This window comes from Lactuca serriola, chromosome 1 (assembly GCF_051521515.1).
Source record: "Lactuca serriola cultivar US96UC23 chromosome 1, Lser_US96UC23_V15, whole genome shotgun sequence".
NCBI lineage: Eukaryota > Viridiplantae > Streptophyta > Magnoliopsida > Asterales > Asteraceae > Lactuca > Lactuca serriola.
Genome location: NC_136408.1, coordinates 93,969,072 through 94,041,160, shown reverse-complemented (window position 1 = coordinate 94,041,160; position 72,089 = coordinate 93,969,072).

The following is a 72,089-nucleotide window of genomic DNA, read 5'->3' as shown; positions in this document are numbered from 1 at the left end:
GCTCGGCCGGGCCAGGACTGATTTGATTTGTTCAATTAGTCAGTCGTCATAAATCGGAAATCGGGAAACAACAAATGGACAGAGAGAATGATTATAATCCATGTCTCAGTCCATATGATATCTAGAATGGAGGAATATATGATCCCTTATCTAATGGACAAGTTCGTTGACAAGATCAGAGTTCGACAGCAGCTTTAAGAGCTACGATTGCCAGTTAGGTTTGAAGTCATACGCAATAATAGTTTTAGACTTATCCAAGTGGGAGACTGTTGGATTAATGTCTAGGTCCATAACTATATTTGGTATGTACTTGACCCGACCCGGCATGGTCCATTTGGGTTGCACTTCACCGACACAATTTATATGGATAATCTATTGAGAATAGTATGTTTATGATTAATATTAATATATTATAAGTTCTAATATATTAATATGGAATCATATTATTTAATTAGTATTGATCAAGAATTAATTTATAATTAATTAAGTGATCAAAAGGAACTAATTAAATATGGACTCTTATATATATGGAATGGGCCAAGTTCATTTAGGTTGGGCTAAGCTTTCATGGATAGTCCATGGAGTGTTTAACCCATGGATCCTAGGAAATGAAAGGTCATGGGTATTAGGGTTTAACCCTAATCCTCTATACTATATAAAGATGTCTTTGGTTGGTGAAATTGGCACTAGTGTGATACACTAAGAGGGCTAGCCGATTTCACTAAGAGAGAACCAAGTATTCATATTCTCTAAAGTCTTCCAAGGTGTCTTGGTGATTTGTGATTCCACTTGAGGCTTCCACACTATTGGGGCTAAGCTCTTAAAGCTTGAAGACATCAAGCTACATCAAAAGGTATGTCTTCTAACTAGTACTTTGTAGATTAAGAACATCATAATATGCTAGTTAGGATTAAAGCCTTGGAAAGTTCTTATTTGCATGTATAATAGAGAAAACATAGATCCAAGGTTTATAGGGTTGCATGTACACCATAGGAGTGTTAGAATGCTCAAAACCCAACAACGTACACATCTCGTACGCCCCGCGTACCCGGTTCGCCCCAAACCCTTCTAACTTCAAATAGTCATAACTTCTTCGTTATAACTCCGATTTTGGCATTCTTAAATCCATGGAAAGGTAACGGGAAGACCTACACTTATATCAACTTTATTTATCCTGAAAACCAACCGAACTAAAATTCAAAATTCCTAAATGGCTCGAACCAACGCCTTTATCGAAACCCTTGGCTCTAAAGAACAATCCGAACCCTTTCATCACATAACCTACATCACTCAAATCCAAATGGGTCCACTCCTTTCTACCCCAAGGCCCTAAACCTTATAATAATGGATGTTTGGGCCGCAGCCCCGAATAACAAAGTGATTCGAAACTGAGTGTTATATTGGGATTATGTCAACATATGACTTGAGTATTGTTTCCATCATTGGAATCCTAGGGATTAAGACCAAGATTTTATTAAATTGGGGAAATGGTCTCAAGGAACACTCTTTTGTCTTCTATTTTTATGATTTATTATTACTTTTTGACATCTAAATGGACTTCTGGAAAAAATGGCTAAGATTATAAGGAATTTATGGTCGTATTGCATAAAATATGAGTTAAATGAAGGAGAAAACCTTTAATCCGGATCCAAAAGACTTGATTTATGTTTTACAATAACAAATTTGGGGCAGTGGGAGTACAACTTACATGAAGATGGAAATCAACATCTACAGTTCAGTACCGGTTATGAAGTTGTAGTAGAAGTCATCATGAAAAATTGCTAGAAACAAAACCTGTAGATGTAAAAAAAAAATATTAGTTTTTAATCGACTGTGCATTATTATAAAACCCTAATTAAGCAAACACCAAGGGGTTAAGCAAGGATGCATTATTAAAAAATCCCTAATTAAGCAAACACCAAGGTGTCAAGCAAGGAATCGAATGAAAAGAAACATCACCGAAAGTTGTTGTAGAACCAACCTATGATTAAACAAAGGTCCAAACAATCTGGCACTTATGTTTTCTCATGTTTCAAAATGGAGGCCATTGTGATCAAAACCGTAACATCCCCACCTAGGTTTTGTACAATCAGATGACACCTAAAAGAATAAGAGATAATGATACAGAAAATAAAAAGTGAGAAGAGGAGAGTGACGCGTAGTGGAAAAGAAAGAGAATGAGAGACAAAGTCGTTATGAAGGAGAGTAGAGTAATAGGCAAAGCGAAGGTGGAGGTGGAATTGAGCATCAATGGGTGATTTATTATGCACGATCTTCCTTATTGTCTTCTTCTGAGAAGAATGAAAAATGTTAGTCATATGAGAATTTATTCATACCAGGGGAAGAAGATGATTTCGAGGCAGTGATTTTTGAGAGAGAATGAAGAGAAAAGGAGAGAGAATTGAAAAAGTCTAGACGGTGGTGTTGTGGGGAAGAAGCCTAATGGTAAATTTAAAGGGTTTCTTGGTACGTGGAGCATCGGTGATGGTGGAGGACATGCTTTCATAAACGTCTGCAGCAGCCACATGTTTAGCTCTATGGAAGAGATGTATGGTGGAAAAGGCAGTGAAGCAGAGATTAAACTTCATAGAAGATGTCAGGTTCTTTCTCAAGTTCCAAGAAAAGCCCAAGTAAAATACACACCGATTTAAGAAGGAAAATTCAACTAAAATTCAATCAAAATTCTACAAAAATCCCACAAAATTACTTACTAAATTGTGAAGCCTCCACTGTCTCCATTTATCTCAGTTTTAAGCCATGGTGGATAACTTATATATATATATATATATATATATATATATATATATATATATATATGAAGAGTATATATATATATATATATATATATATATATGAAGAGAGAGAGAGAGAGAGAGTAAAAACATTAAATACTGTGACAATATAAAACCATTCTATTTATGTTATTACTCCGCAATGAATGTTATATATTTGTATTATTGAAGTAATTATGATGTGAATATTATTGTTTAATTATTCATATATTCATTAGAACATTATTATTATATTATATATTTATTTATGTGTATTATTTTAGTAAATTCTAATATTAGTTTTAACGTGTGATTATACATCTATTCATTGCTGAATAATGATATAAAGCTGAGAATACAAAATTAACTGCAGAATAATAACATAACAGTAGTGTTTTGATGTTTTGACATTATTTATTTATTTTTATTTAAAGCATCCTGTAACACCCCAAAAATCATGATAAATTTTTTCCATGAAATCATAAGTCAACTCAACATTGTTTCCTAAGACATCAAGATAGTTCCATCAAAATCAAAGTATCATAAATCTCTCAAATACAAATATCAGTAGGAGGATGTGTACGATCACGCCTTTGCCTTGATACGATCATTTGATATACCTGAAACCATGAATTCAAACTATAAGCCAAAGCTTAGTGAGTTTCCCCCAAAATACCCCACTCAACAATATAATGACAATTTCAATACATACATATAGGGTTTGTTGGCCCATGGCCTCAACCGCAACATCCAAGGTTTTTTAGCATATTGCCTCAACCCAACCATTCTAGGTTTGTTAGACTACCGCTCGAAGTAGTACCAACTAAACCCACCTATCAAGGGTTTGTTGGCCTCCCACCTCAACCCAACCACCAATATGTCGACATATGCAATAGATAAACAATAATCAGTAAGTATAGACACTTATATAGATATACCAGTCTAACAGATCACTACACCATAGCAACAGCCTTTATACCAGGATACATAACCTAGTGGGCCGACATTGGCGCCTTTGACTCATGAGTACATTGAGGAGAACTCACCTTAATGTCCAAAAGGTAACTGAACTGATCACTGCTCCAATTACCGGATCGACATGTCACCTATATCGCAAATAGGGACCAATCCTCAATCTACTACTCAAACTACTTCTTGTGATTTTAAAGACAAACTTGATCAACGGTCAACGGTCAAAGTCAATATTCCAAAACCACATAGTTAGTTGTCACGTTGTGACCTAATAAGTCAAATTAATCGCGATCCTACTATTCTCACGTCGTGACACCCAAGTTGTCATGTCATGAGAAATGCTCTTGACAAATTTATGAATAAAGCTATTAATCCCTTCATCTATGCAAACAAAACTTCCATTATGTCTTATCTACTTCACAATACCATAAAAATTGTTGCTTTTTACACATGTATGGACAATGCATGTCTTAACACAAGCTAGGTCTAAAATGGTGCAAAATATGGCCAAGATCTCATGCAAGAGCTCAAAGTCATATAAAACATTAGATCCATGATCTATAACCAACAAAGGACCCTGGGGATCCATAAAGTTGGAAAATTTATGGAGCCCCAACACTCCCACTAACCAAGACATGAAGAAAATCCATGAAAAGCTTATATATGATCACCTGGAATTAAGGGTGAGCATTTAGACACGTGGATTGGATTGGACTAAAACAGACCATTTTTTTGGACCATTGGGCTGTTTCTCAGTTCTTAGATTTGAGTAAACCCAGTTCGGTCTGACCAGTTCCGGTTAAAACCCGGTTTTTGATCGAGTTATTTAAAATAAAATTATATACTATGAAATTCTTTAAACAAACATATCTTATTCATTTTAAGTCGGATTGACATGCAGTTTTTCTAGCGTGTAATTTAGAGTTTGTAGATGATTTTAGACTATAATTGTGTTGTTTTTTGGTGCTATATTCAATAAGTTACAATCCTTCAAAGAACAAATATCAAAGCTAAAATATTTCAGCTCTCAGCAAGAAATTTAAACTTTTGTATTATACGAAATTCTTTAAAGAAAACATATATCATTCATTTTAAGTCGAATTGACATCAAGTTTTTTCCAATGGGTAACTTAGAATTTGTGGATGATTTTAGACTATAACGTTGTAGTTTTTGGTGTTATATTCAATGAGTTACAATCCTTCAACGATGAGATACCAAGGCTGAAATATTTTTGCTTTTCAGCAAGAAATTTAAACATTTGTATTCTGTGAAATTCTTTAAAATAGCATATCTTATTTGTTTTAAGTCGAATTGACATGCGATTTTTCCAACATGTAATTTAGAGTTTTTAGACAATTTTAGACTATAATTTTGTTGTTTTTGGTGTTATATTCAATGAGTTACAATCCTTTAAACAAATGGAATAAAGTATAAACAATCAAAGTTTGACCTGTCCAAAGGGCACAAGAAACGGAAACATATTAATTTTTACAAGTTGTACCATATCAAACCCGAAAAACTATTCATTTTAATGAGTTGTAACATATCAAACCCAACAACATATTTTTTTTGTATCAAACCCAAAAATGCTTTTTAACTAGTTGTACCATATATCTGTAAAGTTGTACTGGTCGAAACGGGTCCAAGAACTAGAAAACCCAAACCGGGACCTGGACCTAGTAAGTCTTATTTTGTCCAGTCCATGGTACAAAATATTCTTTGAAGCTGGTCCAGTCCAAAAGTCGGTCTGGTCTGGGACGGTCCGGTCTGATCCAAATGCTCACCACTACTTCGAATCATAAAGTAAAGAACTCTGAATACTCACAAAGGTCCAGAAAGTGAGAAAATATGATGCAGGTTGTGGGCTAACCCTAACCATCGCTTTCTTTAAATACGGAAAAAATCCAAAAAATTGTGGTTTGTGTAACAACCCAAAATTCAAAAGTAAAAATTTCATTTTAAGTTCATCAATCCCAAACATCACAAGTCTCGAAATCATCCAAAACACAAACTATCCCAAAATATCTTAGTAAAGGAGATCATAAATTCGGAAATCATGAGGGGGAGAATGATGTGCCATCACGCTGGATCGTTGCCTTTTGTACCGGAAGTACCTAAAACCAAAAACATATATAAGCACAAAGCGTAGTGAGTTTTCCTAAAATACCACATATTCCATACACATAAATATAACAACATGTGACTGTGTGAGGTCCGTAACTACCCTCGCGTCCGTATCAACCCCATGGAATAGAGAATTGTTGTGTTCGGTCCGTATTAACCCTAAGTCCATAATGAATTTGAGAGCAAATTGGCTCCATGCATATATCATATGATCACATCAGTAATAGTCACATAGTAACATACATTCTACACATACAAATTAGTGGGCCAGTCTTCATGCTTTCGACCTACTAGTGTGGTGGGAAGACTTACCTCTAACTGGAGATAACTGAACCGTACACTTGAGTTGCATCTAAAATGGATCCTCACACTAATCATATCCCAATAACAACCTTAATTAATAATTTGGATTTAATTCGTAAACAAAGGGCTAATTCATCATTAATCTATCTAAGGGAAAATGTCCATTTTGCCCTTCCCATTAATGACCCAACTAGCCAAGGCCCAAAAACCTTAGGGTCGAAGGCCCAAAATGGCCCAAAAGTTTTCTGAGAGTAAACACGGTGTACTCCCTGCTACGCCCAACATACAACTCGATATCGAAGGGGTTACATGACATTAGCCCACTACGATTAATGTGCAAAGATACGCCTAATGTAATCACTGAAGTCCAAACTCTAAACTAATGGTCTTAATGCATTAAGACTTAATATCTAAAGTTCAGATCTAAGCCTAATAAACGTTTAAATTCATAAAGTTGAAACCTTATCCCTTTGCATGGCTACAAGCAGCCAACACTAAAACCCTAACTTATTTAACCATTTAAAACTCCATAACTCTTGCATGGAAGAATACCAAGTTCCAAGCTTGCATTTTTATTGAACACTCTAAAATGCTTTAAAGGATAACTCAAATGCTCTAGAGTAGACAATACTCAAGAGACCAAGGTTTTGGGAAGAAAAGGCCATAAATTGAAACCTATCAAGATCTAGCAAGGCAAGCATCAAGATTTGAGCTTTATACCTCCTGAAGATGCACAAAAATGAGAAGAACCTGGATCCTAAGGCTTAAGAGCAACACCGCAACTCCAAAGGTCTTCCTTCACTAACAAGAACTCCAAAATGTCACTTTAAACCTTCAAAACTCACACACAAGAATTAAGGTTTCGAGAAGGAGGCTAAGAGAGATGGAGGCTAGAGGTAACAAATGATTTAAGGCCATAAACTTCTTTAATAGGATCCAAACCCTAAAAATTAGAGTTTTCCCTGTGCATGAGTAGGCCTAGCGTATGTGAGAGAATCCAAGTTCATCTTTAAGGACCTACGCCCGACATACCCATCTCGTACGCCCAACGTAGGGACCAATTTTCGAATCTTTTATGGAATTTATGTTAAAAATGAAAATACCTGGAAGAATGACGTTATAATTTGGCTCGCAATAGGTCTCACGTCTTTAGTTCCAAAAAACATGCATATTTATTTCCATCGTGGTCATGTCATGACACATAAGTGCTCACATCATAACCAGAGTTTAAAACTCCAAGTAATTAAATCAGAGATTCAGAAAAGTGTCTACCTGGAACTTGGTGCTACAACTCTCCCCTACTTGAACTAGATTTCATCCTTAAAATGTTCAGATGGAAAAAGCTTCAGATAATGATCATGCATCTCTGATTCGGGCTCCCAGGTCCACTTGGAACCCTTCCTATCCTGCCATTGGACCTTGACCAAAGGTATTGCCTTATTGTACAAGGCCTTCGTCTTCCTCCCTAGGATGGCTACCGGTCATTCCTAATAATTCAGACACTCATCGACGTGAATTTCATCCAAGGGAAACACTAATTAACCTTCAATCACACACTTCCAAAACTGAGAAACATGGAGGGTGTTGTGAATCTAACTAAACTCCCCAGGTAGATCCAATCAGTAGGATACCTTGCCTACCCTGGAAACTACTCAGAACAGTCCGATAAATTGGGGACCCAACTTGAGTCTCTTCCTAAAGAGTATAACACTCTTCGAGGGTGATACCTTCAACAAAACCATATCTCTGACCTGAAACTCCAACTCAGATCGTTGCTTGTCAGCATAAATCTTTTGTCGACTCTGAGTTATTTTTAATATCTGCTTGATCTGTTGGATAATATCCATCGTCTGGAAGACTACCTTGGTCTTCCCCATGACCCTATGGCCTAACTTTGCTCAACATACTGACATACTACACTTCCTCCCATAGAGAAGCTCGAAAGGCAGTGTACAAATACTAGAATGATAGTTGTTGTAAGAAAACACAACTAGGGGAAGGTAGGAGTCCTAACTCCTATCGAAATCGATGCCACAAGCCCTTAGCATATTCTCAAGCTTCTAAATGGTCCACTCACTCTGGCCATCAGTACTAAGACAAAGATAGGCTATCAAGAACATCAAGAATGTAGAGGAGTTAGGAAGGGCAGTTGGCCAGATCTAGTATGGATCGTACATGTATGGTAGTTGGAGTTGGTGACTTTACTAGGTTTCCCTTATGGGGGATCCTTATAGAAATGTATCAAGTTGGCCCTTGTGAACAGCTTAATACACTATCTCCCTTCAACCCTTTAAGAAAAACCGATTCACCGACATTAGCCTCTAAAGACATGATCCATAGCAAAGAAGTAGACATGGTATAAATGGAATTTGAGAATGAGCTATTCTCTTTTTGGGGTGTATTGGAATCTTTTGTTATAATAGAAGCATAAGTGATCTAGAAGTCAAATAACATCAAAAGTTTCGGTTTTAGAAGATGAAATGTCTAAGGTTATTTCCCACAGAGAACTAATTGGATTGTTGCAAGAGGAGATGGTGATAAGCAGTGCTGAAATGTAGTCTCATACCTGACTCTTCATGAAACTTCTACCAGAACTGAGAGGTAAACCACAGATAACGATCAGTTACAATGGAAACTGGCACACCATGGCGGGCGACAATTCGATCATATACACATTGGCCAATTTCTCGGCTGAAGAACTCTCCCGAATAGCGAGAAAGTGAGTTGTCTTAGTCGGCCGATCAACAATGACCCACATAGCGTCAAATCCCTTGGCCATCCACGACAAATTGGTGATGAAATCCATGGTGATCTATTCCCATTTCCACATGGGAATATCTACGGGCTGTAACTTGTCGTGTGGCCTCTGGTGTTAAGCCTCGGCCATCCAACATGCAAAGCATCTCCCTTTTGGGTTATGGGCATATCTACAATCTTATGTGATCATGCAACCCTAATTTCTTTGGATCTAAGTTTTCCACTAATTGAACATGCAAATAGAACACCAAAGTAATAAGCCTAAAACTAGCATACAATATCAAAATCCATATGAAATTAGGGTTAGAATATTACCTCACTTGTTATGTAGCACTAACAAGAAAATTTTGAGGATCCTTGACTCTTGAAAGCTTAGTTGAAGTAATGTTTTAATCGAGTATGAATGTAATCAGAGTAATCAAAGTAATATGAACACGAGAAGTAAATAAGATTTGCTTTATAGCTCCATTATACTTTTGAATACACAGAGAATACCATACATAATGACTTGGAAAAGCTCTATCTAACCCTGAGTACAACACCTATTTATAGGTGAATCAGAAAGTATACAAAAAAATACTAAGGGCTAAACATCAAGACTTTGAAACTATTATGCCTTAGTAAATAGATTAAATGACTTTTGAACATTACACAGACTTCGCCACCTTACAATACATTTCGAACCCCACAATCCCCCCCCCCCCCTTTGTAAGCAATGTCGAAATCAATTGATCAAAATGTGAGCAGCTGAATGTAATGTTCTTCGTATCTTTACATACCAATTCCTCACCTTCTTCATTTCTTCCTTCTCAGCTTCATTGTTCTTCTTAAATTTATTCATTCTCACAATTAGGTTTATATAATGTGCAGAAGTGTATTTTTCGACATCACCCAACTGAAATAAGAATTTTGTCCTTTTTTCCTTTCTTGGTCTTTGCCATGAAAACAATACCAAAAGGCTTTAGGCAGATCTCTCCATCAACATAATTCCTCAACTCAGCTTGACTTTTTAACTCATATATCGAAACTTTAACTTCTCTTCCCACAGACAAAGCTAACTCAACATCTGTAAAGGCTATACAATCATAATAATTGTCTATGAAAATCTTGATGTCCCCTAAACCAATACGTAGCACCTCTTTGCTTGTTTCTTGGAGTTTCGAAGCATCCAGATCTTTGAGACTAGTTGCTACTTGGATCAAATCATTCAGGTTCATCATAGGGAAATCTGCAATTAAGAAGTCAACTGCTACATTGTTTGCCTTTACTACATGATACCGAAAATTTTGTATCATGTTCTCAAACAATACATCCTTCATTATGCTAATAACTTGCACAATCTTCACCAGAGACAAAACTTCATCAGATTCCTTTCGTAACACTTCATGAAATCTCAACTTCATATGAATGTAATCATCTTGATCCTTGAATTTATTAGCAACCTTGTACTGCGCAGTGATAAACATCATTTCATTTATCGAAAAATCAAGCTGATTCATCTTTGTATTCTTTGTAACATAACTCCTCCTTAGCTTTTTCTCAAAATCATGCATTTCATTAGAAGCAACCCTTGCTTTGATATTCTCATAGCTATACAATTGCCTTGGATCTCCTTTGTTCAAATGTGGAGGATCATTTTGACGAAGCCTCAAAATGCTTTGGATTTGATGTTGCTTCTCCATTTCCGCCTCTATTTCTTCCTTTCTTTCTTCCTTTGACTTTTCAACTAACACCTTTTCTCCCTATCTTGATTTGTCGCTGTTTCTTTAGGTTTCAAAGAACTTCCTTAAGCAGTTGTTCCAATTACAATGCCTTTAGAAATTGGCCTTGTAATTATAACAGTAGAAACCATAGGATCAGCTTTCGATATTATTGGTTTTGAAGTAGGAGTATTCATTGCAAACACTTTACCAACAACTTTTGTTTCATCTTCAGTTTTCCCAGAAGCACCTTCACCTTTACCAACAGGCCTTCTCTCTCCCCCTTGCACCCCTGTGACAACAGGTGGGGCATTCGTTGGTAGAAAACTGACAAGCTGTGACAATTGGGCTAACTACTTTTGAATAACAGTTTCAAACAGACGAAACTTCAGAGATAAGAACTCACGAGTTATCAGAGAATATGACCCAGACTTCAAAACAAGCTCTTTTGATTCGGTTAACTTGTTGATTTCCGAAATACTATGGACTTCATCCTTAGACATTTGCTCAACCTTCGGACCAAGAACTTCATACAACTTGACAAATTCAGTAACTGCATCAGCAATTATGTCAATCTTCTGATTTGATGAAGCATAGTCTTGTTGAACCAAATCTATTTCCTTACACATATCTTCTTGAGGTTCTTGAATTTTTATATTTACATCCTCCCTTACCTTTTTGACATCTTGAATAAACAAGATGTGACGTTCCTTTGCGACATCCTTCAAGTCTTTGAGATCTGAAGCAAACGTAGATAATTGATTCTTCATCCGTTTCTCATTATTTCTATCGACATCTTGAATAGCATCATGAAGACGGCCTTCGTGATATTTGAGCATGATATCAACTTCCAGACTTGATACCAAATGTTTCCCTCCCCCATCAGCTTGAATTTGTAACAAAGAATGAAGCTTTCAAATTAAGATTTTGAACTGTTTACCTGTAAGAATCATATTATCTGGAATTTCCTCTTCTTCTTGATCAAACTGAATATCTTCAAAAGTCACATCAAAGATATTCTCATCATCATTAAATGGAGTTTGAGTTTCATCATGAGTAATAGGTGGTTCGGTAGATTGTGAAGAGAATAAGGAAGTAATAGGTTGATTAAGAATGGTATCGAAAGCGGGTGAGTTGGTATGAAGAAAAGTAGAAACAAATGGAGTTAATTTGGTGGAAGTGTCAATGGTTGAAGTTTCGAAGGTAGAAGAAACTATAATTGGTGTACCTTGAGTGTGTGAAGCTTCAACAGGGGACACCAAAGGTAGAGAAACAATTATTGATTCTGGTTGAGACACTTGTGAAGAAACAACAATCATTTCGACAATTGATTTTTTTGGAGAGTTTGACATCGGAGGATCCCAAAAAACTTCTTCCGTAGACTCGTCATTAAGTACCAACTTGCGAAGTTTCTTATTCTGCTTCTTTGAAATATGTTTGGCCATATCTTCTGCCTTTCGTTTCTTTGCAGATGGAGAAACGTGAACAAGAACTTCACGAAGCACAACACCTTTTCAGGTAATATGTGGCTTGCGAACCATCGAAGGAGAAAAGCTAGGAGACCTTTCAGAAGAACTTATTAACTTATAAGCTATCTTTTTGATCCACTTGAATACCCCTGTTTTTGAAGGAACGACTTCCTTTGTAGGCTTGACAGACTCTGGTTCAATTGGCTTTCCCACAGGCTTCGAAACAACAACCTCTGCAGTTTGTTTCTTCTTTGGAGACTTAGAGCTTTTCTTTTCTTGAATTAGTTTCGATGGACTCTTCTCAAACTTCTTTGATCGTAGAGATCGTTTGGAGGAACCTTCATCAGATTGAGGTAATAGTACACCAGTCTCGATTGATGGATTGATAGTCTGCAAGTAAGCTTTTAACACGGAATTCGAAGGATCCACCTTTTTTAGCATTCCATCAGGAATCCTTTCAACATTAGGAAATTCCTCTACATCATCTTCAATTGTTTTTGGAAAATTATACTTCAGAAACTCTGCTTTTACCTTATCATTGGGTACCAAAATCCCGTCCTTCTCATATGCAAAACAAAGAATCAGACTCCAATATCTTGCACAAGAAATCCCATCAACAACATTAGTGTTTTCAACACTCATTAGAAATTCCTTCCACATTTTTGTAGCATAATCAACTAGCATATCATAGTATATGCCAACAACCATAACATAGACCTCCAATCTCCCTTTACCTAAACTAACACTTCGACTAGTGAGACATTGTGACAACCCGAAACTTTTCCGTTATCCTTACCCGGTTTCCGTTAATAAAATTTGAAGTTTTTATTAAATTCCATCAAATTTCTTGGTTTGGGGAAGACTTTATATTTTAAATAAATAATATGTATTTTATATGAGTCGAAATAAACCGGAAATCACGCGAAAAACTCGAACTGTCTCGGAAAACAATGAGTTCATGGCTAGGACGAGTTTACGACCGTAAACTCGTGTACGACCGTAAACCGGTTTACGATCGGTGTCAGGTGGACCCCACCACCAACCATACCCCCAGCCTATAAATACAGGACTCCCACCCTCATTTGAACCTTCTTGGCCGAAAACACCCTCCTTCTCTCTCTAACTCTCTTGACCGTAAACACCAAAAGCCCCTCTTTTCTTCCGAGAAACACCACAAATCGTCATTTGGGGCAGTTTGGAAGCCTTTAGAACACATTTTCGTTAAAATAGAGCACCTTTGTTCTTTAGTTTACGACCGTAAACCCTTCAAATCTTTAAAGGCCGTAAATTCCTTCATCAAACAATTAACAGCTGGTAACCTGTTCACGGCCGCAAACCCAGTTCTCGGCCATAAACTTAGTTCACGGCTGCAAACCAAGTTCACGGATGTAAACACCTCTTAAGTGGTTAAAAGTCTGTTCCCTCGATTCACCCAAGTCTCGGTAACATTCCTAAACTGAAAACGAGTGTTTTTCTAACATTTTATCTAACGAAATCCCTAATTTAGATACACATATGTATTTATTGATATTAGGATTTTGTTAAGTGCAACGTGCATCAACTCAAGGATCGTCCAGTTCAATCCTTTGCATCCAACCAACAGTGAGTTCATACCCCTACGCTTTTACGATTTTTAAACGTTTTTAGGGGTGAATACAAGCCAAATACAAAGGTTTAAATAAAAAATCAAATTTATGAAATTTGTACAAATCAACAGTTTTCATAAAGCATTTAGATACCTAATCCCCTTTTGTACCATGCAGAGCATAAAGGACGTTTTCTAAATTTAATTGCATAATTTTCTAATTATTTTACGAACTTAACCTTATAATCAAACTATAATGGGTATAGTTTGGGAATTTCATTATCAGTTTCACAGATACCAGCTATACATACGAGTGGGTTAATAAACTATGACAGATTCAATTTATGTCCTGTAATACTGCAAGAGTACAACAATAAATAATTATTTTAGTATGATTATTGTACCTTACAAAATATACACTGGATTTTCATTCGAACGATCAGTAAACTTAAATATATTATTACTCGTAATGTCATCACCTTAATTGGGAGACACGTCCTTGAGCACCTACAACATAACCTAAGTGGAGGACTATCCTTATGAACTAGAATTTCTTTGAGGGAAAGCGTGGCTTTTGTGTATAGATCTATACGGGACTGACTACCCCGCACCTGGCTGTTAGCTACAGTCGGACCAGTAGGTCTACGGGTGACAAACGTCATAAAGGATTTTGGCGTCCGTTTCACGTCGTGTCAAGTTTAAGCATGGTCATAAAACTCACCAAGCGTACGACTATTTTATGTAATAATATACCTTTGCTTCCTTAACATAGGTATGATACTTATGCCTTGCGATTTCGAAACCATTAAAGGAACTAACGCCTGTATCCCGGGAAAATAAGGGATTTTCCCAGCCTAACGAACGTACTTTACCTACTGGTGGTAGCCAGGGTTTTCAAACGAAATACATTTTTATACTGGTGGTAACCAGGTTTTCGACACAAACGCGGTTTTACATATAATGAAAATAAATTAATTACATTATAAAAACATACTTATGAACTCACCAGCTTTATGTTGATCGTTTTCAAAACTCGCTTGTATTCTCAGGACAACCATAGACAGGTACCCTTGCCAGCTTTTTGAGAAGATGGAGTATTTTGAAGTCTCGTCTTTTACTTTTGTTTCATTTTGATGTATACAACTATGTTCTCAAACATATGTAAATATTCATATTTCAATGTAATGGTTGTGTTTACTTTGATTACTATGATGCAATTGTTGTGATACTACGTATGACGTCATCCACCCCCAGACGTTTCCGCCGTTTGTTCCTACGATTCGGGGGTGTGACAGATTGGTATCAAGCTATTGTTAATAGTGAACTAAGTATACTGAACCTTACATGGTATACAACTATAAACACTAAGGGGCCGAAGTGCTCTGAACTAAAAGTATATTTTAAAATATAAGTATTTTACAAAAAGTATACAAGTATACCTACATATCAGAAACTACATCATGAGTAGAACAAAACATAAGTAATTGGATGTTAAACACCGCGGTTAAACCTGGGAAGTTATGTAATCATGTCTAGGGTCAATATAGCTTTATCAACTATATTTATTCGAGACATGACCAACATGTTCTTGGGAGTGACTGTGGTGTTGCGACAGACCTAAAACTTATCAAGTATCCATACCTCAAGATGTCGATATAACAAAACCTGCAACTTAAAATACTATAGGAGTATTTTTACTAGAGTCAAATTCATTGCAGAGATTCACTTCCAACAGTTGCTACTCATTCCTCTTAGCGATAATTTACTTGCATTAGTAGCTTTTCCTTATTTATCGCTTAGTAGAACACTCTAGCTATCAAATTGAGATATATTTTGCTTCATATCTCTTGATGCAGTTCTAGGGGACTTACCATCCTCTTCTTCCTGATCATTTTTAGAACAAGATGCCTCCAAAGAAAAGACCCAGCAAAAAGAGCAACAATTCCTCATCAGATCCAACACCGCCACCACCTCCTCGGTTCGATCTTTCTAGGTTCCAGGCAGCTGTTATTGCCACTGTGACTGCCGCTTTGTCACAGATTAACCTTGGTGGCTTTGGTGGATCGGGGAGTGGTATTCATCCCCAGAATCATGAAGGGAGCCAGGGACACCATAAGGAGTGCTCCTATAAAGACTTTATGAATGCAAAACCCACACCTTTCGACGGCAGTGAAGGTGTTATTGCCTTGACTCGATGGTTCGAGAAGATCGAATCCATCTTCGAAATTTGTTCCTGTTCCGAAGCCAACAAGCTGAAATTCGCCGCTTGCGCTTTCACCAACAGAGCACTGACCTGGTGGAATGGCCAGGTCAAATACCTAACTTTGCCAGTAGCAAATGCTATGGGATGGGAGAGCTTGAAAGAGCTCATGCTTGCTGAATATTGCCCAAGGGGCGAGATGCAGAAACTGGAGCACGAGCTATGGAGCTTGAAGATGAAGGATTCCGACATTGCTTCCTACACAGCTAGATTATGTGATCTGGCACTTCTGTGTCCTGGAATGGTCACTCTGGAAAGCAAGAAAATAGAGAGTTACATTTGGAGATTGACGCCCCCAATGCTAGGAAATGTCTTCGCCGCTAGGCCAACCACTTTTGACAGCGCCAAGTACCTGGCGTAGACTCTCATAGATCATGGAGTTGATCTCGATGCATCAGTAGCCACTCCCAAACCAGCAAAGGTGAGTGGTGGGAAAAGAAAGATTTGGAATCAACGAAAGGACCAACCTTCCTAAGAGCCCTCAAAGAAACAACAAACGATGGCAGTTCACGCTGCTACTACTCCTGCCGCTACTCCTGCCACTCAAGCACCTACCAGTGGATATGCTAGTACCCTTCCTCGGTGCGACAAGTGCAATTACCATCATAATCCCGACCCATGCTGTGAAATGCTCTGCAACAACTATGGAAAGAAGGGTCACACAGCTCGAGCCTGCAAGACACAAGTCCAGCCAACCAATCAGGCGTCTGGGGCGGGTGTCGGTCAAGTCTGTTATGGTTGTGGAGAAGTCGCACACTACAAGAGAAATTTCCCCAAGACAACAAACCGCTGGAAACACTGGGAGAGTGTTAGCAATAGGTCAGGAGGAAGCAGTTGCAGATCCCACAGTTGTTACGGGTACGTTCCTCCTTGACAACTCTTATGCATGCATTCTTTTTTGATTCTGGTACGGAGAGAAGTTTTGTTAGTCATGCATTCAGGCATCTTTTCAAACATAAACCCCAACCATTAATCGAAACATTTACCGTTGAGATGGATAACGGTGAGAAAAAGAGCACTAGCGACATATGCATAGGTTGTACCCTTTCCTTAAACGACCATTCCTTTCCCATTGACCTTATGCTTGTTTATATAAAGAGTTTCGATGTCATCATCGGCATGGATTGGTTGAGCCCCAATCGTGCTGATATCATTTGCTACGAAAAAGCTATTTGTCTTAATCTTTCCTCTGGTGAAATCCTCATGATATATGGCGATAAACTCAACTCGGACCTTCGTATCATTTCGTGCATCAAAGCCCAAAAAAATTTCTACGAAAGGTGTGTCATGCATTCCTAGCTCACATTGTTAACGAGAAACAGGAATTCAAAGACCTCGAGAGCATCCCCAAAGTCTACAATTTTCCTGATGTCTTTCTAGAAGAGCTTCTGGGAATTCCTCCCGAGCGCCAAGTCGAATTTCAAATCGACTTAATCCATGGAGCTACCCCCGTAGCTAAATCCCCAATACCGTCTAGTGCCAGCAGAAATGCAAGAGTTATCCAGCCAGCTCAATGAGCTCCTTAACAAAGGATTTATCAGACCAAGTTCCTCACCTTGGGGAGCCCCGGTCCTATTTTTGAAAAAGAAGGATGGATCTTTTCGGATGTGCATTGACTACCGCTAACTGAACAAACTCACCGTCAAAAATCGTTATCCTCTTCCTCGGATCGACGACCTCTTCGACCAACGTCAACGATCCAGCTACTTCTCCAAAATAGACCTAAGATTAGGGTATCATCAGTTGCGGGTCCACGAGAGTGATGTTCCTAAGACGGCATTTCGGACTCGTTATGGTCACTACGAGTTTGTAATAATGCCCTTCGGTCTAACCAATGCACCAACATTATTCATGGACCTGATGAATCGGGTCTGTCGTTCTTTCCTGGACAAGTTCGTAATTGCGTTTATCGACGATATAGTTGTCTATTCCAGAAGTGAGGAAGAACACAGACAACACTTGAGGTTAGTGTTAGAGACTCTAAGGATGGAGAAGATGTACGCGGAATTCTCCAAGTGTGAATTCTAGATTCGGAAAGTAATTTTACTAGGTCACGTGGTAAGTGAGGAAGGCATACATGTAGACCCTTCTAAAATCAAAGCGATAAAGAACTGGTCAGCACCGAAGAGACCCTCGGAAATCCGTCAATTCTTGGGTCTCGCTAGCTATTATCGCAGGTTTATTCAAAATTTCTCCAGAAATGCCAAACCCTTCACCACTCTGACTCAGAAAAGTGTCCCTTTTTGTTGGAATGAGAAACATGACAATACGTTCCAAATGTTTAAGCAGGCCCCATGCAATGCACCTATCTTGTCTCTGCCCAAAGGGACGGAGGATTTCGTTGTCTACTATGATGCCTCTAAACAAGGCCTAGGCTGTGTGCTCATGCAGCGGGGAAAGGTTATCGTCTATGCCTCAAGACAGCTGAAAGCACACGAAGTCCATTATACAACTCACGATCTGGAATTGGGAGCAGTGGTCTTCGCTTTGAAGATATGGAGACATTATCTCTATGGAACCAAGTGCACTATCTTCACTGGCCATAAAAGCCTGTAGCACATCTTCGATCAGAAGGAGCTGAACATGAGACAACGGCGATGGGTAGAGCTACTCAACGATTTCGAGTGTGAAATATGCTACCATCCCGGTAAGGCCAATGTGGTGGCAGATGCCCTTAGCCGGAAGGAATGCTCAGGTCGTAGAGTGAAGGCACTAACAATGACTATCCATTCCCATTTATCCGCACAAATCTGAGAGGCTTAGCTAGAAGCCTTAAAACCAGAGAACATGTCGGGTGAAGCCTTGAGAGGAATGGAAAAGAACCTAGAGATCAAGGGAAACAGAGTCTATTATTTCCTGGACCGGATCTGGACCCCAATGTTCGGAGAATACATAGTGGTTGTCATGAATGAGGCTCACAAGAACAGATACTCCATTCATCCAGGTTCAGATAATATGTACCATGATCTAAAGAAACTATACTGGTGGCCAAACATGAAAGCAGAGATCGATACCTTCGTGGGCAAGTGTTTGACATGCGCCAAGGTGAAGGTTGAATATCAGAAGCCCTCATGTTTGCTTCAGTAGCCGATGATACCTGAGTGGAGGTAGGAGAGGATTACTATGGATTTTATCACAAAATTACACAAATCTCCGAGTGGGTACGATACGATCTGGGTAATAGTCGACCGATTGAAAAAATCCGCTCAGTTCCTACCAATCAAAGAAACGTTCAAGATGGAAATGCTCATGGTGATTTACATCCAAGAAATAGTTCGACTTCATGGTGTGCCTGTATCCATTATCTCCGATGAAGATAGCAGGTTCACTTCGAGATTTTGGCAGTCCCTGCAGAAAGCCCTTGGAACTAACCTTGATATGAGCACAACTTACCATCCTCAGACATACGGACAGAGTGAGAGAACCATTCAGGTGGACCTCACCACCGACCATATCCCAGCCTATAAATACAGGACCCCAGCCCTCATTTGAACCTTCTTGGCCGAAAAAACCCTCCTTCTCTCTCTAACTCTCTTGACCATAAACACCAAAGCCCCTCTTTTCTTCCGAGAAACACCACAAATCGTCATTTGGGGCAGTTTGGAAGCCTCTGGAACACGTTTTCGTCATAATCGAGCACCTTTGTTCTTGAGTTTACGGCCGTAAACCCTTCAAATCTTCAAAGGCTGTAAATTCCTTCATCATACCCTTCACTAGGGGTGAGCATTTGGACCGGTGGACCGGACCGGACCGGTGAACCGGACCGGACCGTTTTTTTGGACCCCCAGGCCGGTTCTCGGTTCTAAGATTTCTTGCCGGTCCGGTTCGGTTTTTTTCCCGGTCCGGTCCGGTTTTTACCGGGTTTAGAACCGGTTGGACATGATTAAGATTTTTGTGACATTTTTTAAACGCACATAACTCATTCGTTTTAAGTCGGATTGATCTGCGGTTTTTTCCAACATTTAGTTTACAGTTTGTAGATGAATTTAGACTATAATTTTGTTTATTTTGGTATTATATTCACCGTGTTACAATTCTTCAAAGTAGAGCTATCAAAGCTGAAAAAATTCAACTTTTCAGCAACATTTTGTAAGCTGTGACGGTTTTTAAACACCCATAACTCATTCGTTTTAAGTCGGATTGACCTCCGATTTTTTCCAACATTTAGTTTACAGTTTGTAGATGAGTTTAGACTATAATTTTGTTTATTTTGGTATTATATTCACTGAGCTACAATCCTTTAAAGTAGAGCTAGCAAAGTTGAAAAAATTCAGCTTTTTAGCAAGATTTTATAATCTGTGACGTTTTTTAAACACCCATAACTCATTCGTTTTAAGTCGGATTGACCTACGGTTTTTTCCAACATTTAGTTTACAATTTGTAGATGAATTTAGACTATAATTTTGTTTATTTTGGTATTATATTCATTGAGTTACAATCCTTCAAAGTAGAGCTATCAAAGCTGAAATATTTCAGCTTTTTAGTATTATTTTATACTATAATTTCGAGTCCGTGTTTAGCACTTGTGGTAGAGTTGTAAGTGAGTATCAAACTAGTTTATCAATATTGATAGTTGAAGCTTTGTTATGCACCAATGATTGGGTGATAAAGTTTACAAATCCGATAGTTGACAACGTTGGTGACATCTTGAACGATGATGATATAGCTTTGGGTAAAAAAATTACAATATTTATTCTTTTTTTATACAATTATTACTTTTTATTAAATAGTAACAACATTTTCATTTGTGTTTATTTAGAGATTGCACAAGCTTTAAATATGTTACATATTGATTGTAAAGTTTAAACTATGATTTTTGTTGTTACGGTAATACTTTTGTATGTTTGTCTTAAAATTGTTTAACTTTTGTTGGTGAACTTGATTTATATGTTAGTTGCTTTTATTTGGAAAATTAATTTTTGCAAATTGCAAGTTATAATATTATACATCAATGTAGATTACTTAGGCATGAAACAGAAACATATTAATTTTGCAAGTTATAATATTATACATCAATGTAGATTACTTATTATACTCTATGCAATTAAAGTTGTACCGGTCCAAACGGGTCCAAAAACCGGAAAACCCGGACCTGGACCCGGACACGGACACGACTCATCCGGTCCGGTCCATGGTCCACAAAAATCTCCATAACCGGTCTGGTACAAGAGTCGGTCCGGTCCGGTTCGGTCCGGGCCGGTCCAAATGCTCACCCTACCCTTTCACGGTCGTAAACCCTGTTCACGGCCGCGAACCCAGTTCTCGACCATAAACTCAGTTCATAGCCGCAAACTGAGTTCATGGCCGTAAACCCCCATTCACGGCTGTAATCACCTCTTAAGTGGTTAAAAGCATGTTCCATGGATTCAACCATGTCTCGGTAACATTCCTAAACCAAAAACGAGTGTTTTTCTAATACTTCATCTAACGAAATCGCTAATTTAGATACACATATGTATTTATTGATATTAGTATTCCGTTAAGTGTAACGTGCGTCAACTTAAGGATCGTCCAGTTCAATCGTATGCATCCAACCAACGGTGAGTTCATACCCCTATGCTTTTACGAGTTTTAAACGTTTTAGGGGGGGGGGTGGGGGAGAATACAAGCCAAATACAAAGGTTTAAAGAAATCAAATTTATGAAATTTGTACAAATCAACAGTTTTCATAAAGCATTTAGATACCTAATCCCTTTTGTAACATGCAGAGCATAAGGGACGTTTTCTAAATTTAATTGCATAATTTCTGATTATTTCACGAACTTAACCTTACAATCAAACTATAATGGGTATAGTTTTGTAATTTCATTATCAGTTTCACAGATACCAGCTATACATACGAGTGGGTTAATAAACTATGACAGATTTAGTTTATGCCGTATAATACTACAAGAGTACAACAGTAAATAATTATTTTAGTATATTTATTTTACCTTACAAAATATACTCTGGATTTTCATTTGAACGATCAGTAAACTTAAATATATTATTACTCGTAATGTCGTCACCTAAATTGGGAGACACGTCCTTGGGCGCTTACAACATAACCCATGTGGAGGACTATCCTTATGAACCAGAATTTCCTGGAGTGAAAGCGTGACTTTTGTGTATAGATCTATACGAGACTGACTACCCCGCACCTAGCTATTAGCTGTAGTCGGACCAACAGGTCTACGGGTGACAAATGTCATAAAGGATTTCGGCGTCTATTTCACGTCGTGTCAAGTTTAAGCATGGTCATAAAACTCACCAATCGTACGACTCTTTTACGTAATAATATACATTTGCTTCCTTAACATAAGTATGATACTTATGCCTTGCGATTTCGAAACCATTAAAGCAACTAACCCCTGTATTCAGGGAAAATAAGGGATTTTCCCAGCCAAATGAACGTACTTTACCTACTGGTGGTAGCCAGGGTTTTCAAACGAAATACATTTTTATACTGGTGGTAACCAGGTTTTCGACACAAACGAGATTTTACATATAATGAAAATGATATAATTCTACAAATTTAGTGACTAGTTTTCATTTTAAAAACATGCTTATGAACTCACAGCTTTATGCTGATACGTTTTCAAAACTCGCTTGTATTCTCAGGACAACCATAGGCAGGCACCCTTGCCAGCTTTTGGAGAAGACGGAGTATTTTGAAGTCTCGTCTTTTACTTTTTTTTCATTTTGATGTATAGAACTATGTTCTCAAACAGATGTAAATATTCATATTGCAATTTAATGGTTGTGTTTACTTTGATTAGTATGATGCAATTGTTCTGATACTACGTATGACATCATCCATCCCTGGACATTTCTGCCATTTGTTCCTACGGTTCGAGGGTGTGACAGACATTGAAGATAGATTCCAAATAGAAAATTCCAAATACATGGGAGGCTTGATTTATTGAATTCACTTATCTTGGTGAGAGTGGGTTGATAACCTATCTCTTTGAACAGATGCAGAACTTGATTATTCATAACTTTGTAGAAGGATGGAGAATTGGGTAATTCTAGAATTTGATAGATCAGTTTCTTTGATAGACGAAACTTCTTTTCTTTCACCAAGTTGAAGGTAATAACATCCGATGTTTTGCTATATATGGCAGTAGAACTTGGAAGTGATAGCCAAGTCATTGGAACTGCAAAGGAGCTGCACATAGCAGTTTTCAGAACATAATGTTGTAAAGCCACAATCAACATCTGTAATTCTTCTGGATAAACCGAAGCATCACTATTAACTTGATAGTTTGTACTTTGGATCTTCATGATTGGTTGAGAAGAAACATCTTTGGTGGTTTGAGATGGATCAGCAACAGTAGCAGGAGTAGCCATGATTAGTGTTTGTAGAAGGATGAAGAAGACAAAGATTTCTTTTTGCGATTTGGGAATTTCCAGAAAGCGTAACCGTGTAATGAACCCTTGAAACCCTTTTATAGGTGACTCATGGATTTGAATTTGAAGTGGGATCAACATTAAATGATATCTGATGTGTCACCTAGAAAATCGTACCTATACGCCGATAAAATAGCCATGCATGATAAAGTGAACATCACGTCTCCTTGAAACTCGGACATAATACAAAACGTCATGTCATACAGCCTGGTGACTTGCCCCAATGGAATGAGAACCATCAAAGTCCTTCGGAGTGGACTTTAGGCTCTTTCACTTTTGGGTTGAAAAGCGAAGTCATATGCCATAATTTTGAAATCATCAGCCTGAGTTGGTAATACTCAGAACCTCAAGGATTTCGTGAGTGCAGTGTGCCAAGGAAAAAGATAAAAAGCAAATAAACAAAAATTTTGATTTGTGATGTCGAAAAAATAATTTTCGACACAAAAAGCAGATAAATCTCGGGCAAAAGATTATTTCATTAATCATCAAGAGAGATGATCAACTGCTTGTGTGGTTTCCCGTGAATTACAATCGAATAATTATGAATAAGTATCGAAGGGCTTCTTTCTAAATTTATTTAAAGGTGGCTTATCATTTCGTAACAATGCACTACAAAACATATGAGTGTCAATTTGTAAACGAAATTACTTGTTTGACCAGTGTAGTCAGTGACAAGTAGGCTTTGGAAAAACTTTTGTAATTGACATAAGGAACAAATAATACTCACACGGAAATCATATTCAATAAAAAAACATCAACTGGATCCTGTTGGGTAACAAACGTCGTGAGTTTCGAACACTTGATCAAGACCACTCAAAATGATTGAATATGACTTGGAGTATCGAAGGTTGGTAGAGAAAAAAATGTTTTGTTAAATCTGGAACAAAGTTCCCCGCCAATTCCTTAAAATGGTTTGATATTTAGGGTTTCACTTTAATCAGGGTCTCATGATGTTAGATCATAAACACATACTTTTGATATGTCTAGATTCTGATTGGTTTATACCAGAAATCTCTTGGACATATCTCATTCTGTGTGAAAGTGACAAAACTTTAGGATGGAAAAGATTTGGATAAAGATTCGAAAGTACATTTGCTATGTATGGACCAAGAAGTAAACTCTTAACTCAAATGAGAAGAGTTAGGTAGCTCAAGGACTAATGTGAATATTGCCTAATTGGGTAGAAATTTTCGTGATGCAAACTTCATTAAGGATTTGAAAACACACATTGAGTCAAAGGAGGCTTGGGTCAAAATGTTGCAACATGCTTCTAGGGACACCCTAACTCGTACACAGTTTTTCGAGAATATACCTGGCCCTAGAATTGCAAGCATGAACCATTAATAATCTTCACTATAAGTTGTAATAACAACTAGAAAAACAACCAACAAACAAACAAGAAAGACTTTTTGGAGTTTTGAATTTTTCGAAAATGAAAGACAAAACAAAAGGAAAATCTTTTTGGTGTTTTGATTTTTTTGAAAATTAAAGACATAACAAAAGCAAAATCTTTTTGATGTTTTTATTTTTGGAAAATTAAAGACAAAACAAAAGCAAAATGTTTTTGGTGTTTTGATTTTTCGAAAGTTAAAGACAAAACAAAAGCAAAATCTTTTTGGTGTTTTTGATTTTTCGAAAAGAAAAGAAAATTTCGAAAACAAGAAAAGTAAATGTTCCAAACCTTCAAAGATTTTTCATTTTAGCCATTCACTAGGATGATGAAAGCGAAGCATGTCAAGGCGTTGACTATGAACAGTAACCGTTGACTTTGACAGCTGTCCTCCTTTTTCACCTTATAATTCTTTCGAATCACATCCTGGAACTGAAACTCCTTTGATCATTCCTAATCCTGATAAAATTCGAATAAATAATTGTTCATCTAAAGGTTTTGTAAAAATATCAGCAAGTAGATCAATGGTTTTTACAAAATGAACTTCAATATTTCCTTCTTCAACATGATCTTTAATAAAATGATACCGAAGAACAATATGTTTTGTTTTCGAATGTTGCACAGGATTGTGGCAAATGCATATAGCACTTTGTGAATCGCAATACAAAGGAATTTTCTTCATATTTATTGCATAGTCACACAGTTGGCTTTGTATCCAAATAATTTGAGAAGTGCAAGCTGCAGCAGCCACATATTCTACTTCTGCAGTTGAAATTGAAACACATATTTGTTTCTTTGATTGCCATCTCACTAACTTCCCGTCCAGTAATTGACATCCGCCACTTGTGCTTTTTCTATCAAGATTACAACCCCCTAAATCAGCATCAGAAAATGCTTGTATGAAGAATCCTATTTTTGAAGGATACCACAATCCTAACGAAATAGAACCTTTGAGATATCGAAGAATATTCCTCATTGCTATTAAGTGTGGTTCTCTGGGATTCGATTGATATTTGGAACAATTACAAACAGAAAACATAATGTCAGGTCGAGTTGCTGTAAGGTGTGAGCCTCGTTCCAACTGCCATTGGTACTCGTAATTTCGTACTCTTCATTAAGCCAAAATTTTCAAGCAAATTATTTGTGTATTTTTCATGATTTATAAAAATTCCTTCTTTGCATTGATGAATATTCAATCCTAGAATTTTTTTTTTATTTTCCCCATCATGCTCATCTTGATTTTCTCTTCATTAAATTTTCGAATTCACTAGACAAGCCAGGGTCAGTTGAGCCAAAAATAATATCATCAACATAAATCTGAACAAGCATTAAATGATTTCCTACCTTCTTTCTGAAAAGAGTGGGATCAACAGATTCTTGCTTAAATTTCGAAAGTTTCAAAAAGTTGGTCAAAGTTGCATACCATGCTTGTGGTGCTTGTTTTAACCCATAAATGACTTTATCTAATATATAACAGTGATTAGGAAATTCTTCATTTATAAAACCTGGATGTTGCTCCACATATATTGTTTCGTCAAGTTCTCCATTAAGAAATGCACATTTGACATCCATTTGATAGACGTAGAAATCTTTATGTGCTGCATAGGCTAAAAATATTCGAACAACCTCCAATCTTGCGACAGGGGAAAAGGTTTCTTCATAATCTATACCTTCTTGTTGCGAATAACCTTTTACAACAAGCCTAGCTTTGTTTTGAACAATATTACCATCTTAGTCAGTTTTATTTTTGAAAATCCATTTTAATCCGACAATCGAAACATCTTTTGGTTTAGGAATTAATCTCCAAACCTTGTTTCTTTCAAATTCGGCCAATTCAGATTGCATTGCAACAACCCAATCTGAGTGTTCCATTGCAACCTTAACTGAGTTTTGTTCAATTTTCGAAATAAAAACATTAAACATGCAAAACTCTTGATGATTATTGAGTACCTCTTTCTTTGCACGTATTTGAGCTCTTGTTATAACTCCTTCACGTGGATTTCCTATCACTTGTTCTTTAGGATGATTTTTAACACATTTATGCATTGAAGGATATGTTGGATCAAAATCTAATTGTGCATCCTTGAACATTTCTTCAGTTTCGGAACCTCCAATAGAAACATTATCAGTTAGATCATGAAAAGTTTCATCTTGATTATTATTTGACATATTTAGCTCCCCTTCAACAAATTTATTTTCAGGTTGCTTCCACTCAACATCATCATCCATTCTTCTATTCTCCCCTCTAAAGAATCCTCCCCCTCAACATGAGAATCCGAATGCAAGTGATCCCCCTCTACTTGATCATTTATCATACTTTCTCTATTTCCAGACGATGGTGATGTCGAGGTGTCATTAATTGCACCTCGAGTAAATGCCGAACAATCAAAATGATTTGAGGATTCCGAAAGTTGATTATCTTGAGCATTGATTTCAGCATCTACAGTCCTATCTGGAACACCAAAAATTAAATCATAATCAAAATCAGACGAATTAATACTTTCAGATTCATCTTTAGATTCATTAAGTATTGGTTTTTGTTTGAAACACTTTTCAACTTGTTTGATATAAAAAACATCGAAAGTAAGATTGAATGCTTCTTTAATTTTTCTTGTTCGTCTATTCAACACTCGATATGCAAACGAATTATGAGAATAATCCAAGAAAATCCCTTCGTCAGCTTTGGGACTGAAATTTCGAAAGATTATCCTTGAGATTCATGATAAAACACCTGCAACCAAAAATATGAAAGAATTTGACATTAGGTTTTCAATTATTAATAACTTCACAAGGACTAATGTTAAATCGTCGATGAATAAAAGATATGTTCTGAGTAAAACATGTTGTAGAGGCTGCTTCGGCCCAAAGATATTGAGGAAGATTCTCATAAATGAGCATTGTTCTTGCTGCCTCACAAAGAGATCAATTTCTCCTTTCAACAACACCATTTTGCTGAGGTGTGTAAGGTGAAGAAAAATTATGCGAAATCCCCTTGTCAATTAAAAATGAATCAAGAACATTATTCTTAAATTCATAACCATTATCACTTTTGATTTTTTGAACTTTCTTCTTCAAGCTTGTTTCCATCTTTTTGATAAAATCAATCATTATTTGATCAACTTTTGATTTTATCATGAGAAAATAAACCCAAGTAAATCAAGAAAAATCATCAACAATGAATAAAATGTACCGTTTCTTGTTGAGAGTTTCAATTGCCGATGGTCCACATAATTCGATGTGAAGTAATTCCAATGGTTCAACAATTTTCGAGTCTATGATAATTGGATGACCTTGTTTATGCTGATTTCTTTGTTCACAAGCTGCACACAAAGTATCGTTATCAAACTTTAAAACAGGTAAACCTCTTACCAGATCTTGAACCACCAATTTGTTCAGATTTCAAAAGTTTAAATGTGAAAGCCTTCGATGCCAAAGCCAACTAATATCTGATAAAGCTTTCGAAAGTAAGCATACTGAGGGAACACCAACAATAGGTTTTATATCAAGAGTAAACATGTCTCTTTTTCTTTTGGATTTGAGCAAAACTTCTTTTGTATGGACATTCGAAATAATGCTTCCTTCTTCATTGAACACAACTTGATTTCTAGTTCCCACAACAAGTTGTGAAACACTAATCAAATTATGTTGAAGACCTTCGACATAAGGATCTCGATTTACGGTAAACTTCCCATTCATGACTTTACCATATCCCTTGACTTGGCACTTTTGATTGTTACCAAATTTCACAACAACAACATTTTCCAAACTTCGATAATCACATAAATTCTCTTTCCTTCTAGTCATGTGACGAGAAGAACCACTATCGATATACCATTTTTCATCATATTGCTCGTCACATAGTGGAAAATTTTAGGTACCCAAGGTTGTTTGGGTCCTTTGTGATTAGTTTGAAACACATTGTGAAATGAAGATCCTAAAATCCAATTACAAACTTTTGATTTAACACTATTAATTAAGTCCACTTCATTTGGTAAAGGCTCAGATATATAATTTTTCGAAACTTTAGGACTTTCACTGACTTTCACCTTTGTCTTCTCAGAATGTGGCTTTGTTACCTTTTCTTTCAAAACGGGACGCCATGCCTTAACTGAAGATATCGATTCTTTCGATGATGAACTGACATTCGACATTTCGTTCAAATACTCTTCATAAGCATTTTTGATTTGTTGTTGAGAGTAATTTCCTGTTTGAGAACACTTTCCTTTGCCTTCAAGCCAATGACCGATATTTTGCACACTTATTCTACCCTTCTTTTGAAGTTTGCGTATTATCTTCATCTACCAGTTTGTTAAATTCAAGATTTATTCTTTCAACATTTACAGTCGTAACAAATACTTGATTTGGAAAAATGACATCATCTGTGCATTTGAAGTTGGGATACACAACCGTATTTGTTTTGAGATAATGAGCACCTTTTTCTTTCATTACTTTTTTGAAATTTTCTGTTTCACCATACACCTTATCAACAACACTTCTTGATTTTCACATTCTTTCAAAACATCTTTTGTTGTATTAGTGTCTTTTGAAATTTTTTCATCACTTTCTTCATCATCACTACTGTCAGTTTGACTATCTCTGACACTAACATAATCAAGATAACAAACTTTTAAAGTGGAGGCTTGACCAATTTCAGTCTTAGCTATCAAATCATTATATTTTTCTTTGCTTTTACGTAAACATGTGACATTAATTAAAAACAACTGAGAACAGTCGACCTCTTCAATTATACTGATTTCGCTCAAATTGTCAGAATTATCTTAAATATCAGTAAATTTAGATTGATTGTTAGATTTTGAATTCTCAGTTCTTTTCAAAATTTGAAATTGTTCGTTTTCGGTTAAGGTTTCATTCAGAATGTCAGCTAATTCATTAGTATCCAGACATTCATCAATTTTGACAATTCCATATGCATATCGATTATCTGGAACTTTATCAAAATCTGAAATATTCTTTTCACAATCATAAGAAGTTTCATCTACATTTTCCCTTTCGAAAACTAAGAATGGTAGAAGCTTCCTATGTTGTTCTCTACTAATTTCACACGAATGATGTAATTCAGTTAATTTTCCATAGAGTCTCTTAGCAGTATTACAATAGATGTTCCTATGTTTCAATAGAATCTTATTTTCAGTGCTAAGATTATCCCTATCTATCATAATATTTGTTATCTACAGCTCTAAACAATCTATCTTAGACTTCTTTGATTGTAGGATTCTTTGAGTTTCTAGTAATTGAGTACTAGCTTTCTTAGCTTCATTGCTAGAAAAAATAACAAGATTATTTACATAAGTAACAGAAGCCTCAAACTCAGTTAATACAAAATTATATGCAGATGAAGGAATGTTAAAAGATTGAAGTAGAGAACGTACCTTTGCAGTCATTGGTGCATTATCTCCTGACTTCGAAACGAAGCACCTGCCTGTTACATTCTCTTCTTCAACATCCTAATACCTTGTATACATGGCCCCATGGGTTGGATTTCTCATTTCTTCATCATTAGACCCCGATGACCATATCTGATACATTCCCTCATCTTCATCTTCTCCTCTAGCCACAAGTGAAAGATTTTTTTGACTTTTTCTTGACTTCCTCCAGCTTCTCAGAGTAATAAGCCTCATCCTTTACTTTATTCTTCTTTTCTTCTATCTTTATCAACATACAATCATTATCCATATGATTTGCTCCATGACAATAATGACAATCTATCCCTGAATTGTGACATCCCCAAAATCTCGGCCAGAAAAGACCGATTTTCATTTATGCTTTCAAATAATTTCAGAGTAAATCCTTTTGATTTGAAAGAGTTGCGGAATTTGTTCCCAAACAAAACATGATAAAATAATATTTATCAAAGCATTTCATCAAGAGATGCATTATCATTATATAATCAAAACTCGGGATGTCATGTTCCAATACAGACCATAAAGCATAAACGATAAACATTACAAGTCATTCAACAAATATATACATATACAGACTTGTAAACAAAACAACAAGATGATCCATCCATCTTACGTCCTTGTGCCACTTCCTGTAATACAAATAAAACCGAGTGGGTCAGGCTTGGATGTCTGGTGAGCATATAGGGTTTTCAACCCACAATAAATAAGTTATATTTAATTTCACCAACCAATCACTATCCCGATTACCCATTCCCGTTATCCTCACTTTACATCCCTAAAACAACAACTATCTCAAGGGACCTAATCTAGGATTTTCATCGGGACAGACATCACTGTGAAGGGGTTTCCTCAACAATAGATATCCTAAAGGCAACCATGAGGGGGATAGAGTACACCGGTGAACACATCGTTCACAACACCTACAGGTTATGAACCTGCTAGCGTTCCACTGGACTGTCTAGAAAGAGTCCGTGGTCGTTATCCATACTCCGCTTAATAACTAGATCAACAACAACAACAACATCGAGGCCTCTCATCTGTTTATTACACACCAACTATCTACCCATGTTCTACCCAACATATTAGTAGATAAAAATATATATTTTCATACATAGTTTAAAACCTCTATATCAATTTCATTCAGTATATATTCCATATAACAGATGAGGCATACCACATAACACGTATTTCATAGAAAGCAATTCAGATCTATGAGATGGAATAAAGTGAATATCCATTCACGCATACAATCACAAAATATACACATAGCAAGTATATCGCATAAAATACTTCATAGTTACTTGTTAGAAGAAAGTAACTGCACTTCATACATATAAACCACAATTTACTTAATACACTCAAACCGCACTTGTATTATTATCGTGTTTATGAAAGGTAGTATACACTCACTTGATCAGAAGATGATCGAACAGCACTACGACTTGCAGAAGTAGTAATCCACAGCAGATCTGGAAGATCTCCACAAAAATCGAACTTCTCGCGGGCAGAGCTTCGGCTCGGGAACCGCACTTCTCGGGATCTTCGGGATCTCGGGACTTGCCTCGGGGCTAGAGAATAATACCGGGGCTTCGGGGTATTTCTGGCACGCAAAACGATGCAAAACGGGAGAGAGAAGAGAAGAAATTGGCAAAATAGTCGGCTGCCTTCGGATCCCTTTTATAGAGGCTGGAGCCTCGGAGTACGCGGGGCGTACTGCAGTACGCAGCGCGTACTGCTTCCGAAGTGTCGACACTGTCGGAGTACGCGGGGCGTACGTCGGATCGGACTGGTGACTCGGCCTTCGGATAATGCTGGATTTTTTATTTAAAAATAATTACAATTTATTTATCAAACTTCGGAAATTCATATCTTCTTCATACGAACTCCGTTTTCAACGTTCTTTATATCCACGGAAAGGTGAGACTACGCTCTACAACTTTCATTTAGACTCCGTCGGCTAACTTTGACTTTATTTTTATTATTTATTTTTAATAGGCCGCGACAGAAAAACTTCGTTATAAATTCATAACTTCTTCGTTTGACGTCCGTTCTCGCCTAACTTTTTATCGCTTCGATACCAACAATGAGATCTTCGATTCTCATTTAGATTGTTTCGGCTAAAAACCGCTCGATCTCAAATCAAGTATTTCAGGCTGCACACCGCTAAGTCGAAACTTCGATAAATCATAACTTCCTCATACGAAGTCAGATTTAGGCGTTCTATATATATTTGAAAACCTCGTTTCAACTACTACAACATTAACCAAAGATATTAAGTTTATTTTAGACTTAAATTTTGACGCTTATTTTTATTCTTAATTAATCAAACCACATAATTAAGCAATTAAGCACAAAACACATAATACTCAAATAATACATTCTTATTATTTCAAAACGGGTTACAAAAGTTAACCTAGACTATTACATTGCTAAAAAGGCAAGCCCGGAAACACAGGCGTTACAATTCTCTCCACCTTAGAATGATTCCGTCCCCGGAATCACACATCAACAAACAAATGCGGATAGCGACCCATCATGTCACTCTCCGTCTCCCAAGTGAGATTCGGCCCATTCGTGTGTTTCCATCGGACAAGCACTAACCCAACCATCTTGCGTCGAAATTTCTTAGTCTTTCGGTCAACAATTGCCTCTGGTTCTTCAACCAACCTTTTGTTCTCATCAATTCTCAATTCAGAGATTGGAATTATGTCGAGAACTTCTCCCGTGAACTTCCTTAAATAACACACATGAAAAGTGTTATGAATTCCATTCAGTTCTTCTGGTAATTCGAGCTTGTAAGCTTGGTTCCCAATCCTCTGAAGAACTTTAAACGGTCCAATAAACCTTGGACTCAACTTTCCCCTTTTACCAAATCTTATAAGTCCCTTCCACGGCAAGACTTTAAGCAAAACCGAATTCCCAACCTCAAAAGTTATCGGTCTTCGCTTCTTGTCAGCATAGCTCTTTTGACGATCCTGAGCCGCTAACATTCTTTCCCTAATTATTTTCAACTTTTTAGCAGTTTGATGAACCATCTCCGGTCCCATAAACTGCTTTTCCCCAGCCTCAAGCCAACAAGACGGCGTACGACACTTCTGTCCATACAAAGCTTGGTACGGTGCCATCCTAACGCTCGAGTGGAAACTATTATTATAGGAAAATTCTACCAACGGTAAATGTTCATCCCAATTACCTAGGAATTCCAGAGTACATGCTCTCAGCATATCTTCAAGTGTTTGTATCGTTCTTTCACTCTGACCATCAGTCTGCGGATGGTAAGCTGTACTTAAACACAACTTGGTACCCAATTCCTCTTGTAGACTTTTCCAAAATCTCGATGTGAAACGGCTATCACGATCCGACACAATCGTTAACGGAACACCGTGAAGCCTCACAATTTCCTTCACGTAAGAATTCGCAAGCTTCTCCATAGACAATTTCTCCTTGGCCGCTATGAAATGCGCACTCTTAGTGAATCGATCAACGACCACCCAAATCATGTTGTGACCATTCTTTGTTTTGGGCATTTTAGTGACAAAATCCATAGCAATGTCTTCCCACTTACCCATAGGCACAGGCAAAGGTTCTAAACTCCCGTACGGTTTCTGATGTTGTGTCTTGACTCTCGCACAAGTCACACACTCGGCCACATACTTTGCAACATCAAGCTTCATCGTCGGCCACCAGTAGTAGGGTTTCAGGTCCCTATACATTTTAGTGCTACCCGGATGAATCGAGTACATGGTCTTGTGAGCTTCTTCCATCAGAAGATCTCTGACTCCTCCTGTCTTAGGTATCCAAATCCGATCTTGGAACACCTTCAGTCCATGACTGGTTACACCGAACACCATCGTTTTGCCCAAACGTTCCTCCTTTCTGTCATTCTTCTCAGCAGCTTCGCTCTGAGCTTTCTTTATACTTTCCAAAATAGTCGAGACAACTTGAAGTCTCAACGCTCTTGGCCTTTTCCTTTCAAGATTGACTTTCCGACTGAGAGCATCAGCAACAACATTAGCTTTACCGGGGTGGTAAAGTATCTCGCAGTCGTAGTCTTTAAGTAATTCTAGCCAGTGTCGTTGCCTCATATTCAATTCTTTCTGATTAAAGAGATATTGGAGACTCTTATGATCAGTGAAAAGTTTGCACTTCGTGCCATAGAGGTAATGCCTCCATATTTTCAGAGCGAAAACTACCGCTGCCAACTCCAAATCATGAGTTGGGTAGTTCTTTTCATGCTCTTTCAGCTGTCGAGACGCATATACTATCACCTCTTCTCTTTGGGTCAAAACACAACCCAATCCTACCCCAGACGCATCGCTATAGACAGCGAAGTCTTCAACTCCATCGGGTAGAGAAAGTATCGGTGCCTCGCATAGCTTCTTCTTTAGCTTCTTGAATGCTTCTTTATGCTTATCACTCCAAGCATAAGTAGCTCCTTTGTGGGTCAAAGCTGTCAACGGATTAGCAATCGAAGAAAAGCCTTGTATAAACCTTCGGTAATATCCGGCTAATCCTAAAAAGCTTTGAATCTCTGTGGGACTTTTCGGTTGTTCCCACTTCATCATAGCTTCAATCTTTGCTGGATCAACCATTATCCCTTCTTGGTTGACCACGTGACCCAAGAATTGGACTTCACGAATCCAAAAATCACATTTGGAGAACTTAGCATACAACTTCTCCTTCTTCAAGACTTCTAAAACTTCTCGCAAGTGTCTGTCATGCTCCTCCTGGCTTTTCGAGTAAATCAGAATGTCGTCTATGAACACTATCACCGATTTATCAAGGAAAGGATTACAAACCCTATTCATGAAATCCATGCATGCTGCAGGAGCATTGGTTAGTCCAAACGACATAACCAAGAACTCGTAGTGTCCATATCTAGTTCTGAATGCAGTCTTCTCTATATCCTGCTCTCTTACTTTCAGCTGATGATATCCTGACCTTAGATCGATCTTTGAGAAATAGCTCGAACCTTGCAATTGATCAAACAGGTCATCAATCCTTGGCAACGGATATCTATTCTTTATTGTTGCCTTGTTCAGCTCTCGGTAATCAATGCACATTCTCATACTTCCATCTTTCTTCTTTACAAATAGCACCGGAGCTCCCCAGGGTGATGAACTAGGTCTAATGAAACCTTTGTCTAATAACTCCTGAAGTTGCATCATTAGCTCCTTCATCTCCGTCGGTGCTAATCGATAAGGTGCTTTTGCAATTGGCGTCTTTCCTGGCAACAAGTCAATACGGAATTCCACTTGTCGATCAGGCGGTAATCCAGGAAGATCTTCGAGAAATACTTCCGGATAATCACACACCACTGGAATGCTCTGCATCACCTTCTTTTCTTTCTTTGTATCAATCATAACTGCTAAATATGATGTACATCCCTTGGTCAAACACTTTCTGGCTTTCATTAGAGAAATGATACCAGAATTCACTCGCCGTTTGTCCCCATACACCATAAACGAATCTTTTCCAGGCGGGTTTACTTTAACTATTTTCTTGTTGCATAAAATTTCGGCGTCGTTGGCGCTAAGCCAATCCATTCCCAAAACGACGTCGAAACCATTTAGTTCGATAGGCAATAATTCCTCGTGGAACTTATTCCCATTCAGATCAATTAAGATGTTTTTCATGCGATGGATAACAGGTACAAACTTGCCACTAGCAACTTCGACTAATAAGGCATTATCTAGTCTAACAACAGGCAAAGCTAGCTTTCTACCAAATTCATGCGATATAAAGGAGTAATTGGCTCCAGAATCAAATAAAATTTGGGCAGGCAATTCGTTAACGAGAAAGGTACCTGAAGCGACATCAACTTCATCTTTAGCAGCTTCCAGTGTCATCTGGAATGCTCTCGCCTTTGGCTTTGGCGGAATGTTGGGTCTAGCTGCCTCCTTCTTCTTCGGGCAGTCCCTCGACATATGACCCTCCTCACCACAACCATAGTAAACTTTCTTTGTGAGGGTACACTCATTGGCATAGTGCCCTGGCTTTCCACACTTGTAGCATGTGTTCGCCACCTCACATTTTCCATGATGCTTCTTCTTACATTTGTCGCACCATTTCGCTGCACCTCCACTTCCCCTCGAACTAGACTTCGAGAACTTGTTTTTCTTGTTGGACCCTGAAGTTCCATCGAACTTCCTCTTTTCACCAACATCTATTCTTTCCAGACCCTTTTCCTTCTGCTGGGCCTCCACATTCTTAGCTGCACGAACAGCCGTTTTCAAAGTAGTTGCCATCTTGACTGTCGGACCAAAGTCGGCAGGCAGTCCATTAGCAAACCTCTCAATCTTGGAGAGTTCCGTTGGCACTAGGTACAGAAACAACTTCATCTTCTCAGTAAATGCAGTAGCATAGTCATCTATGCTCATCTTCCCCTTCTTTAAGTTTTTAAACTCATTGTTCAGATCAATCAGATCTATCTCTGAACAATACTGCACCCTTAACTGTTCCAAGAACTCCTCCCATGACATTTTCAGGGCTTCTCCTCGTGGCATAGTATCTGCCAACAACTTCCACCAACTCAAGACTCCAGTCTTCAGTTGTCTAACCGCAAAGACGGTCTTCTGTTTGTTGCTACAGTCGCAACTTTCAAATACCATCTCCATCTCGGAGATCCAATCCATTATCTCGACAGGCTTTGGGCTCCCAGAAAGACTTGGCGGTTTGGCGCCCAAGAAGTTCTTGTACATACGCCCATCCTTGTTGTTTCTCCTTTCTGGATCGTTCCTTCGTTCCCCTTGAGTCCCAACTTGACTCATCATGCGACTATTGTTCCCTTCCTCCGATTGCTCGAGAATCAATTCAGGTTCCTCAATAGGTATGATAGGTTCATCCCTATTATTATGCAACATTTGTCGCATCTCCTCCCTTTGTTCGGCTAGCATAGCCCGAATCATGGCTTGCACCGCAGCCATTGTTATTGGTTCTGGTGCTGCTGCTACAACAGGTATCTGCTCAATCACTGGCGGTTGATTCCTGTTTTCATCCGCGTTTCCAACGCCACTCCTTGTTCTCACCATTTTGATCTACACACCAAATAAGGTGAAATTAGATCCTCATTCACGATAGATATTCAAATCATCCTTATTACTCCGAAACGTTTACATGCTAGTTCTAATAACGTAGGCATACGCTTAGAATCCTACACACATAAGGTTTCCAGATCCGGTCGGCAACAGACCGTAGATCCGAACAAATAATATCATATATGGCAACATATAACATTTAGCACATAAAGCATTTTTAGGCAACTTTCCTAAAATAAACTAGTGCTCGTGTCTAAAATCCAACAGACACACATCTTAAAATTCCACTTAGCATTCTAAGTTTAAGTCTAGAAATCCTACAAATTCCTAGTTCGCTTAAACTAATGCTCTGATACCAACTGTGACATCCCCAAAATCTCGGCCAGAAAAGACCGATTTTCATTTATGCTTTTAAATAATTTCAGAGTAAATCCTTTTGATTTGAAAGAGTTGCGGAATTTGTTCGCAAACAAAACATGATAAAATAATATTTATCAAAGCATTTCATCAAGAGATGCATTATCATTATATAATCAAAACTCGGGATGTCATGTTCCGATACAGACCATAAAGCATAAACGATAAACATTACAAGTCATTCAACAAATATATACATATACAGACTTGTAAACAAAACAACAAGATGATCCATCCATCTTACGTCCTTGTGCCACTTCCTGTAATACAAATAAAACTGAGTGGGTCAGGCTTGGGAGCCTGGTGAGCATATAGGGTTTTCAACCCACAATAAATATGTTATATTTAATTTCACTAACCAATCACTATCCCGATTACCCATTCCCGTTATCCTCACTTTACGTCCCTAAAACAACAACTATCTCAAGGGACCTAATCTAGGATTTTCATCGGGACAGACATCACTGTGAAGGGGTTTCCTCAACAATAGATATCCTAAAGGCAACCATGAGGGGGATAGAGTACACCGGTGAACACATCGTTCACAACACCTACAGGTTATGAACCTGCTAGCGTTCCACTGGACTGTCTAGAAAGAGTCCGTGGTCGTTATCCATACTCCGCTTAATAACTAGATCAACAACAACAACAACATCGAGGCCTCTCATCTGTTTATTACACACCAACTATCTACCCATGTTCTACCCAGCATATTAGTAGATAAAAATATATATTTTCATACATAGTTTAAAACCTGTATATCAATTTCATTCAATATATATTCCATATAACAGATGAGGCATACCACATAACACGTATTTCATAGAAAGCAATTCAGATCTATGAGATGGAATAAAGTGAATATCCATTCACGCATACAATCACAAAATATACACATAGAAAGTGTATCGCATAAAATACTTCATAGTTACTTGTTAGAAGAAAGTAACTGCACTTCATACATATAAACCACAATTTACTTAATACACTCAAACCGCACTTGTATTATTATCGTGTTTATGAAAGGTAGTATACACTCACTTGATCAGAAGATGATCGAACAGCACTACGACTTGCAGAAGTAGTAATCCACAGCAGATCTGGAAGATCTCCACAAAAATCGAACTTCTCGCGGGCAGAGCTTCGGCTCGGGAACCGCACTTCTCGGGATCTTCGGGATCTCGGGACTTGCCTCGGGGCTATAGAATAATACCGGGGCTTTGGGGTATTTCTGGCACGCAAAACGATGCAAAACGGGAGAGAGAAGAGAAGAAATTGGCAAAATAGTCGGCTGCCTTCGGATCCCTTTTATAGAGGCTGGAGCCTCGGAGTACGCGGGGCGTACTGCAGTACGCAGCGCGTACTGCTTCCGAAATCGTCACTGCATGCGTCATCCGAAGTGTCGACACTCTCGGAGTACGCGGGGCGTACGTCAGATCGGACTGGTGACTCGGCCTTCGGATAATGCCGGATTTTTGATTTAAAAATAATTACACTTTATTTATCAAACTTCGGAAATTCATATCTTCTTCTTAAGAACTCTGTTTTCGACGTTCTTTATATCCACGGAAAGGTGAGACTACGCTCTACAACTTTCGTTTAGACTCCGTCGGCTAATTTTGACTTTATTTTTATTATTTATTGTTAATAGGCCGCGACAGAAAAACTTCGTTATAAATTCATAACTTCTTCGTTTGACGTCCGTTCTCGCCTAACTTTTTATCGCTTCGATACCAACAATGAGATCTTCGATTCTCATTTAGATTGCTTCGGCTAAAAACCGCTCGATCTCAAATCGAGTATTTCAGGCTGCACACCGCTAAGTCGAAACTTCGATAAATCATAACTTCCTCATACGAAGTCAGATTTGGGCGTTCTGTATATATATTTGAAAACCTCGTTTCAACTACTACAACATTAACCAAAGATATTAAGTTTATTTTACACTTAAATTTTGACGCTTATTTTTATTCTTAATTAATCAAACCACATAATTAAGCAATTAAGCACAAAACACATAATACTCAAATAATACATTCTTATTATTTCAAAACGGGTTACAAAAGTTAACCTAGACTATTACATTGCTAAAAACGGAAAGCCCGGAAACACAGGCGTTACATGAATCACCCTTCGGCTTCTTCTCTTGTTTCGAATCCTCAACTTTTACCTCTTTCTTCTCTAATCTCTTCTCCTCACTAACTTTCCCAAAATAATTTCCCTTCGTTTCTCGAGATTTTATCTTCACATTAAATGGCTTCTTGTAAAACTTCTCCACCTTGTTGTTGGAGTAAAATGCAACAACTTCATCGTCTAAGTTGACAATAAGACCTTCTTCTTCAGAACTCTCGTTCTCAGCTACTTCCTTCTCATTTTCTCTAACATTGACCTTCGAAACTAGAGCTAAAGGGCCACGCAAACTGATCCTCGACTCTTCTTCTATTTCATTCACTTCAGTTTCATGAGTTTTAGCTAGTTGTCAACATCATTTAAGGTAGAAAAATCAAAGTCATGTTGTGTCTTAATCATCAAACTTACATTCCTCCATTCTTTTCTAAGACCCATTACAAACGTAATGTTATATTCCATGCTAGTTCTTTTGATTCGATACCTTGTGCACTTATAGATAAGCTCGTTCAGACGATCGTAATACATTTCAATTGTTTCTCCATCTTTCTGCTTGAATTCTCTTAATTCAATCAGCCGTTATTTTACTTAACTAATTTTGGTTTTCTCACTCCCCTGCTACTTTTCCTTTAATGTATTCCAGATCTCTTTTGAAGATGTGCAAGTGCAAACATGATTATACACCATTGGAGGAAGAGCACCACGAAGCTCTCTCATGCATTTCTTCTCATTCTTCTTCAACATTTCACTTTGTTCAGTAACGCTTGGAGTTGATGATCAAGTACCTATGCTTTCAACAGATAAAGGTGGAATTACATCATCAGTAATGCATTTCCATAACTCTTCATCGATGCCATTCAAGTAATCTTGCATGCGATCTGCCCATTGATCATAGTAATCAGGGATGAGCACAAGAACAACACTCGATTAAACAACTTAGTTGCAGAATCGAATCAGAACTGTAAATCTAAGATGATTTTCAATAACAAAAAGGATGCGGAAGTTTTGAATCCAAAAAGTGATTCAAAATCCTTTTGACACAAATTGAAAATCAGATTACAGAAAAATGATTCCTGCTCTGATACCAATTGAAGAAGATTTTTAATCGAGTATGAATGTAATTAGAGTAATCAAAGTAATATGAACACGAGAAGTAAATAAGATCTGATTTATAGCTCCATTATACTTTCGAATACACAGAGAATACTAGACAGAATGACTTGGTAAAGTTCTATCTAACCCTGAGTACAACACCTATTTATAGGTGAATCAGAAAGTATACAAAAAATACTAAGGAATAAACATCAAGACTTCGAAACTATTATGCCTTAGTAAATAGTTAAAATGAATTTCGAACATTACACAGACTTCGACACCTTACAATACATTTCGAACCCTACATTAGTGCCCCAAACGTTGCACCTCTAATGGTTCAGAAACACCCAACATAACAAAATGAGAAGAGAGACACTAGAAAAATCGACTAGGGTTCTTCAAGGAAGCATAGGGCCGAAAATTCCATAATATAGTGTTCTTTATATAACTGTGGGTTGCTAGGGTTTATGGAGGAAACCCTAATTCCTACTTAAGGCTTAAGCAACCCATGGACCTCTTACCAGTAGGCCTTGGAAGAAATCTATAGGACCTCCCTATAGGATTTCGTCCATCCCTAATTAAGGAGTCCATCAGCCCAGTTTTTCAACTATTAATGATTTGCAAAACAACCCCTCCATTATTAATCAGTTCCTTTAATCCCAAAATTAATATCAAATTAATTTATGATTAAATACTAATTGATAATAAGACTTCCAAATAATATATTAAATCTTATAATATATTAATAAAATCATTTTGAGTACCAATTTATTATTTCAAATAATAAATCGTATTCTCTCTCCACCAGTCATCCTGCCAAGTTGCATAAGTGAAGGCAACCCAAAAGGATCATGCTACTATCAAATCAAGTACATACCAATTATATTTATGGGCTTAGACACCTAATCCAACACTCTCTACATACCATGCTATCTATATCTTTATTCATAGCCACCAATAGTTAAGCCTCAAGAATCAGGACTTGTGCGCCTCCTCCATTACTGTCTGTCAGACCCTTCCTGAAATTGGGACCCAAACCCGTCCGCACTGGGTCAAAAGTCAACAACTATTAGTAGAAAATCTACCAATCAGACTTTTGATCCTCTCCTTCTTCTAATGTTCCCTCTTGAATCACTTGACCTAGCTTCCTTGATCAAATCCATAAGTGGGGAGTCGATAGTCATCCTTAAACGATACTCTCAAACAGGAGTATCGGCCTCCTTGTGGCTCAAAGCATCGGCGACCACTTTGTCCTTCCCTAGATGATAGAGAATCTCAAAATCATAATCCTTGACTACGTCAAACTACTTATGCTATCTCATGCTTAGATTTGGTTGATCCATAAGATATCTTAAACTCTGGTGATCCATATAGATGATACATCGGATCCCATAGAGATAAGGTCGCCAAATTTTGAGGGAAAAAATCACAACCCGAACGCCAGATCAAGTGTCAGATACCTAGCCTCATGAGGCTTCAACTATCTAGATGCACATGCTATGACTCTATCCCGCTATATTAGTACTCCCCCTAATCCCGTAATCAATGCATCACAAAATACCACAATATCCTAAACACTATCATAAAGGTTCAATGTTGGGGCCTCACATAACTTACTCCTTAAAGTCTCAAATGCAGGCTACTGCTCAGGCCCCCAACGAAAATCCACACTCTTCTTCGTCAGGTGGGTAAAAGGAACAACAATTTTGGAGAAATCTTCAATGAATCTCCGATAATAACCAGCCAATCGTAAAAACTTTCGATAGGGACTTCCGGACCTCCCACTGCATCACTTCCTCGATCTTATCCAGATCGACCAAAATCCCTTTCTAATTAATGATGTATCCTAGAAACTAGACCTCTCGTAACCAGAGCTCACACTTGGAGAACTTGGCTTAAAGCCTCTATTGTCTCAGTACCGCAAGTAGCTCTTGAAAATGTTTCTCATGTTGCTTCCTAGTCTTGGAGTACACTAGAATATCATCAATGAAAGTAATAACTGACCAATCGAGCATCGGCCTGCATATCTGGTTCATCAAATCCATGTATGTTGCATGCGCATTGGTGAGCCCAAACGACATCACCACATACTCGTAATGACCATAATGAGTTTGGAACATCGTCTTCTCCTTGTCCTCTTCTCTGACTCTCATCTGGTGGTAACCAGGCCTCAGATCAATCTTAGAGAACCAAGATATGTCATGCAACTGATCATAGAGGTCATCAATCCTAGGGAGTGAGTAAGGATTCTTCACTGTTAACTTGTTTAACTATCAACACTCTATTCACATACGATGAGACCCATCATTCTTCTTCACAAACAGAATTAGTGCTCACTAAGGTGAACTGCTTGGTCTGATAAAATGCTTTCCCAACAACTCCTGAAGCTAAGAGGACAACTCCTACATCTCTGGTGGTGTGAGGTAATACGACGCCTTAGCAATCAAGCCCTCACCAGGGATCAGATCGATCCTGAACTCCATATGCCTCACAAGAGGCAAATTGGGTAAATACTCCAGGAATATAACTGTAAACGCTCTGTGTATTGGCACATCTGAAACTGAAACTCTCCCCTCATCCCGGGTGTCAACCACATATACAAGATAGCCCAAACATCCATGTTGAAGATACTGTCGAGCCCTGGCAGCTGAGCAAAAGGTTGAACCAACGCTGATACCCTCACCATAAATAATCGGTTCTCCCCCACTTAGGGTTCGAACTGTCATCAACTGTCTCTCACACTCGATCATGGCTCCAAACCTCCTTAACCAATCCATCTCTACAATCACGCACACATCGACGAGAGGGATGGGAATCAAGTCAATTAAGTAAGAAACCCTGAATGTCTCCAAAGTAAAATCTTGAAAAACACTCAAAACAAAAACACTACTTTTTGTTGGTGATGGAAACTCGGAACGGACAATTTGGTTCTCTAAGAGTCATGTCAAAACCCCTACTGAAAGACTTAGAAAAAAAGGACCGACTCGCACATGAGTCAAAAAGCATAAGAATAGGCAAATAATTCACTAAAAGGGTACCTATCAGAAAAAAAATCATAAGCATACAAGAAATATCTTGGCAAAATAATAAATGAAAACATACCGATAACAATGTCAGGAACCATTCTGGCCTTCTCTGCTATGAGCTGAAAAGTATGACTCCTGGTCTACGAGGCCTCAGATCTGCCCTGGTGTCTGTCAGTGATCTGAAGAGTCAATGGAGTCGGTGCATGAACGAACCTAGCAGTATGTAAAGGACATTAGGCATTTACATGGCCCACCAGATCACAAAGATAACAAACATGGGTGACCAATGATAGGGCATGCTATTGTGGCTAATGATACTCCCTTGAAAAATGGACCTGCATGTCACAATTATGTAACGAGTCACTAATTGACACACACCCTCATGAAACTTCCAACACTTGCCACAAGTGTGAATCATATGCCCTTCAGGTCGCAGATCAATGAGTTTGAACCGCTTAGTTGTTGGCAATGTCTACACCGTGTTTTGCCTCTTTACTCTAGTCTAAATCTCAATCTCAATCTCTCTCCTCCAAGCGAAAGAGTGAAACTCGGAGAGAGAGAGAGAGAGAGAGAGTTATACCTCTGTGTCGATACAAACTCGCATATCACTGCCTTGAGAATGCTCAAGTAATGAGACATTTGAACCTTCTCCGAAGCAACATAATCAGAGTAAAGAAGGGATCTCTTGGTAAACATCTTGGTGATCTTTGTCACCAACTCTATCATTTGTGTCAGTGACATATACTCATGTGCTAACATCCCCCTCCCAACAAATGGAGTACTCGGTATGGAACATATCCGTGAAAACTACCTTCCACACCTACCCGTTTTTGTCTCAAGGTTCGTCATGGACCACCTAGCCACAAAGTACATTACTAGGATAGACATACATCCTATACTCACTATCTCGAGAGTGGCTAATCATTCCTCAAGTCAGATTACTACAAACAATAATCATTCATGAAACTTCCATTAACCCTATAGCCGCTTGTGTAGGCTATTAATACATAACACGGGATTCGATAGACAGTCGAATACTTGATTCTAACCTAAGCCCACAACCAAACAAGGAATAAAAAATAATGCTAAATCAAACAATCGCAGACTATAAAATCTTAGTTATGTATAATTATGAGGCATATACTGAGCAACCACAACAATAATGTGATTTCCATATAGCATATCAAAAAATTCTCCTAGGAAATCAAGCATCATAAATTAGTCAATTCTATAATGTAATTCAAGAAGATCCCTAGCCTACAACTACCATGAAATTTTATCATGTCATTTATTCACAAAACAAATATGGGTCTCTTGGGGAATACTTTCCTTGGCTCCGATTGACTGTAGACATCGCATCATCTCCGTTGATTATTTTAAAGTTAAGCTAAGAATTATTTTGCAGATCCATAATTTAAGTCTGGAATCACACGAATGTTCATCCAGTTCTCTCAAACTAGGGCTCTGACACCAACTTATAACATCCCAAAAATCATGATAAATATTTTCCATGAAACCATAAGTCAACTCAACATTGTTTCTTATAACATCAACATAGATCCATAAAAGCCAAAGTATCATAAACTCTCAAATATAAATATCAGCAAAAAATGTGTACAATAACACCTTCGCCTTCCTTAATCATCTGATATACCCGAAACCATGAAATCAAGCTATAATCCAAATCTTAATGATTTCCCCCATGATGCCCCCTTCAACAAATAATGACCATGTCAATACATGTGTATAGTGTAACGTCCTGGAAAATTATATGGTAAAAATTTCATTTTTAAAACAAAACTACCATGTGTCATTTAATCAAATCCTTAAAGATATTTTATAAAAAACAGTTATCAGAGTGCAATTCCAAAATCTCAAGGTTGCATAAAATATAGGTGTATGCGCTGCGATCAAGTCGGACTCTTCACTTTCGAACCGGAAGTACTTGAAACCATAAACAACAAGTGTAAGCATAAAGCTTAGTGAGTTCCCCAATTACCACATACCCTACATAACATACAGTACATCCATATCAAACATGCAATAAGAGGTTCTATATGTCAACCATAGTCTTGTCATTATGCCACGACCTGTGTCATGCTTTTTCCTTGCAATGTCGGGGACCAGAACCTTGGGTCTTACAGACAAGTAACTCGAGCCACCTCCTAGTCTTCCATGAAAACATCATAAAGACAACTAGCATACAATCTATAAATACTTATCTACTTAACTGCCAGAGTCCAAACTTTGGTCTTTCATACAGATTTAATAGGACCCACCTCTTGGTCTTTCATACAAGTACCAAGGGCCACCCCAGTCTTCCTATAATACATAAACCAATAGGCTGACATTGGTGCCTTTGACCCAATAATACAGTGAGGAGACTCACCTTACACTTCTGAATCCCACCGATAAATCTCTGGCTGCTGGCCCACTAAAATCCCCATACTATAATCACAAAACATAATCGAAATAAATACTAGGATCCCAAATCAAGCTAATAGTCTGAACTAGGGTAAAAGACCTTTTTACCCTCTCCATAACTTGTCCCAAGGACAAGGCTCAATCCAACAATCCAATGACCTTAACCTAATTAGCCATACAAGGCCCAGATCATGGCCCAATTTTCTGAATTGGGCCCGAATCCCATAATAGGCCTCTACAAATAAATATCAGTCCAAAACCTAATGGACCAACAGGGCCCAAAAAAACTAAGCCCCAAAAGATGTTCCAGATCGAATACCAAATAGTGAAATCCAATCCTACTGAGTACGCGGGGCATACTCAGCTTGTACGCTAAGTGTATTAGCTTAAGGGCTTGGATGCCGCACGTACAGGCTTGTACGCCCAACGTACTCCTTTCATTCAGTCCAAAATCAAATTGCTTCTTAGTTAGATAAGACATTGATCCTAAAACGTAGATCTAACTTCTTCAAACTGGATAATCATGTAAAGTTACCAGCTTTACTTTCATGCATCGATAAATGAACCTCTTAAGCTTTAAAAGGACTTAACATATGACTTAATGCATGCATGAAACCTAATACCTCATAAAGTTGGTAACTTTATGCATAAGGAACTCCTAATGAACTTAGACCCAAAACAATAAGTCCTTCAAACTTCTAACTTTTCAATCAATCCAAAAAGGGGCCCAAAATCATGAAAATCAAGACAAAAAGGGATATAAGCATTAACAAGTCAAGGTTTGAACTTGATACCTCTAGGAGATTTTAAAGTGATGAATGATTATGGATCTCTAAGTTCCCCACCAAGCTATGAACCTTCCTCCTTCTTCAATCTCTTTAAAAAATGAGCAAAACAATACCAAATTCTCCTCAAGAGCTGAAATTCACATCAACGGAGGCAAAGGGACGATTTCTACGGTATTAGGGGCTTGGAAGCTAGTAAAGAGGCCAACCCTAAAGACTTAAGATGCTTATATATGGTACCACACCCTAAATTAAGGATTCCACTAACTCTAGGCACGCCCCGCATAATCCTCATACTCTCAGCGTATGAGGCATCATATTCTTGATCCACCCTTCGCAGTACTCTAAGCGTACACCAAATGACGCATCGTATACTACCCTCCGTACAAGTACACCCCACGTACTCCCTAGGTACGCCCCACGTACTAGAGTTTCCTCTTAAACCCTAAAACACTCTGAAGACCACAACTTCTTTGTTATAAATCCGATTCTGACGATCCTTATATCCATATAAAGGTAACAAGATGCTCTGCGATTTCATCAACTCATACCTACCCTAAAATTTCCCGAACAAGAATCTAATTTTCATAAAACCTGAACTCATACTTTACCAAGATACCTTTTGGCTCCAAAACACAAACCGAACACCCGGATCATCCAAATACATCAACACGCCTCCAAATGAGTTCAAATCTCAACTCTTCAAAGGTACTGAACCTACTGATACTCGATCATTGACCACCTCCCCAAAATAAGAAACAATTCGGAACAAGGCGTTACAACTCTCCGCCAATTAAATTAGATTTCGTCCTCGAAATCATTCCTTACCATCCTCAGCATGACATACAACCCGAGCAACACAACCACATTTCCCGAGTATATCATTGCCTTCATAAAGGCAACTAAACCCAATGTGGGATTCAATGTCTAAACCCCATAACTATAATTGGTATATAATTGAATTGATAGTAACATAGTCCTTTTGGGTTGCCTTCACTCTTGCAACTTGACAAGATGACTATTAGAGAGAAGTTTGAGCTTATTAATTGGAATAATAAATTAATATAAATGATTTATAAATATGTTATGAAAATAATATATTAATTGAAAATCATGTTGTTTACTTAATATTTAATCAGAAATTAATTTGGAATTAACTTTTTGATTAAATGAATTAATTAAAAGTATAGGGGTTGTTTTGCAATTAATTGATTATTGTGAAATTTGGCTCTTGGACTCCTTAGGTAGGAGTGGATGAAAATTATAGGGAGGCCCTATAAGTTTTTGTCCAAAGCTTCTAGAAGAGGAGTCCATGGGTTTCTTAGGCCTTAAGCAGGAAATTAGGGTTTACACCTGTAAACCCCAGCTTTGGGACTAAGCCACCTCAAGTATAAAAGGGTTCTAACCCTTGGGATTTTTGGCCATATGCTTCTAACCCTAGAAAAGCCAAATTTCTTAAATCAATCCCTCCTCTCTCTCCTCTCATCCTCTTGAAAAGGGTGTTTGTAAGCCATTGGAGGTGTCACATTTTAGGCACTTGCTTTCAAGAGTTCAAGAATCAACAAGGATTAATTATTATTACTAAATAAAAATTGAGGTATGTATCTAAAACTTATATTTAGGGTTATTTCGATTATATAGATGCATATTAGGGTTTCCCTTTTGTATTCAAGTTTGCATGTTTAACTAATGAAAAACCTAGATCCAAAGCATTAAGGTTGCATGAACACATATGATTTGTAGTTATGCTCAAAAACCATCAGTGGTATCAGAGCCTAGGATGTTTTTTAGTTGAATATGATGTAATTGTGAATTGTTCAAAGGAGAAGAGAGTAAAATCGTCATTCTGTTCATAGAACTTGACGAGTTCATATTAGAACTCGACGAGTGCATTGCCCAGACTCGACAAGTTGGGTTGTCAGATCCCAAATTTTTGGTTTTGACATATCTTTCATGGATTGATTATGATAATTACCTTAAACTCGTTTTAATGGTTTAAAATTGGAAAATTTAATCTGTAATCTTGTATCCTTATCATGAATTCATGATTGGGTTAAATTTTTGATAAAGATAAAATTAAATGTAAATTTAATTATTAAAGAATTAACCTAGTATTTTTGAAAAGTTTTAAAAATACGCCCTTTGGTGTTATAATTTAAAATTTTATTAAATAGTTTAAGTTTGAAATCTTGAATTTTAGAACCCTAGTATTTTAAAAGTTTAAAATACACCCTTATACTATATAAAATTAAAAGTCTAATATTATATATATATATATATATATATATATATATATATATATATATATATATATAAGACAAGTCAGTCGAACCGCTAGTATGCCTCATTCCCGAAGCTAGTCTATATGTGAGTTTAAGGAATCGGCCTATAAAATGATCATCATTGGGTATCCACTCTTACCCACCGCTCACTTGACAAGTGTAGGGTCTTTATCCGAACAAGTTTGATAGGATATTAAACTCTTATTAATAAGTATAATGAAATAAGTAAAGTAACTAAATCTTTTTTATAAAATTCCCAATCTTAGTTTGTTTAGGAAAATGTGAATTTGATACTAATCCATGATATTGCACATTACACTTATAAAAGTTGTTAGTGGAGCGTGTGTGGTTTACCGAAACATTAATATGGACTAATAAAGGGTGGCAATGGGTAGCTTGTAAGTTACCATTGATCAATGAAGCATGTGGGGTTAACCGGCACATTGATTAGGTGATAAATGACATCGAGAGTACCAAGCTAATTTGCATTGTTATTCACACCTTGTTTGTGATCCGTGGTATCCCAATCACAAATGGAAAGGGCATAATCAAGAATAAACATGCAATGAAATAGTTCAATGAATCTCAAAAGATCTAGGAATTTCATTTAAAACCTAATTCATCTAAATTCCATTTTTTCATGGTGAAATTGGTAAATCGTCATTTACCTACCTTCAAATAATTTACAATTGGATTAAGGTGTCCCTTTTCTGAATTGTGAATTATTGTGTAGGATCATAGCCTTAATATTTCATTTGGGTGTTATATTAAGGATTTCCCTATCTAATCTAAAACTTGTCTTTATTCTTTTGTAGATGTCAACTTCCAACAATGCTTTCGGTTCCTCGAACAACAACTCTGCGAACACCTTCTCGCTCTTGAGCATTTGTGCCAAGGTCACATTTGATGGCTCTAACTTTAATGATTGGATGTGCAACATTAGGATGGGCTTGCGATTCAAGGACAAGGAATATGTCCTCGACAAAGAGCTAAACCAGATAGATGAATCAAAAGCTACTCCTGAAGAAATAGTTGAGTATAGGTCCCACTGCAAAGACGCGGGCAAAGTGTCGTGTATCATGGTGGCAACTATGACTCATGAGCTATACCAGTTTTATGAGGATTATTGGCCTTATGAGATGTGTAAGGACTTGATGGAGAAGTATCATCAAAGAGCACATCAAGAAACATATGAGATAGTCAAGTCATTCATATCCACCAAGATAAAGGACAAAGAGTCCTTCACGAACCACCTGCAATGCATGTAGCGCTACGTGGATCGTCTCTTGAAGCTTAATATGAAATTTGATGTGGAATTGGCTATTGACATAGTCTTGCATTCAATGCCTTCTTGTTATGATCAGTTCATCATGACTTATAATCTGAACAAGGAGGAAGTCACATTGAGTTAGCTTCAGAGCTTGCTAACAACCACTGAGAATGGAATAAAGGGAAAGAGTATTGCCTCCATTCCTCCTCCTTCTGCTCCTATCTTGGCCATTAGGCAAGGGAAGGGGAAAAATAGGGAAGCTTCCTCAAAACAGAACTGCAAGGGAAAGTCCCAAGTCGGTTCATCTAGCAATGGCCCTAAAGGCGAGTCTAGTTTTAAAGCTCCCCCTGCCTCTGATCCTAAGAAGGCTAGCTACTTCTACTGCCACAACAAGGGGCATTGGAAGAGAAGTTGCCCCAAGTACTTGCAAGATATAAAGGATGGCATGATCAAGCCAACTGCGGCAAGTATTTACACTATTCAATAGAAAAACTCATCAGATTTTAATTCGTGGGTCCTTGATATAGGATGTGGTTTTCACATTTTCTCTGAACTGTATGGACTAAGAAGAAATGAGGATGCCGAGCATGCGAAGATAAACCTAATCATGAGAAATAGGAAATCATCGCCTGTTAAAAAGATTGGGATTTACTCTTTAGTGCTTAGTAGTGGGTTAAGTTTAGATTTGAATAATTGTTGCTACTCATCAGAAATGACAAGGAATGTTATTTCTTTTCATGGTTTGTACAGACAATGTTTTAGATATTCTTTTTATAATGAGAATGATTCTATTAATGCTTATTATAATGGTATATTTTATTTTGAAGCATTACTTTGTGATGGTGTATATGAAACTGTGATGGTTGTAGACAACTTAGGAAATAGTGTGTTACAAATTGATGCGTATAATGGTTTAGACACAACATGCTTGTGGCATCGTAGTCTTTTATATGTCAACAAGATGCTCTTTGTCCAACTCCAAAATGACGGAGTATTGGAACCATTTGACCTAAGTTCAAATGATACATGCGAGTCTAGTTTGCTTGGAAAGATGACTAAATCACCTTTCACGAGTTCGAGTGAAAGAGGTGAGGGATTTTTAGATCTCATACACATCGATGTATGTGGGCCCTTCAGATCCACCACTAGGGATGCAAATCAATTTTATTCGACTTTTAGAGATGATTATAGTAGATATGGATATATCTACTTAATCAAGCATAAGTCATAAACTTTTGAAAAGTTCAAAGAGTTTAAACATGAAGTCGAAAATCAATTGTGCAAGAAGATAAAGATGCTCAAATCTGATAAGGGTGGTAAGTATCTTAGTATCGAGTTCCATGACTACCTCAATGAATATGGAATTGTTTCACAATTGACACCTCCTAGGACACCACAACTTAATAGTGTGGCTGAAAGGCGTATCGAACCTTGTTGGACATGGTTCGTTCCATGATGAGTCGTGCTTCACTTCCAATATCATTTTGGGGATATACCTTGTAGACTGCTGCCCATATTCTTAATATTGTCCCGACAAAGAAGGTTGCGAAAACACCTCATGAGATGTGGACAGGGAAGGTTCCCTCGTTGGCACATATCAAGGTTTGGGCTTGTGAAGCTTTCATTAGATGAGAGACTCATGACAAGCATGAACCTTGAAGTGAGCAATGTATTTTGATCGGTTACCCACAAAAGTCCTTTGGATACTTGTTCTACAAACCTAGTGAGAACGTGGTCTTCGTAGCACGAAGGGGAGTCTTTCATGAGAGAGAGCTCATATGCAAAGAGGACAGTGGGACTATATTTGATTTTGAAGAAATTCAAGATTCAAGCAATGAAGGAACCTCTAACACTATCCTCAACCCGAGGAAGAGATTCATGTTGAACAAATTGATGAGTCGTTGCCTCTTAGGCGTTCCACTTGAGTTAGAATGACACCAGAGTTTTATGGTTTCCATATTACTTCAGATGGTGATAAGTTTATCAGTGATAGTACACTGGTAAATTTAGATGAGCCTTCTAACTTTAAGGAAGCCATGGCAGGCCCTGAGTCTGCTAAATGGAAAGAGGAAATGGACAGCAAGATCCAATCAATGTATGGGAACCAAGTTTGGAATTTGGTTGATAACGTGTCAGCTCGTAAGATAGTTGGGTGCAAATGGATCTTCAAGAAGAAGACCAACATGGATGGAAAGGTACACACGTTCAAGGCACAACTAGTTGCAAAGGTCTTTACTCAAACCCCAAGGGTTGACTATGATGAGACCTTCTCACCAGTATCTAAGATTAAATCTATTAGGGTTATGTTAGTCATTGCTGCGTTTCATGATTATGAAATCTAGAAGATGGATGTCAAAACCGTTTTCCTTAATGGAAAGTTGGTTGAGGATGTTTACATGAGTTAACCAAAGGGTTTTGTGGATGCTAATGTTGGATTAATGTCTAAGTCCATAACTATAATTGGTAAGACTTGACCCGACCCGACATGGTCCATTTGGGTTGCATGGCATCATGCATTTGGATAGACTATAATGAGAGAAATAAGACACTTATGGTTATTAATATATTATAAGTTCTAGTATATTAATAATAAGAATAATAAGATTATTTAATTAGTATTGATCAAGAATTAATCTAGGATTAATTAAGTGATCAAAAGAAGACTACTTAAATATATGGGTTGATTGTGTAAATCATCCATACTTGTAAAGTGGGCTGATGCTCCATGGATAATCAAGTTGGGCTAAAACCCATAGGATGGTCCATGGATGCTCCATGGTGTATTTGAACCCATGGATCCAAGGAAATGGAAAGTCATGACAATTAGGGTTTACTCTAATTGTAACACTATATAAAGATCTTATTCTTGACAAAATCGGCGACTAGTATGATTCTAGAAAGGGCTAGCCCATTTCATGAGTGTAGAATTCTCTCAAAGTTATTCCAAGTGTATTTGGTGTTGTGTGAACCATCTGAGGTGTCACACTTGGGGCACTAGGCACTCAAGCTTCATGAAGACTTCCTACATCAAAGAGGTATGTATTCTATCTTGTTACACTCATTGTTTTGTAAGCTAGATTAGGATAATACCTTGGATGTTCTTATTTGCATGTATAATAGAGAAAACATAGATCCAAGGTATTTAGGGTTGCATGTACACTTAGGAGTGTTAGAATGCTCAAAACCCAATAGTGGTATCAGAGCCTAGGCTTGTTTTCTTGTTATACTTGCAAATGGAGCTGAAAAATCGAGTTTTAATGCTGTCTGCCCAGCTGACTCGCCGAGTCCATGAATGGACTCGCCGAGTACAAGACAAAATGCATCCAACTCGCCGAGTTGGTTCGTGCACTCGACGAGTTGGACCCCCAGACAGCATAAATTCGACTTTTTTGGCTGGAATTGGACTAAGAACATTACCCTAAGATGTTTTTGAACTTATAAACTTGTTTTTGATGTGGTAATGTTCATGCTAATCCGATTTCAAAGATAATTGTCAATAGATTCATGTTTTGTATTAGTTTAAGGTTTAGACTAATTACATGAAAAAGTTTGATTTGAATTATCTTGTTCTTATGAGTTGCTTAGATTAATAGAAAAGTTGAGTGAAATAGTTATTTTCAATCCAAATTAATCTAAGAGTTGATTCTAAAATGTGTTTTTGTAACTTGTCCTCAAGTTATATGAAAAGTCACATTTAAGTTTCATAAAACTTATAAAAGTTGGCAAAGGTTACAAAATGAAGAGTCTAGTTCTAATTAAATGGTGTTATGACTCCATAATTTGTCCTCAAGTTATGGAGGACCAAGAGTCTCTTCATTAAATAATAAATTAAAAAAAAGTGTAACCTTAATTAATTCCATAAGTTATAAAATAAAGAAAAGTTAATTCTTTTATTAGTTTAAAGTCATCCATAACTTGTCCTCAAGTTATGGAACTTGAAGAGTTTTTGGATTAAAACTACTTTAAACACATAAGTTATGGAATTAATTAGTTTTGAATAGTTTCAAAACTTGCCCTCAAGTTTTGGAATTTGTAAAGTTTTCTCATATGAATACTTTAATTCCAAGTTAGCCCTTAGAATTTTAAAAGTTAAAATTCAACCCTTATACTTTATAATATTATAAGTTAATAATATATATATATATAAGAGTAAAGTCAGTCTTACCGCTAGTACGCCTCATTCACGAAGCCGGTCTATAAGGTGGGTATAAGGTTGTTGCCTATAAAATGGCAACTTAATGGGTGTCCACTCTCACCCACCGCTTGTTTGACTGGTGGAGGGTCGTTAGCCGAACGGGTTTGACAGGACTATAATTCTCCCTTCATTAAAAGTATTAATGATAAATACTAAGTAACTAAACTCTTAATAATACCCAATCTTAGTTACTTAGGAAAATGTGAATAAGGTGCTAATCCATGAAATTACACTTTGCACTTTGTTTAAGTCGGTTAGTGGAGCGTGTGTGGTTAACCGACACACTAACTCGTATTTAACAAGGTAGGCAAAGGGTAACTTAATGTTTATCATAGTATCGATGGAGCGTGTGTGGTTAACCGACACATCGATTGAGGGGTAAACACTTAAGGGTACCAAGTAATTTGCATGGTTACTTCACACCTTGTTTTGTAATCCTCGGCATCCCAGTCACAAAACCTGAAGGGCACACTCGAGATTGAAACATGCCATTGAACAGTTCAATGAATCTCAAAAGACCTAGGAGTTTCAAAACCAATTAAAACCTAATAATACATTTCGTTTATCTTGGTGGAAATTGGTGAATCGTCATTCACCTACCTTTAAATACTTTATAGCTTGGATTACGGCATCCCTCTTCTAAGTTATAAAATAGTTTGTTGGGTCCTAGCCATAATATTTCATATTGGGTGTTATATTAAGGACTTTAGATCAACTATCTTGAATATCTCCCAAAACATGTCTGGTTTAGACATTTATGATCTTCCCAAATCTCTTGAAACAAGATTTCCTAAATGAAGATGATGTCCCTTGGAAATCATACTTCATTCACCTCCTCCAATTATTCTCCCCAACCCACAAGTTCTTGAAAAGTTTAAGGTCACTCAAGCCCAATTGGCAAGGCAAGGTCTAGGTGTGGTCACGTCTTGGAGATGTAGTCACATATTGACAAGCCGGGAGAGTTGGGTGTCAAAGTCTTGAGAAAGTTGGTGGTTCAATCACTTTCTAAGTCACATAGTGAGTTCTTTTGGGACACCTATGAAACAGACTATGACAAGACCCTTAATGATCTTATTTATGTGTTAAGATCAACTTCCTTAAAACTTGATGGACATTGACAACAATGACACAGGAAATCCAGGAAAGCATTCTCTTCCCAATGGAAAGGGATCGGCCATAGTCAACTCGGTTGACCAAATGGTAAAGAGAAAAGCTAAGTCTGTGATAGTCCCGTGTACCATTATCAAAGGGTCCATATGTTTATATTGCCAAATAAAGGGGCATTGGTTGCGAAGCTGCCAAATTTACCTAAGGATGTTAAAGTCAATAAATTTGACTCCATTTCAGGTAAAGTCCACTATCTAACTCTGCTAAGTTTCTATTCTGAGATTCTGGATACATGATGTGACTGGGTCACATGGTGATGTTTTAAGAATCAAAGAAAAAGTGAAGAAACTTAAAGAAAGAATATGCTGAATCTAATCGCATAGATGGATTTCTATCGCGTAGTTTGAAGATCGGATTCTTGAGCTACTTCTTAGGAGTTATGAGATATTGCTTAGGAATAGATAACAACAAGTTTTCATATGGATTGTAAGGACAAGTTCTTCCGCAAAGTTTTTTAAAATAAAAGGAAATTTTTGATTTTATTTATTTTAAAATATCCTTACAATGGCATTTGAGGAAAAATTGTTGCTTATATAGTTCCATTAATAGCAAGAGTGGAAATATGAAATTGATTCTTTCATTTGTGGTAATGTCTAAATTTACCAAATAAGGAAAGATTCTCATCACCCAAGTTTCAATTGGACCGGAACTTGGAATCATGCAAGTTGTATAGCATGATGAATGAGAACTTTCAAGTATTGGAAAAATTAAGACTAATTACTCGTTCACATGGATGTGTGAGTCAAGTAAAGGACTAAGGGATCGAGTACACATTCTTGTGCACTGATTAAGTCCACCACAAAAGATTGATAAGACTATTCATCATAGTTTACTAAAGCTCAGTAAATATGATTATACTTACAAGCTTAAGTGTAACTCTGAGACATTGGAAAAGGTTCCAATGTATGGCAGAGCAAATAAGAAGAATCGAATTAGGAAGAAGGGTAAAAGTTTCTCAAATCTGAAAAGATGGGAGAGTACTTTAGTATCAGTTTTGTGATCATCTTAATGATTAAGAAACCATAGCACAATTAGTTCTCTAAGGAAATCTTAGTGCATTCTTATGACTAAGAAGAGGGATCCTGAATTGTTGAAATGGTTAAATCAAGAAGATGAGTCATACTTCGTTCCAATACAAGTCTTAGAGTCATACTCCAAGATTGTAACTTGAGTGACATGTCATAAAGAAGGTTTAAAACACTTGTTAATTGTAATAGTAAAAGTTTTCTACTCTTGTACATTTGAAATTGGTAAGTTGTGATGTTTTGGATAAAACAAAGACCAACTAAGGCCAATTATGTGAAGTGTTTGTCTTGATTAGAATCCACACTATCTCTTGGGTGTTTGACAAGGGAGTCTTATAGGTCAAGAGGACAGTGAGAGTCTTAAAGGTCTTGAAAATCTCAAGAACTAACCAAGAATAAAACTTGAAGTTCTTCACTAGCACACGACTTGAGGTTTATAACCTATCGTGTTGACATGTTCTGTGCCCATTCCAGTTAAAGTTGGCTTTGCATATGAGTTCTTAGAGTTCTCAATTTGTTGCACAACAACTTGGAAGCAATGGCAAGCCCTTGAGCTGCCATGTGGCAAGAAATTAAGATTGAGTTCAGTCCATATGAGTTTGGATTTGTCGTTATCCTTGTCTTGTGACTATGGTTTTGACAATTCACATGGATAAGAACACATACACCATAAAAATCTAAGTGTCATAAGGTTTCTCTCCGATTCATGAAAATGATGGTGAGGAAACACTTTCACTAAGTAGATTTTAGCTAGATAGCAATTGTGATATTTGCATTCTCAAAGTCGTTAGTGGAGCGTGTGTGGTTTACCGGCACACTAACCTGGACTTGTGAGAAGTGGCAAAAGGTCTAACCATTATGATTATGGCATCCCTCTTCATAATTACTTAGACACACAAGTGTGCTATCTAAGGGAAGGTGTATGATTTTGATAAAGTCTTATCAAAACAATCTAGTATCAGAAATCTGAACTTTGGTAAGAAAGTCAGCTGATTTCTGACTACATGTCAAAGCTAGTGGGAGCATAAGTGTTATGCTAATAATCATCATGTTAGTGGGAGCATGATAATTATGATAAGTATTGCAAGCTAGCAATGTTAATTATAGAAAACAAAAGTTTCAATTGGGAAAGAGTTGTTTTGCTATAATTAAGGGAGAGGAAATTATACTTCATCTCAAATCTATAAGCTTAGATCGTGAGGTTTTAATCATTTAGTCAAGGAAATATATATGAATTTCATGTTGGAATGGCTCAACATAAGGAAATTTTGTATATGGGTCCATTATTTGCGTTCTAAAATTCAATTATGATTACGGCATCCCTTTTCATAATCTGAATTATGAGAACTTGGCAAATTGAAATGGAAATGTTATAGCAAAAGACTGTTTAGTCTTTATGTGAGACATCATGAATCGTGTCCCATATGCTTCGGATATAGGATCGATTACATGTGCTATATTCATCCTTTCTAAAATTTTCCAAATGCCTGGGGCATTAAGAAGGGAAAAGATTTAGAACTGGATATGACTAAAAGGATTAAACAATTGTCGAGGACAATCTAAGGTTTACCAAAGATTGGTTCCTCAAGGACAGTTGGAAGTATAGTGATAATTCTGGAAGGACCATATTGACATAATCTGTAAGGAGGCAACTCCTGTTCAGAAGTGAAAGTCAAAATGGAATATGGAAATGTTTCAAAGTTAGAATTTTCAATCTGTTTAAGATTATGAAACTTAATGCAAGAAGGATGTTTCTAAGGAGCTGATCTCCTTTGGAATACTCTGTAATGATTGTTGTCAAGTCTTTCTGACTTTGTGCATAATCATTACAAGAGGATCAATGCATATAAGTTTAGAATCCAACATATTTCAGTAAATGACATGAATTTGGAATTCTTGCATTTGCAGTAAGGATTTGGGAGTGTGAAAAGAGAATCATTAAAGTTATGTTCAATTGATCTAGTTCACAAAGTAAAGATCATAGACAAACATAGTATGCATACTTGGTATGTGGCATGACTAGTGTTTAGAAAACATAGTGTACATGCTTGGAGCATGGGACAACTATTGTTTTAAATTCAAGAATCAAGTTGATAGTTGAAACAGTATACAATGAATAATGTGTAATCATATGGTGATAAATAAAAGGTGTTTTATTTATGCTCATAGGTTTTGATACCATATTGGATTCAATTATTATTGTGTTTCACTTTGCATGTTTTGACTTCCCGAATAAACAGGGTTATTCTTTCGGAATGACTAAGTTATTCAAACCATCCACAGTCGGTCATATGTTGGAAGTAGATATGAATTAAGACTGTCATGGGTTGGCTTGTAGAGGTCTAAGGTGTTGGACAAAGGGCTACCACACTCATGAGTGCTCATAAGTTCTGAGTATTGGATTCAACCCGCGCTCATTGGAATCACTTCATGGATTTTATCACGAGTGATCATGAGATGATAATATCTTATATTCTTCAAACCTAGAGATATGAGTTGTTACTATGAGTTGGTTGTACATTGCTTGCATGAAAACGCATTTGGTAACTCGGTGCTATAAAACGTGCCTTTGTGTATGATTCAACAAGTAGTAGAACAAGCCATATGAGTCGAAGTTTATCCATTCCTTTTACCTTCGGGATAAAAGCGATGTCTGTGGGCCCCTCGATGATTTGATGATGACAAATGGAAGTGCTCGGCCGGGCCAGGACTGATTTGATTTGTTCAATTAGTCAGTCGTCATAAATCGGAAATCGGGAAACAACAAATGGACAGAGAGAATGATTATAATCCATGTCTCAGTCCATATGATACCTAGAATGGAGGAATATATGATCCCTTATCTAATGGACAAGTAACTGACAAAGGTCAGAGTTCATCTACAAGGTCAGAGTTCGACAGAAGCTTTTGAGAGCTATGATTGCTAGTCGGTTCCTGAAGTCATACGCAATATTAGTTTTAGACTTATCCAAGTGGGAGACTGTTGGATTAATGTCTAAGTCCATAACTATAATTGGTAAGACTTGACCCGACCCGGCATGGTCCATTTGCGTTGCATGGCATCATGCATTTGGATAGTCTATAATGAGAGAAATAAGACACTTATGGTTATTAATATATTATAAGTTCTAGTATATTAATAATAAGAATAATAAGATTATTTAATTAGTATTGATCAAGAATTAATCTAGGATTAATTAAGTGATCAAAAGAAGACTACTTAAATATATGGGTTGATTGTGTAAATCATCCATACTTGTATAGTGGGCTAATGCTCCATGGATAATAAAGTTGGGCTAAAACCCATAGGATGGTCCATGGATGCTCCATGGTGTATTTGAACCCATGGATCCAAGGAAATGGAAAGTCATGACAATTAGGGTTTACCCTAATTGTAACACTATATAAAGATCTTATTCTTGACAAAATCGGCGACTAGTATGATTCTAGAAAGGGCTAGCCAATTTCATGAGTGTAGAATTCTCTCAAAGTTATTCCAAGTGTATTTGGTGTTGTGTGAACCATTTGAGGTGTCACACTTGGGGCACTAGGCACTCCAGCTTCATGAAGACTTCCTACATCAAAGAGGTGTGTATTCTTTCTTGTTAAACTCATTGTTTTGTAAGCTAGATTAGGATAATACCTTGGATGTTCTTATTTCCATGTATAATAGAGAAAACATAAATCCAAGGTATTTAGGGTTGCATGTACACTTAGGAGTGTTAGAATGCTCAAAACCCAACAGCTAAGTACCCCAATAGAGTGTGTAAGCTTGTGAAATCAATCTATGGATTGAAGCAAGCTTCCTGCAGATGTAATCTTTGTTTCGATGAGAAAGTCAAAGAGTTTGGTTTCTCTAGGAGTGAGGATGAGTCTTGTGTATATGTCAAAGCTAATGGGAGTATAGTCGGCTTTCTAGTATTGTATGTTGATAACATACTACTCATAGGAAACGACGTTCCAACTGTGCATGAGGTTAAGTCGTTGCTTGGAAAGTGTTTCGCTATGAAGGATCTAGGAGAGGCTGCCTATATTCTGGGAATAAAGATTTTGAGGAATAGGAGTAGAAGACTAATTGGACTTAGTCAAAGTACGTATTTGGATAAGGTGCTAAAGCGTTTTATCATGGAGAATTCCAAGAAAGGAGAGTTACCTATCCAGAGCAATACCAAACTGAGTAAGACTCAGAGTCCGAGTACGGATGCTGAAATAGTGGAAATGAGTCGAGTTTCGTATGCTTCTGCCATTGGCTCGATCATGTATGCTATGATATGTACTCGTCCTGATGTCAATGTCGCTTTGAGCATGGTTAGTCGATATCAGGGAAATCCGGGTAAAGCTCATTGGATAGCGGTTAAGAACATTCTTAGGTATCTGAGAAGGATGAAGGACTGGGTCCTTGTGCTTGGTGGCAGTGATGACTTAAGAGTTGCAGGGTATAGCGACGCCAACTTTCAAACCAACAGAGACAACTTCCGTTCTGTCAGGTTGGGTGTTTAACCTCAATGAAGGAGCAGTAACTTGGAAAAGTTCCAAGCAGGAGACCTTAGCTGATTCAACATGTGAATATGAGTATATAGTTGCGAGCGAGGCATCAAAGGAGGCTATATGGTTGAAGAACTTCAGTGGAGATCTTGGAGTTGTACCAGCCATTAGAGAGCTGATAGAGATTTTCTACAATAATGAAGGAGCGGTTGACTTAACCAAGGAACCAATGGATCATGGCAAATCTAGACATATCAACAGAAATTACCATTTTAGCATACATCGGGTAGAAGAAGGACTCCTCGTCGTTAAGAGGGTATCATCAGAAGAGAATCCTACATATCCCATCACATAGGGTCTGAGTACGGTTTAGCACGTTCAACATGCTAGGAGCATTAGTATGAAAGGTGATATTAGTTTTAGTGATTAGATAGATATTTAGAAACTTGTAATAAATAAATGTAATTGTCATTTGATGATTAAATAATGGAGATTTATTGATGAGTATTGTTTACTATCTTTTGTCAATTTTTTATCTTTGTGTTTCAACATTGCATGTTTTACTTCCCGAATAATTGGATTATGCATAGTATCCATAGTCGATCATACTTTGGAAGTAAGTAGTGAATTAAGACTATCATGAATTGGCTTGTCGATTGTCTAAGTGTTTAGACATAGCAATGGTTTTCTGCAACATTCATAATTACTTTTAAAATGGGGATTTAAGTATTGGATTAAACCCACACTCATAGAATTACTTCATCGAATTTATCACGGGTAATTATGAGATTATAATATCGTATAATCTTTAAACCATGATATATGACTTATTGTTTACGAGTCGGTTGTGCATTGATAATGCATAAACGCATCAGTAACTTGATATTATAAAACGTATTGTTGTGTAGGATTTGATGAGTAAATAGTACAAGCATATAAGTCAAAGTTTATCTGTTCCTTTTGCCCTAAGGGGAAAAAGCGATATCTTGGGCCCCTCAATGATTTGGTGTTGACTTATGTTCAGGCCCGGTCAGGACTAAATTGATGTGTTCAATTATGTTCTCTGTCATTACTAATCAGAAATCGGGAAATAAATTGTTGGACAACGAGAATGATTCTATTCCATGTCATTTGTCCACATGATATCTTGCAAAACGGAGGATTATATGATCCCTTATCTTAGGACATGTAATTGGCTTGGTCAGAGTTCGACAGCGGCTTTTGAGAGCTATAATGTGTTGGTCAATTTTTGAAGTTATACTTGAAATTATAGTTATTAGACTTATCCAAGTGGGAGACTATTAGATTAGGTGTCTAAGCCCATAACTATAATTGGTATATACTTGAATTGATAGTAGCATAGTCCTTTTGGGTTGCCTTCACTCTTGCTACTTGACATGATGACTCTTGGAGAGTTGAATTTATTATTTGGAATAGTAAATTAATATAAATGATTTATTAATATGTAATGAAAAAAATATATTAATTGGAAATCATGTTGTTTAATTAGTATTTAATCAAAAATTAATTTGGAATTAATTTTGGGATTAAATGAATTAATTAAAAGTATTGGGGTTGTTTTGCAATTAATTGATAATTGTGAAATAGGGCTCTTAGATTCCTTATATAGGAGTGGACGAAAATTATATGGAAGCCCTATAAGTTTTCGTGCAAGGCTTTTAGAAGAGGAGTTCATGGGTTGTTTAGGCCTTAAGTAGGAAATTAGGGTTTACACTTGCAAACCCTAGCTTTGGGACTAAGCCACCTCAAGTATAAAAGGGTTCTAACCCTTGGGATTTTCGGCCATATGCTTCTAACCCTAGAAGACTCGAATTTGTTAGATTAATCCCTCCTCTCTCTCCTTTCATCTAAGCCATTAGAGGTGTCACATTTGAGACACATGCTTTCAAGAGTTCAAGATTCAACAAGGATTATTTGTTATTATTAAATAACAATTGAGGTGTGTATCTAAACCCTATATTTAGGTTAATTTCGATTATATGGATGCATATTAGGGTTTCCCTTCGTCCTACTCACCCAAGAATAAAACATCACCAATATAGAAAAGTATATGTAAAAGTTAAATCACCTTCACCAACTAGAGCACCACGAAACAAGACCCGAGCTATAACATCCTCTAAATCCATGTGCAAACATTCCATATTGATGATAAAATATGAGATAGCAAATCTTCATATCCAAGACCTCTCTACAATTTGAAATCTAACATAAGGTTGCCATTCACAAGAACAGAGGCATGAGACAAACCAAGCAAGCATGTATCCAACAATCCACTTCCGATCAAAAACCATCAACTTTATGATCTTCAGAAGATAATCCCAACTCCTTGAGTCATATGGCTTGTCGAAGTCTACTTTGATATTTAGTCAAGATTTGATATTGGAAGCCAATGTATTGCCTTATTTTAGGAATTATTGAATTATTATTGATGAGTTCATGTTACTTTTTATTAGAAAGAGTCCAGAGATCGGAAGGAACCTCACATAGGCAACTCATAAATGTTTACTTTTAAATTTTTTCCTCAAATACTATATTTATGAAAATATTTTGTTGATTACAAAATCCTTTTAGGAGTTTGACTTAGCTTTGGAATATTGACATTTTCCAATGCATTCTCATTAGACTTACATTGTCATATATTCCTTTTGGAAAATTTAGTTGGTTTAAAGGAAAGAAGAATTAAAGATCATGGGCAGTTAAAAGATCACTTAGTGAAGTAGACATAAATTTAACAAATTATTTTGTTAAAAGATTCGTTATTTTACAAGACAAAACAATTTGAAATTTATATTTTTAAATAATTACTTAAAGTAGCTTAATAATGTAAGAAGATGTTTTATATTATATGTTTGTTTGTATATTTTTAGTGGCTAGAGTTAAAATAATAATATAATAAGTATATAAAACGAAAATAAGATACGGTAAATTAAATAATTAAAAAATCAATAAATGAATGATGATAAAGTCACTTTTAAAAAAATATATTATTTTAACTTAGCATATCCTTAAAAAAATATCTTTCCAACATCACATATTTCAAAATATCTTGTCGACGACACTAAACACTTAATGTTGGATCTTCAATACAACAAAAATAAAAGTATAAAATTATAATCAATAAACTAAATACTATAACTAAAACTTTAATAAAATGAAAAATAAGTTACCTATATATTAAATAAAGAGGTTTAAAATTGCACACTAAACTTTTGAATTTGTACACCATCAAAATTGTTATTTTTTTATTTAAAACGGTGCTTATTACCAATGATAATATGTCTGATCTATTTTGAATTAAAATTAATAAATTCAATGACTATTTACAACTTAAGCAAAATTTAGTAACTAAATAAACTCAAATTCAATAGTATAATTATAAGGATAAGTATAAAAGATTCAAAGTCGTTTTTCTTTTCAAATATATAAAATTTTAAATATACAAATATTATTATATATCTATTTACTTTTCATTTAATCATGATTTATAAATCCTGTAAAAGAAATATAAGTTCTTGCTAATATTAAAAATTAATATTGAATCTAAAAAATTAGATCTACATTAACATATGAATGTGTCTTGCATTTTGAAAATCCAATTGATATCAAAGTCTAATGTTTGACCAATCACACTTTCAAAATTAGTATTCATGATTCATCATAAACCACGCCGTAAAAAAACCTATAAAAAGTAATTCACTCTTCCCACTTCATTATCTTTTTATCAATCTTTGATTGTGCTTATCTTCTATAAAATTGTTAAAACCCTCTTTATATATATATATATATATATATATATATATATATATATATATATATATATATATATAGAGAGAGAGAGAGAGAGAGAGATGAATGATTATTTGAGAACTTATAGTTTCTCGAGAACCCGAGAACTAAATGAGGGTCGTTAGATCAAAATAATAAAATGCCAAGATGATTTATGACAATTTTGTAAATAATTAGAAGAAGAAGAGATGAGGGGTATCAAACTAAAATAAACCAGGGGCATTTTGGGATAACAAAATTTATACCCCTAAATCAAATTCAATTCGTGATTCAGGTCAAACAAGATATGTATGCTCTTTCTCTCTTAATCATCACATCTCTTTCTCTACTCTTCATCCCATCTCCTAACGTTTTAACCTAGAATCTCCCATTGCCGATCAATCTCGTTGTTAATGGTCCATTCCGATAAATATTTTTATTACATTAACAAGCACTATTGATGGTGAAGGTGAAGATGCTAGAACAGAATCAGTACAAATTTATTTGTGTTGACCTGATGCAAGTCGAAGTCGAGAGAACAATGATCTCTCTCACACATCTGTTCCTAAAATTTTAAGAATCGATTTATACAATTATTTTCTCATTGTATGCAATCGATTTCTACAATCGTTTTCAAGCTAATTTCTAACTCCTATCGATTTCTACAATCGGTTTCTTGCAACATTGTGTTTGTGTTCTAATTTCTTTAGATAAGAAGTAAGAATCGATTTCTCTCTTAGTCTTAGTGTCTATCAGTCGGTTTTTGATTTGTTAATACTCTAATTTAAGTAATTTCAAGTTCTAAATCCTCTAATTCCTGACTTTTGTTCAGATGGTTAAGTTATGTTTTCTCTCCGAGTGATGCAATCTGATTCATGGTCGTTTATTATACAAGGGACACCAAATTTCAAATTGATAACTGTGACATCCCCATTTTCACGGCCAGAAAAGACTGATTTGTTTATGTTTCGATTGAAAATCATAGTATCCTTTTAAAGAAGAGTGTTGCGAAATTTGTTCCTAAAAGATAAATGTGATAAAGATTTATCAAAGCATTTCCGAAGAAATGTATTTTATTATATTAAAACATCGGGATGTCATGTTCGATACAGATCAAAAGCACAAAACAGAACAGCATAGACCTTACAACATTTATTTATATCTATTGGCCTATAATCTATAATCCCTCGTCAATTCATCCAAGTATGCTATTGTGCCACTACCTGTAATACAATAAATTAAGTGGGTCAGGCTTGGGAGCCTGATGAGAACATATGGTTTTCAACCCACAATAAAAAAAGTTATTAATTTCATCAATCAACAACCCGATTACCCGTTCCCGTTATCCTCACTTTATGTCTCTAAAACATCTATCATAAGGGAACTATTCTAAGGATTTTCAACAGGATGGACACCACTGCTAAGGGGTTTCCTCAACAATAATTGTCTGTAAGGCAACCATGAGGGGGATGGAGTACACCGGTGAGCACATTGTTCACAAACACCTCCAGGTTGTGAGTCTGCTAGCGTTCCACTGGACTGTCTAGAATAGTCCGTGGTCATCATCTATACTCTGCTAGATGACTGGATCATCGTCAACATGGAGGCCTCTCATCATTTTATCACATATCGTCTATTTCTTCTACCCATGTTTTACCCCAACATTTTTGTAGATATAAAATACATATACAGTTTAAATCATATAAAACTTGTATAAAAATGTTCATCCAACACAGATATTAAGTAAACAGATAATATGCACACATAGCACGTAATTTATATAAAATACTTCATATCTATGTGTAAGATCAAAGTAACTATGCACTCATTTGTGAAAGTGACGACTCGAAATTCAAGCACCGCTTCGCTTCTTAACAATACGATTTCCTTCAACGAAACCTAGTATTATTACCACTATATTTTTCTCTAATATTTATTGCGACTAATTATTAGTCTAGATTCGTCATTAACTCAGAGTCTGCTTCATGATCTATCAAGTAAGGAACAACTCCGTTTGGTATAAGAAGTATACTGTTTGGAAATCTCACTTTAAACACCTCACTAAATTATAGCCTAGACATCATCCCCGTAAGTAGATCAATCAGTATAACGACTTTGAATCGCTGATAAATATTATTTATAGATTCATAATAACAATATTGTAAGCTATATTTAAAGTAGGGTAGCATAACTTACTTAGCTAGGAGTCGGGCTCTGCATGGGCAGAACTTCGTCGCTGAATCTTTCAAAGAAAGATTATTATAGCGCATCAGCGCTCACCTTACTACACTAAAAACTACAGAAAGAGAAGTCAAACCACGAGGGACCGAAATGCCCGGAGGATAAGAAGAGAATGATTCTTGAATCAAGAGAATGGTGTAAGAAACATGAGAGCCTAGAGGCTCTTACTTATAGTAATTGAATTTTCAAAAACCACCCTCTATATTTACTTAAATGACTAAACACCCCTTTATAATATTATTTTAAATAGATTTAATGATATTTGTACTAAACTAATGTCGAAAGTACTCAACACTAGTCTTATAACGACCGCATCGTCAATACTTCAAGCACCGCTTCGCTTCTTAACAATATGATTTCCTTCAACAAAACCTAGTATTATTACCACTAGATTTTTCTCTAATATTTATTGCGACTAATTATTAGTCAAGATTCGTCATTAAATTAAAGTCTACTTCAGGATCTATCAAGTAAGGAACAACCAGGTAGGATCATAACGGAGATAGAGTCTATTTGGTATAAGAAGTATATTGTTTGGAAATCTCACTTTAAACACCTCACTAAATCACAGTCTAGACATCATCCCCATAAGTAGATCAATCAGTATAACGACTTTGAATCGTTGATAATTTTTATTTATAGATTCATAATAACGATATTATATGCTATATTTAAAGTAGGGTAGCATAACTTACTTAGCTAGGAGTCGGGCTCTGCATGGGCAGAACTTCGTCGCTGAATCTTTCAAAGAAAGATTCTTACAGCGCTTCAGCGCTCACCTTACTACACTAAAAACTATAGAAAGAGAAGTCGAATCACGAGGGACAGAAATGCTCGGGGGATAAGAAGAGAATGATTCTTGAATCAAGAGAATGATGCAAGAAATATGAGAGCCTAGAGGCTCTTATTTATAGTAATTTAATTTTCAAAAACCACCCTCTATATTTACTTAAATGAGTAAACACCCCTTTATAATACTATTTTAAATAGGTTTAATGCTATATGTGCTAAACTAATGTCGAATGTACTCAACACTAGTTTTATAACGACCACATCGTCAATACCTTTCTAATGATATATCATCAATACGTTTCTAATGATATATATATATATATATATATATATATATATATATATATATATATATATATATATATATGTTTAATGATATATGTACTAAACTAATGTCGAATGTACTCAACACTAGTTTTATAACGACCGCATCGTCAATACCTTTCTAATGATATATATATATATATATATATATATATATATATATATACATATATATATATATATATATATATATATATATATATATATACTTTTTTAACACATTAATGTGCTATTAAAAATTATAACTCGTTCATACGAACTCCGTTTTTAACGTTCTTTATATCCACGCGTAGCTATCGACGGGATCTACAACATTCGTTTAGACTCCGTCGGCTAATTTTGAATTTATATTTTTGTCCATTTTTTATAAAATTAAATGATTTTGCTAAAATCATAACTCTCTCGTCCGGACTCAATTTTTGGCATTCTTTTTCTCAAGATTCCTATTTTAAGGAGTACTATGATTTTCTTTTTGGTCGCATTAGTTAAAAGTCAACCATTGTATTTTTTAGCTTTTTACGTTACACATTCGTTATGCGCGGCAGACTTTTATATCTTATAAAAATCATATCTAATTCATACAGATTCAGATTTTGATAAAATTATATTTTCGGGGTCGGGACGACGTGCACTTTCTAGATATATAATATTATACATGTTTTGACGCACTTATTTTTACGATTTAAGGACGATTCGACTAATTTTTCCTATTTTATTATATTATAATAATCACGAAACACATAATATTTACATAATTCTTTTTTATTACGTCACATATGTTCCAATTGTTGACCCTAACTATTACATCATAATAATAATGCTTTGCCAGAAACGCGGACATTACAATTCCCTCCCCCTTAGGATGATTCCATCCCGGAATCATGCATTAGTAAACAGATGTGGATAGCGGCTCATCATGTCACTCTCTGTTTCCCAGGTGAGGTTCGGCCCATTCGTATGTTTTCATCGCACAAGCACCAAGTCGACTATCTTTCGTCGTAACTTCTTTATCTTACGATCAACAATTGCTTCAGGCTCTTCGATTAACCTCTTATTTTCATCCATCCTTAACTCCAAAATTGGAATTATATCGGGAACTTCTCCCTTGAACTTCCTCAAATAACACACATGAAAGGTGTTATGAATACCATCTAGTTCTTCTGGTAGTTCTAGCTTGTAAGCTTGGTTCCCAATCCTCTACAGAAGTTTGAATGTTCCGATAAACATTGGACTTAGATTTCCTCTCTTTTTGAATCTTATAAGTCCTTTCCAAGGTGAGACTTTAAGCAAAACCGAATCTCCAACTTCGAATGTCATCAATCATCTTTTCTTGTCAGCATAGCTCTTTTAATGATCTTGAGCTGCTAACATCCTTTCCCTGATCACTTTCATCTTTTCAACAGACTGATGGACTATCTCGAGGCCCATAAACTGCTTTTCTCCACCCTCAAACAAACAAGACGGGGAACGACACTTCTGTCCATACAAAGCTTAATAAGGTGACATATTGATGCTCGAGTGGAGACTATTATTATAGGAAAACTCTACCAGAGGTAAGTGCTCATCCCAGTTACCTTGGAATTACAGGGTACATGCTCTTAGCATATCTTCCAGTGTTTGAATCATTCTTTCGCTCTGACCATCAGTCTGCGGATGGTAAGCTGTACTTAAACACAACTTCGTACCCATTTCCTCTTGTAGACTCCTCCAAAACCTTGATGTAAAACGACTATCACGATCTGATACAATCATTAAAGGAACGTTGTGAAATCTTACTACTTCCTTCACGTATGCATTTGCAAGCTTATCCATACACTATCTCTCATTGGCTGCTATGAAGTGTGCACTCTTAGTGAACCGATCCACGACTACCCAAATCATGTCGTGACTGTTCTTTGTTCTGGGTTGTTTAGTCACAAAATCCATGGTGATGTCTTCCCATTTACCCATGGGTATAAGTAAAGGTTTTAAACTCCCATACAGTTTCTGATGTTGTGCCTTAACTCTTGCACATGTTACATACTCGGACACATACTTTGCAACAACAAGCTTCATCATCGGCCACCAGTAGTAGGGTTTTAGATCCCTATACATTTTAATGCTATCGGGTTCTCTTACTCCTACCATCTTAGGTACCCAAATCCTATCTTGGAATAACTTTTGTCCTTAAATTTTTGTACCGAACAATAACGTTTTTCCCAAACGTTCTTCCTTTTGGTCATTTTTCTCTAAAGCTTCTTCCTGAGCTTTCTTAATACTTTCCACACTCATCGAGACAACTTCGATTCTTAACATTCTTGGCCTTTTCTTTTCAAGGTTTACTTTTCGACTTAGAGCATCAGTGACAAAATTTTCCTTACCAGGGTGGTAAAGTATCTCACAGTCGTAGTCCTTGAGTAACTCTAGCCAGCGTCGTTGCCTCATGTTTAATTCCTTCTGATTAAAGAGTTATTGGAGACTGTTATGATCAGTGAAAAGTTTGCACTTTGTGCCATCGAGATAATGCCTCAATATCTTTAGGGCAAATACTATAGCTGCCAACTCCAAATCATGAGTGGGGTAGTTCTTTTTGTGCTCTTTCAATTGTAGAGATGCAGATGCTATCACCTTTTCCCTTTGGGTCAGAACACAACCTAACCTAATTCCAGATGCATCACTATAAACTGTGAAGTCTTCAACTCAGTCGGGTAAGGAAAGAATTGGTGTTTCACACAACTTCTTCTAGCTTCTCGAATGTTTCTTCATCCTTCTCACTCCAAGTATAAGTAGCTCCTTTATGTTTCAAAGTTGTCAATGGAGCAGCTATCAAAGAAAATACTTGGATAAACCTTCGGTAATATCCAGCTAATAGCAGAAAGCTTCGAATCTCCGTGGGACTTTTTGGTCGTTCCCACTTCATCACAACTTCAATCTTTGTTGGGTCAACCATTATCCCTTCCTGGTTAACCACATGACCCAAGAATTGGACTTCTCGAATCCAAAAATCACATTTGGAGAACTTTGCATACAACTTCTCCTTCCCCAATACTTCTAACAGTTCTCGTAGATGCTTGTCATGCTCCTCCTGGATTTTTGAGTAAATCAGAATGTTATCTATGAACACTATCACAAATTTACCAAGGAATGGTTTACAAACCATGTTCATCAAATCCATAAATGCTACTAGAGCATTGGTTAGTCCAAAAGACAAAACCAAGAACTCATAGTGTCCATATCTTGTTCTGAACCTAGTTTTCTCAATATCCTGCTCTCTCACCTTCAATTGATGATATCTTGACCTATGGTCAATCTTTGAGAAATAGCTCGAACCTTGCAGCTGATCGAATAGTTCATCAATCCTCAACAGTGGGTAGTTGTTCTTCACTGTTGCCTTGTTCAGGTCCTGTAATCTATGCACATTTTCATGCTTCCATCCTTCTTCTTTACGAATAACACTGAAACTCCCTAAGGTGATGAACTATGTCTAA